The 72,089-nt window shown below is 37.8% G+C and overlaps 2 protein-coding genes across 10 annotated transcripts; both read right to left on the reverse strand.

The window, feature by feature from the left end:
• Positions 1-2,415: 2,415 nt before the first annotated feature.
• On the reverse strand, positions 2,416-25,823 carry LOC131164248 (probable transcriptional regulator SLK2). Of its 7 annotated transcripts, none has more exons than XM_058121293.1 (10): positions 25,689-25,823; positions 23,287-23,813; positions 23,020-23,151; positions 22,621-22,669; positions 21,840-22,054; positions 21,635-21,703; positions 21,052-21,152; positions 4,202-4,295; positions 4,014-4,083; positions 2,416-3,533 (listed from the first exon to the last, which is right to left on the reverse strand). In XM_058121293.1, the coding sequence occupies exons 1-10, from the start codon at positions 25,729-25,731 to the stop codon at positions 2,785-2,787; spliced, it is 2,049 nt and encodes a 682-aa protein (XP_057977276.1). In that variant the 5' UTR covers positions 25,732-25,823; the 3' UTR covers positions 2,416-2,784. The 7 variants fall into 7 exon arrangements, with proteins under 7 accessions (XP_057977276.1, XP_057977271.1, XP_057977273.1 ...); XM_058121288.1 differs by having other exon boundaries at positions 23,287-24,213; positions 25,272-25,823; XM_058121290.1 differs by having other exon boundaries at positions 23,287-24,213; positions 25,214-25,823.
• A 2,297-nt stretch (positions 25,824-28,120) lies between these two features.
• On the reverse strand, positions 28,121-56,650 carry LOC131164360 (uncharacterized). Of its 3 annotated transcripts, none has more exons than XM_058121491.1 (10): positions 56,389-56,650; positions 56,124-56,255; positions 55,910-56,040; positions 55,759-55,825; positions 47,207-47,256; positions 29,931-29,985; positions 29,762-29,836; positions 29,494-29,611; positions 28,710-28,756; positions 28,121-28,582 (listed from the first exon to the last, which is right to left on the reverse strand). In XM_058121491.1, exons 2-10 carry the CDS (start codon positions 56,205-56,207, stop codon positions 28,421-28,423), a joined length of 789 nt encoding a protein of 262 aa, XP_057977474.1. In that variant the 5' UTR covers positions 56,208-56,255; positions 56,389-56,650; the 3' UTR covers positions 28,121-28,420. The 3 variants fall into 3 exon arrangements, with proteins under 3 accessions (XP_057977474.1, XP_057977475.1, XP_057977473.1); XM_058121492.1 differs by having other exon boundaries at positions 56,120-56,255; XM_058121490.1 differs by having other exon boundaries at positions 55,910-56,036; positions 56,120-56,255; positions 56,389-56,641.
• Positions 56,651-72,089: the final 15,439 nt, after the last annotated feature.

Consider the following 72,089-nt stretch of genomic DNA (forward strand, 5'->3'; position numbering starts at 1 on the left):
CCGCCAACAAATGAGTCGCCATAAAAGTGAGAACATGCCTTAAAAGAATTAGACAACCACCTTGTGAGAGTAGCTTTAACTTCCACCCTGCCACCTTACTTTTTATTTTTTGAACCAAAGGTTCCAAGGATCTAATCGTTAAACGCCCAAAAACGAGCGGGACACCTAAGTGACCGGGAAAACTCCCTCCACAAATCTCGTTAATCTTATCAGACTCTGCCTCTGCCACATTGAAATTTTATTTGAAAATAAGATAGCTAATTTTTCTTTGCTAATCATTTGTCCAGACCACTGTTCATGGATACCCAGAACTTTAATAAGACACTGCATGGATCGTTTCTCCCCATTAAGAAAAATCAAAATGTCATATGCATAAAGTAAATGTGAAATCAAAGGAGCCCCCACAAGGTGTGAAAAACAGCCAATACACCCCTCCTCATAGTTTTTTTGCAGCAAACGAGATAAAACCTCCTCCATGACAATAAATCGATAAGGCGATAACGGTTCTCCCTGCCTTAATCCTCTAGAAGGTTTGAAGAATCCTTTGTAAGAACCATTCATCATAACGGAAAACCAAGGAGTCCAAATACATTCAGCCACCAACTTACAAAAATGTGAAGAGAGACCAAAACCCTCTTAACACCCGAAGCAAAAAATCTCAGTCAACCCAGCCATAAGCCTTTGCCATATCAATTTTCACCATAATATTACCACTTACATTCTTTTTGTTCAAGGAGTGCACCATCTGCTGAGCAAGAGCAATATTATCAAATATACTTTGGCATGGAATGAACGCCTCTTGCACTGGAGATATTATTCAGGTAAGTAAACCAGTCATGCGTTGTACAATAATCTTAGAAAAAAATTTATAAGCAACAGAACAAAGGCTAATGGGGCGGAACTTATCAAAACTTTTTGGACCCTGCACCTTCGGAATAAGCACTATATACAAAAAAGAATAAAACCTTGGAAGATTAGTGCCATTAAAGAAAACCTTGGCAGCTTCTAATAAATCTTCTTTAACCATATCTCAACAAGAAATATAAAAAGTTGAGCTGAAACCATCAGGACGTCGGCTACTATTTTTAGGAACCTTTCTATATGCCCTTGTGTAGCCTAGTGGTAAGGGCAAATGAGCTCAAAAATAAGTAGACCTTAGTAGGGGTACAAGTCTTCACAGGCTAATTTAGAATAATTTTATATATAAAATATACCTTTCTATGTGCCCTTGTGTAGCCTAGTGGTAAGGGCAAATGAGGGATGGAAGCTTGGATTATCTAGTACTATTATGGTAGGGGCAGTTTGTTAACTCCGAATTCGGTAAGGAAATAAAAGTCTAATAAGCCTCACCATCCGAAGTTCATGGTCACCAAATAAAATGGATGTGTATATATGTGTATATGTAACGATAAAATTCTAAAATTTTATAATGCCTACCATATAATTTTATATGTTTTTACATTTTAATAATTTAATATAAATTTAAATTATTTTTAAATATTTTTTAAAAATAATTATGCCCTAACATCTTTTGGCTTGTTTAAAATGTCATCTAACACTCAACATAATCCAACCCAAATATCCTTTTACTTGATCTTACATAAAAATATACAAGCACTTATCTTCATGCATGACACACCTATACACAAGTTATGTGTGCATGAACAAAATAATTTATGTAGTATGTATTTCAAGTGAAGTACTATAAATTTATTATCAAATAAGATAAATAAAAAAATACATTTTAATTGGAATAGGTGCATAAAATTAACATTTACCTAATGGCAGGAATTTTTATTATTAACCTTACAAAGGAGGAGGATCCTTCGTAATTTTAAAAATGTGTTGGGAGGCAATATCATTTTCAAAAAATGTCATTTTCAAAAATCTCGAATGCTTGGTGCATTTTAGCCTGACTAGAATTTTTTTGTTAACGACTCTACTTTCACACAGTTCATGAAATATCAATTCATAAACATAGATTATTCATAATATAAGGATTCAATAGCTTACTAAAGATTTTACCCAGGAGAGATTTGTAGGAGATAATTCCTACCTGTTAAATTTAAGAGATAATTCTAATCAGAAAAATTTAAAACCCATAGATTAGAAGAATTTTAAATGAATGTTTGGATTTGTTAAAACGATACATACATGTCATTTATGTGAGGGTCCAAATAGTCCCTGATTAATGAGTTTTAAATCCTATGTTACCTCTCTCTCTCTCTCCCTCTCTCTCAACACATGTCATGTCGGTGGCATTAGTTATGGCCATCTGGCTCAGTAGTTTGCCTAGGAACACTCGTTCATTTCCATAAATTTTCAAGTCGCAATAGTTAAATTTGCGTTTAGAAATAGGCATGCAAGATGCCAATTTCTTGTTTCAGACACACGGCAATCCAGCACCAACAAAGCTGTGGCAACCCATTACTCAAAATCCAAATTTCCAAATGCTGCATTGTGCGAGTATAGCCGAAACTGTTTGAGAACACTTCTCTCCTCAGCTGTGCATACAGAAAGTACTTCAGAAGGCTCCTAAGAAAATCAGCAATCACTGATCATAATGCAAAAATTACAGCAAAGCGACTCAAGAAACTGCTAGAAAGCACCTGCACAAAGTTCATATCAGTGACTTCTTCTTCTTCTATCAAAATTCAGCCAAAAAAAAATCTAATAAGAAAAACCCCAATTGATCTTGTTACACGACATAGCCACTAATTGTCCTGGTCGCAGCTGTTAAAAACACAATTTTCACACGTCTCAAGAGCCATAATGCTGATCATCTCAGTCAGATGAACTTCTTTCTGATGAACATGGTTCTCTCTTGATGAAGGAACAATTGGCAAGCATCGTCCCAGGAGTTTTGCAGTTGGAGGCAGCCTTTAAGCCATCAATCCTTCTCATCACCTTAGGCAGTGCAGTCGTTGGAGTAGCAGCAGATACAATGGTGTCTCCAAAACCTAGCCCACCAGACCCAACTGCATCTGCTCCTCTGGAGCTGGTTGGCAAGTCCCCAATGTTACTTTGGTCAGACACACAGGGAACTTTCCAGCACCTTTTTTTATTCTGCACGCTATTTCTGTCACTGTTATTCATCATTTCCTGCACTAGTCTTTGGATTACGTGCTGCTCCATATTCTGGCTACCAAAGGAAGAATCAAACCTTGACAAGCCATTAACTCCAATTCTTGAGCCTATACAAGGCAAAGCAGATGCACCATTGTTGAGGCACTCAAAGTACTGGGAAGACTCCTCTTTCATCATGCCTGCAGTTGAATTTAGAGAATTATGTACCAGCAGCTTTGGGTAACAAGTGGTCACTGCCAATGCTGCCCGTTCTGAGTCAGTCAAAAGTCCATTGTTAGCCATTTGGGAAGCACCTTCCATAAATCTGCCAATGCCAGGCGGGGCGGCCATCAACTTGCTTCCATCAGTTGACTCATCTTTACTGCTTGCCAGCTTTGTTTTTCCCTGCATTTGTTTTGCCTTGATTTTGATATTGGGAACTTCTCGAGCATAATTCTTCAAGCTTTCTATGGAAATACACCAAAATTATAACTCAAGAAGAAGACAGCTGCTTTAACTACAATTAAAGTAATGAAGTTCAAGGTATTGAGGTAATTAAAACAAAGAGCAGAACTCGAGCATGAACACTAAAGAGTACTGCTGCAACATTAGTTCTTCCTAGAAAATATATACTTGTATGCAGATACCATTTTCCTTTTATAAAGCTATTAGCCATATATCAAAACAATATGTAGATAACCAAAAACATAGTTCTCCAATGATTTGAAGGGAAGCACCCAGTAAGGGGCAGCTGCATTTGAGTCCTGTTGTCTATATTTATTTAGAGTGGAACAAAAGAGTGAGGACCACAACAGAGTAGAAATTTCAACCAACATTTCAAGGAGGTTGTCAAATAAATATACAGAAATTGAGGAATCGAGGCGATACTGAACCCAAGGCCAAAATAAAAAGGATATCAAAAGAAATAGCACAAGAATACATCTTACCAATTGGTCCAACATTGTTTTCACAGCTGAAAATCATCAGGTCTTTCATACTGTCGACAACCTGTGATATCTGTAGAACAGTTACAAGCAATGTTCAAAAGGCAAGAGAATAATCAAAGAAATACTGTGTCATCCCAAAAATTGGGTTTGGGCTTCAAACTTAAGAGTATTATATTTCCCAGATGTACCTGCAAGCACCGGACATACTTTTTGGAGAACCCCAAATCACCCACCAACTGTAACTCCAAATTTCTAGCAAGCTGACACCCAGCTTTCAGGAACCTACAATTAGATAATCAATTAGTACAAAATTAGGGTACATTAACCAAATCAGTTTCCTTTAACAAACCACCTTACTATCTAGATCTTCTAAAGAATAACTTTTCTAGCATATTGAGCACAGTGGAGAAGCAAAATCTGATTTATACCTAGCCCACCCGAAACATACAGATTACTGTTCTGAAAAATGTGTGCTTTTGCAACCCGCATATCAATGCAGAGTGTCACAAGCCAAACTTATTCAGGGCATTATGCTTGCCTGTAACCGCTTGCCTTGTGTGCCTGGAATGGGTTATCATCATTTAAATAGCATATATTTTATGCTTTGAGTGTGTGGAAGTCCTAGTGTAAAGGGCGTGTATGACTCCATAGATAATTTGATGTTTCTTAGTGTCAAATCTAAAATAGCATATCAAGCTCTTTAGGAGAGGGTGAGCGTTCAGTAGTCTTGTAAAACTCACTAGCTTTTGTAAATGTGCTTAGCCTACTCACTAAACACATGTTGCTTACGAAGGTGTTGTTCATGAATTATGTTGTTCAATGTTTACTGCTTGCATGCCATTTGCTTTCATGATTTTTATTTTTTTTTAAATAACGCAATCTTTATTGATATGCCCTCACTTTTGGCGGAGGAATACCGTGATTACAAGACAAGTAATGGGAGATTATAGATAAAGAAATTAAAGCCCTCCCAAAAACAAACCACGACAACCAACCAAACCAAGACCACAAATCCAAACAATGCTAAGTAAGAAACAAATCTAAATAGGCCTAGATAAAAACAACAAAAACTTTAAACAAATCTAAACCCACCAAACAAAAATCGAGAGGTTAAACTAATGACGAAAGGAAGTGAGACCCAACCTATCCATCCGAAAGATACCTTTCAGAGAACGTGGTAAAAGATGTTATTTTTCGTAGATGACATTATTTCTCATTTCTCCTACTCTAGCGAGAAAATTCAGCCGCACTATTGTCTTCCCTATATTGATAAATCACAATGAAGTTCACTCATAACTCCGCCACGAGGTCCTCCAAAAAATCCCAAAGATATCACAAGGTACATCTACCTTTTCGTAACCAATCAACAACAATTCGCAAGTTACTTTTGATAATCACATTAAAATAATGAAGTCATTTGCATAAACGAATTCCATCCAGAATTGCTTTTAATTTCGCACTATTGTTCGTACCATTGCCAAAATAGCTTTAAAAAATCGCTTTCACCATGCCATGGCAGTCCCGAATAATTCCTCCACCTCCTAAAGCACCCGGATTGCCCCTACAACTCCCATCACAATTAAGTTTTATCCACCCTGTTGGGGGTTTAACCCACGAAATAATTTTCCCAAGCCTGGTGCAAACTCCCTAATGCTGAATTTGAAACTCCTTCAAAATCATAATGTCTGACATCTTCAATTCTAGAAAAGAATTAGAGCTCTCAACTAAAGAACTAACCTATTATCGAACACTTCTCCACATCTGATCCGCACTTTAATAAACTCCTTCCATTTGCTTTCATGAATTGCTTGCTGCTTCCACTTACTTTTTATTTAGTTGTTGTGAATGTGTTATTATGATAAATCGCGGTAATCTTTCGCTGACTAATTAAGCAAGAGTGCTTTAACTAGTGCCATACGGACTCTTTATAAGGTGTGAAATATTTGAACCGTGATAGTTGGTATCAAAGCTTGGTTGAGTGCTACATGAATTCAGTTACCTTCGTATTGTAGAATTGTGTGAAGCAATTGGTAAGAGACCATGCTAAATAGTACCAAGAGAATTGAAGCGTTTGAGGCTCAGGTTGATACAACCAACAATGTGGCTATGGAGATGGTCAAACTTGCTAAAAGTATTGATGCTTTGGAGTGATCACAAAAACATCAATAGGTTTCTGTGGTGGAGATGTCAGAGGACCTCCACGCAATAGTAGAAACTTTACAGGCTCAAATGGTGGATCTAACTGTAAAGATGAACTTGATGGTTCTTGCTATGAAAAACTCCAATGCTATGGAGTATAGAGGAACAAAGGTGTTAGGACCCAAAATGTATGTGGATGCTCGAGATGCTAAAGAGTTAAAAAACTTCTTATTTGATATGGAGCAATAGTTTTGTGCAACGAGGACCAACTTAGGGCAAGTGAAAGTATACATGGCAACAATATACTTGGTTGATGACATTGAGTTGTGGTGGCGTACCAAGTATGATGAAATTGAAAATGGACATTGTGTAGTTGATTGTTGGGTAGACTTGAAAAAAAAGTTGGAAGGCTCAATTCTTTCCTAAGAATGTTGAATACATTGCTAAATGTAAACTAAGAAACCTAAGCACAATGGTTCAATCAGGGAGTATATAAAATAGTTTTCTACTTTGATGTTGGATATTTGAGATATAATGAAGAAAGACAGGTAGTTCTATTTTCTTAAGGGGTTGAAATCATGGGTAAAGATAAAACTTCATCAACAACGAGATCAAGACTTGCCCACTACATAGGCTACTATGGAACACTTGACTAACAATGCTAGAGAGTTCCACAATGTCCAAAAAAAGTGGCATGGGAAAGTCTTTCAAGAAGCGCAAACCCAAAAAATGGGAGTCGACACCAAGACATCAACTTCAAAAGAAGCTTCTTCCTCTCGATCATTCAAGACACCCAATGGTAAGGGTAAGATGATACGCTTCCTATTTTCAGACCCTCACAGAGTTGTCAATCGCCCTCATAAGTCATCTCTTAATGCCTTAAAGCTTCCATTACAAAGGAGGCACTACAAAATGATAAGGATGAGGAGAAAACCCCAGTATGGGTGCAATGCGGTTAGTCAACGCATTGGAGAGGCAAACAAAAGAGATAAAATTTACCTAAGCTAAAGAGTTAATGTTTGTGGATCTACAGATCAATGGGAAGAACACCTGTCCTATGGTTACCGGAGCTACCCATAATTTTGTTTCACAAGCAAAAGCACATAAACTTAGAGGACTCAGGACACATAAAAGCGGTTAACTCCCCAACTCAGCCTACTCTAGGTGTACCCAAGAAAGTGCTTTATAAAGCTTGAAAAGTGGGCAAGACACGCAAATTTCATAGTTGCACCGTTAGATAATTTCCAAGTGATTATTAGAATGAAATTCTTGAGGTAAACTAAGGTCATATTGATGCCATTTTCCAGTTTCTTTGTCTTGTTGGAGACCACCTTTGCATGGTGCAGGTTGTTAGAAGAAAGGGGATGATGAGAAGTTTCCTTTTCTCATGCAACTCAAGAAAGGATTAAGGGGTGAACAGAAATATCTTGCCATGTTGGTGGTAGATGAAGAAGTAAGCTAAAAGCGGCTGCCTAGTACCATCCAAGCTGTGTTGGATGAGTATAAAGTTGTGATACCAGACAAGCTACATCTTGCCTCCACGATAGGATGTGGAGCATGAAATAGAGTTGTTGCTAGGAGTGAAGCCACCAGCTAAAGGGCCATATTCAATAGCGCCTCTAGAGTTAGCAAAGTCAAGGAAACAGCTTGATGAACTATTGGAAACGGGCTATATATGTCCTTCCAAAGCCTTCTTTGGAGCACCGATGTTGTTTCAGAGGTAACAAACATAGGGCTGTAAACAGGCCAAACTGCTTATGAACGGCTTGGGAACTCAGCTTGGTAAGGGCTCGTTCGAGCTCATTTACTATCCAAATAAACAATTCCCAAGCCAAGTTTCAGGCTCAATTAATAAACGAGTCAAGCCTGAAGGTAGATGGGCTCGACTTGTGAACAGCTTCGATTAGGTTTGATAATGAGCTCGTTAAGAGGCTCGATTTCATATTCAATACTTAGCGAATATTTTATTTCAGTTGCTAAATTAGCTAATGTTTTATGCACAAATCCGCCAAATAGTAGACCCTAGATGAATGATACTATTGGTTAATTAAATTTTAAAAACATGTAGGGAAGGATTTATAGACAAAATCTTACACTCTACAAAATAAACCACTCTAGGATTTATCATCATCACCTCCAATATTTGAAGGTTCAGCAATTGCAATAGATTTAGAATTGGATATTGAAGTGGCAACCATGGGAGATTATTAAAAGCAGCAAGAACTACAAGAGATCTACAATTCTCAATCAATTTAACAGAATCAAATAAACTCTCTTAGCCTAAGAATAAGGAAACAAAATTAGGAAATAATATCAAATCCTAAAAATTGAAAACTACAAAATAAAGTCTTAAGAAATATGATTAGATAAATGCAGAACCCTCTTAGCCTTAGCATCATCAGGACAACCCAAGACTGCAACGCTGCAAGTATTCCACACGTTGTGAATCTTCCATTGTTGATGAAACCGAATGCCAAAAGATGAAAAAATGAGGAATAACAAGATTGGATGAAACAAAATAACAAAAAGAAGAAGAAGAAAGGATTCCAATCTGAATTGGGGGAGAGAAGGTTCAGTTGTGTAGGCGGGGCAGGTTGTTGCCCTGGAGGTCAACGATCTAGTGTAGGTTGCAATGATAGGGAATGCCTGCAGCCCCAGCGGCGGGCACGGCCCATTTCACCGCCCAAGATGGCTGAATAACCAGAGTGCTCTGACCGCAACGATAAAGAGAACACCATTTGCTGCAACATTATAGGAACAGAAATTAAGTTGTGATGAAAGAAGCCATTGCCCTAGGCTGGAAAAGCTTGTCCAATTGTCCCACATCAAAAATGTATGAAAGCATCAGCCCCTGAATGGCTTATAAAAGCCATTGCCCCAGGCTGATATGGTTGTCCATCCTCCCGTTCTATTTTGGGCCTGCTTGTTTACCAGCCTACTTGGGTTTTCTAATTTATTAGGCCCAGCAAATGTGCTTGTGTTCTTAAAAATTTGAATTATAATTGTAAAGCTCTTTGATACTAGATCTGTTTGGTTTTTGGTTTAGCCAAAAACCAAGCCGAGCTCAAGCTAAGAACTTAAATAACAAGTTGAGCTCAAACTCAACTCTTTAAGCTCAAATTGAACTAAGCCCAAGCTGAGCTTTCTTTCTACCAAGCCAAGCCTAAGCAAACTAAAGCTCGGCTTGACTTGTTTGCAGCCCTAAGCATGCGGATGTGTGTGGACTACTGCTCCCTAAACAAGGTTGACTATACACAACAAATATCCAATTCCCCTAGTTGCTGATTTGTTTGACCAACTAAGTCATGCAAAGTACTAAACCAAACTTGACTTGCAGTTGGGCTACTATCAAGTGAGGATAGCATATGGGAATGTATTGAAGCTGACTTATGTGACACGTTATGGGGCATATGAATTCTTGGTGATTGAGATGACGAAAGCGCCAGCCCCATTTTACACCTTGATAAACTAGGTATTTCATAGATACCTCAACAATTTTGTCGTAGTATACTTGGATGACATTGTCATCTATAGTTCCACTTTGCAAGAACATAAAGAACATCTACGAAAGGTGTTCGACATGCTAAAGGAGAACAATATTCATGTGGAGAGAGAAATGCTTTTTCGCTCAGCGAAGCATCAAATTCCTTAGTCATGTAATCAAGCAAGGTGAGAGCTATTCATGATTGGAAGATCCCAACGACTGTGAAATAGTTGCATTCCTTTCTTCGACTTTCCAATTACTACCGAAAGTTCGTTAAGGGATGCTCAAGTAGAACAACTCCTCTGGCAAAACTGTTCAAGAAGCGTCATAGGTGAAACTTGGCAGAGAAGTGCTAGGAATCCTTTTAACTACTTGAAGGTGCCATGATGAAAGATTCGATACTTGCTCTTTCGGACATCATGAAACCCTTTGAGGTACAAAAAATGACATCAGATTATGCTCTTGGTGGAGTCTTGTTGTAGGATGGGCATCCTCTTGCGTACTAGAGTCGTAAACTCAATGAAGCAGAGCGGAACTACATAGCTCAAGAGAAGATGCTAATTTTGACATTGCCTTCAAGCGTGAGGACATTTACCTACTTGGGTTGAAGTTTGTGGCAAAAACAAATAACTTAACTACTAATCACATCTTTACACAATTGAAATGTTTTCCCAAGTAGGCCCGTTGGCAAGGTATCCTAGCCGAGTTTAATTTCTTATTCGAGCACAAGGTGGGACAAATGAACTAAGTCCTAGATGCATTGAGCACGAAGGCCGAGCTTGCGGCCTTTCAAATGGTAACTCATTTGACAATAATTAAGGTTACTATGACAATGTGGGAGCACATTGAGGAGAACCTTGTCAAAGATCCAATTGCCCAAAACCTTATGAAGTCGGCAGAATAGGGCAAAGCTCACCAATTTTGTTTAGAAGACAGATTGCTGATGATGCATGGTGGTTGTCTCGTTCTGCTTCGAGCTGTAGATATGAGGAAGACACTACTATGAGAGTGCCATGACACCATGTGGCCAATCATCTAGGATGGAATTGCACTTTGGCATTGCTAAAGCAGAAGTATTACTAGTCACACATGCATGATGATGTCGTTGATTATGCCCAAACTTGTCTCACCTGCCAACAAGACAAGTGGAGTGAGAGAAGAAAGTAGGGTTGTTAGAGCCTCTTCAAGTACCAACGAGGCAGTGAGAGTGTCTCACTTGACTTCATCACTAGCTTGCGCAAAATGGGAGACATATGGTCTATGCTCGTGGTTATAGATAAGTTTTTGAAGTATAATACTTTCACACTTGCACCAAAATATTGTTCAACAGAAGAAACAACACAATTTTTTTTTAAACATATTATGGAATTTTGGGGGTGTTCCATAAGACATTATCAGTGATCAAAACTCAAGATTCACTAAAATCTTTTGGATTGAACTTTTCAAAATCCTTGGTTCACAGCTTGACATCTCTTCGAGTTACCACCCTCAAATAGAGAGGTTCAACGGCCTACTAGAAGAGTATTTTCAACATTTTTTACATCACCACCAATCAGAAGAATTAGGTGCAGCTACTCAATCTAACTCAATTTTGTTTCAATGCCCAGAAGAGCTTAACAATCAATAAAAGTCTTTTTGAGCTTGTTATAGGCCAAAGGAAGTCGTTACCCCACACAGTGAACAAGTCATACAAAGGAAGGAGTTCAATAGCATATATTTTCACAAAGAATGGAGACAAAACGCAGAGACTTCCCAATCTTACCTAGAGAAAACTTCCAAGAAAATGAAGAAATGAGCATATCAATGGAGAAGACCATTGCACTTCAACATGGGTGGCTTGGTACTTGTTAAGCTCCATCTAAAATAGATCAAGTCACTACAAGGTCAAGATAGGAGACTACTACGCAAGTATGAAAGACCAGCAAGGATCTTGACTAAAGTAAAGAAGGCTTCATACAAGGTTGATCCTTTGGCTTAAATGAAAGTGCATATTGTGTTTCATGCCAATTGCCTCAAGCCATTCAACGCCAACACTAAAAATCCAAGAAGAATTCAATCAACCAAAGCACCAAAAAGACAACGCAACCTGACAGAAGAGAAGTTGAAGTCATCCTCGCAGATAGAGAGTTCACATCATCAAGGAAGAAGTGGCACGAGTTCTTAGTAAAGTGGAAAGTCCCGGAAGACGAAGAAATCAATCAGATTTCAACGAAATTCTTGCAATCATTCGTGAACAAAGCTAAAGAGTACCCAGCATCAACTTCAACCGCATAAGAGGAGAGAGTGTTAAGAGCCAAGCTTGTTCAGGATAGTATGCTTGCTTGTGACCACTTGCCTTGTGTGTTTTGAGTTTGTGTAAGATTTAGTGTAAAATGGGAGTATGACTCCTCAGACAATTTGATGTTTTCTAGTGCTAGAGTTGAAATAGCATATAAAGCTCTTTTGAGGAGGTTGAGTGTTCATCAATCTTGTAAAACTCACTAAGTTTGTAAGTGTGTTTAGCCTACTTGCCTTCCTCGCTAAACACACGTTGCTTACTAAGGTGTCGTTAATGAATTACATTACTTCAGTGTTTACCGCTTGCTTGTCATTTGCTTTCGTGAATTGCTTACTGCTTCTGCCTACTTTTCATTCAACTATTGCGAATGAGCTCTTATGGTAAACCACGATAATCTTTGGCTAACTAATCGAGCAAGAGTGCTTTAGCCAATGCCACATGGCCCTTCACAAGGCACAAAATATTCGGCCCACAAAACAAGTGGACCTACCCAAACTAGAATCTTAGACAAATCCTAGGGTCCAACAGTAATTTAGTCATAGTCCTCCAAAATATTTCTTTATTTCCCTATTCCCCCACTGGAACTTTAGGAAAAATTGAGTTCTATAGTTAATTAAGCAATTTCTGCATTAAATTTCTGCATTAAAATTGTATTTGTCCCCAAACTCATGCAAAATATTTGGCTATTCAACACATAACCCCAAGTTTTTCTAAAAAATTTAATGCACATATTCCTTCATATTTTATTTTAATTCCTAAGTCTTTATGCATTCTGGTTTTGGAAATATACCAAATTGAAAGAACCGAATAACCAAAATATATTACTATTCTTTAAATTTTAGATATTATGTTTACATGGTTAAGTTATTTTAGATTTTAAAATTTTAATTTTAATTTTATAAATATCAAATTTTATAAATATCACAATTGTTTGAATAGATCCACAAATATGTGGACAGGCATAAGAGTAAAGAACAACTACACCTGGACTTCTGCATGTCTGAACGTGCTATTTGCATAGTGATGGAAGCCTCCTTTTATAAAGAAGGAAGATTGGTGCATCCACTTATCTAACCGATGTGGGGCAACATGAACTCCTACAGCACTAACAGGCAGTACAAGCGTGCAAGTGTACCATCCTATTTTGTGAGTTGGGAATGTCCCACATCTGTTGTATGAAATATGGGGGAGTCCTCTCCTTATAAAATCTCAGCAGGCCCCCCTCAACACATATCCCTTCTCCACTTAAAAAGGTGTTGCGTAAAAGACCCCAAATATGCACAGCGGAATATATATATTTGTATGTAAAAGATCAAGCACACTGCAACAATCTAATGATGAATACAAAACATTTCCACAATCACAGCAAGTAAATTAAAGCAATAACAATCACAAAGACACAGAGAATTACGTGGTTCAGCAATGCCTATCCACGAGAGCAAACGGCAAGGATTCACTATATTCTTGTGTAAATTACAAGAGTAATACAAGAATCCTCTCAATTCTCTCTCAACCACTCTTGACTCACCATATACAACATATACTATGTATATATAAGCCTCCTCGGAGATTTCCCCCCAAAACCCAACCATATTAACGTCCAAATATTCAAAATTCAAAATATGCGCTGGGTGTCCCAAGCCAAACAGTGGACTGATTGGGTCAATCAGTCGACTGTGCCAGACAGAATGTAATTGTCTGAATTCTATATCAAACTTTTGACTGATTTGGCCAAACAATCAAAGGTTTGTTGCTGCTCCTCAGCACAAGTGACTTTCAACTATGTTTTCTTCCTTGTTTATGCACTCCATCAAGTATATGAGCCACAAAAACACAACAATCTCCACCTTGGCGAGTATACGCCTCTTAGGAGAAACTGAGAACATGAACCCGCTGCTCCACCTTAAACTTGGGACGTTAGGTTGGGACCATCTCTCGTTTAGCAACTGGAGACAAACACCAAGTAATGCCGCTTGAACTTACCGATGGCAGCTTCAAAACGCTATTGCAAGCCTTCTATCACCAAAACCCCCTGCATAGTCCTCAACAAATCTCACAATTAATGGTCCACTTTGTTGCCTGTTGAAAGACCCAATTACATCTTTATGAGGGACCTTTGACATATCCTGGACATCACAGCCTATCCTTGGGTACCGAGTGGTAGACATTCCATATTGATTCTCTACAAAACCCCCTTAAGACAGCAAACGAAGTCTTCCTACGGTTTCATCCACAAAGCTACCCTGAGATAACACTAATCTCCCTACAGCTCTGTCCATGCAAATCATCAAACCAAGACTCATCTTGACCGTACCCAACACATTCATGTCAAAACCTTTTAACAAAGTTCCCAACTGATAAGCCTCAGTCAAAGCATTCTCAGCTAATAACATGTAATTCACACAAAACAGATACATCACTCCATTGCATCCTATCAACCTCTTCCACATCAAAACATATGCAATACCTCCATTTCCTCCATCATAACACTTATCCTTCTATTTTTCTCTTTGCTGTGCATGGCAAATTAAAAAATAGTAGGAACCTTGCTGCTAGTAGTAATGAATGCATAAAACTCCAGAATGTCAAATTTATACTTGAGTGGTGGTTTGATAGTGCACATGGGCCCACCGTGTTCCTACTGGTCTCCCGAGCTTAAATTCCCTGCAATATGAACAATGTCATCTCTGCTCTGAGTCTGTTGCTCCACCTACATCACATGCCCATTTAAATTGTGATACTACTGATTCGAGATAGAACTCCCCGCAGTTCTACCCCGTGTATCTAACTCCACCTGAATTACATTATTGCTGCTGCCGTAATTTTCTGGCATTTGTTTCTCTTCCTTTACCTGTGTACGCTACCCCACGGCTTTCTCACCAAAAGTTATGCCCTCAATCACCCCTTTGTTTGACACAGGATCACCCAGCTTGCACCCACCTTTTTTATACCCCAAAAATAGTAAGAATCTTACTACTAGTAGTAATGAATGCATAAAACTCCAGAATATCAAATTTATATCTAAGTGGTGGTCTAATAGTGCACATGGGCCCACCGAGTTCATGCTGGTCTTCCGAGCTAAAACTCCCTGCAATATGAACAATGTCATCTCTGCCCTGAGTCTGTTGCTCCACCTACATCACATGCCCATTTAAACTGTAATACTATTGACTCAAGATAGAACTCCCCACATTTCTACTCTGAGTATCTAATTCCAACTGAATTACATTATTACTACTCCCACTGTTTTCTGGCATTTGTTTCTTTTCCTTTACCTGAGTACATTGCCCCACGGCTTTCTCACCAAAATTCATGTCCTCGATCACCCCTTTGTTTGTCACATGATCACCCAGTTTGCACCCACCTTTATTTTACCCCAGAAAGATGTATTGTCTGGACATAACACCAAGCCTAGATCCTCCATCGCTAGAATAGTGCACCAGTGGACATCCACTCACAACCAAGTAGTCTACCGCAAAACCTGCTCACAATTCACCTGCAACTCTCCCATCTAGCAATACCTTTGGCGATCGGTCACACGAGAAACGCATCATACTGACTTCACCAATAAGTACCCTGCAATTCCTACAATTAACTTTTTGAACGAACCAGTGTACTTAGCCTCAATGTTTGACCTGAGAATTTGTTCTCCACCTCAACCACAAGTTTAACCTGGTAAGCACATCAACATCAGGCTTGTGCCACATAAGATAAACTAAAACCTTTCGTGATACACCCACGAAAAACATATGTCTGCCCCATGATGCTATCCTCACTGGTCCCCAAACATCTGAATACATGTAGTTACCCATATGCCTTAACCGCATATGCCATAGAACATCTGACTCGGATTCTATAGTTGCAACTCCACCTGCAACCGTAACACCCTGCAGTGCATAGATATTTTCCGCTACCCTTTCTCCTTTCATCACTATCGAGTCACTTTCACACACTTTCATTTCCCCACTTTCAAACTTGAAAATGTATCCATTATAGTCTAAAATGCCCAATGAAATAACATTCTTCCTTAGACCCAGTACATGTTTTACATCACATACGATTCTCACAACACCATCATACATTTTGATTTTGACATTTACAATACCAAGTATTTCGCATGAAATATCATTTCCCATCAAAACACAACTAGTATTAACTAACCTATAGGTATTGAACCATTTTCTATTTGTTGTCATATGATAAGGGCATCTATTATCTAGGATCCAAGAATCATCTGTGAGGCACTTCGAACCCAATGAAACACATAGCATATCACCATCACTGCTTTCCGAGTCTCCTTACACTACATTTGCAGATTTTGACGGACCCTGCAGATTTTCAGCATTCCCATTCTTCCACTCTGGATATTTCGGTCTTATATGCCCAATTTACCGAACCTAAAACACTTCATGTCCTTCTTCTTCCCGAACTACAACCGAGATCCGCTCCGGGACTTACATCTCCCATGTTCTTGGTTACTTTTCACCACAAGCCCTTCACAATGTGAAACATCATCGCTAGCCATTTTTCTTCAATGAAAATCAAGCAATGCGCTTGTTACCTCTTCCAAATTCAAGCTTTCCTTGCCCCATGTAAGAGTGATAACCAAGTTCTCATAAGTTTGAGACGCAAGTAGAGAATTTAATAGCATTAGCGCCTTGTTTTCCTCCTCAAACTTTACATCAACACGCACCAAATCACTCACAATCTGATTGAAAGTGTTGATATGCTGGTTCAAATCCGAACCCTTCACCATCTTAAGCCAATACAACCTTTGCTTAAGAAAGAGTTTGTTCGATAAAGACTTAGACATATACCAGTTTTCCAGTTTACGCCAAACTGCTGCCAAAGAATCCTCATCCATGACGTGATACAACACGTCATCAGCCAAACACAAACGGATGGTTGATATTGCTTTTGCCTCCAATTCATTCCATGTTGCTTCATCCATACTTTCCAGTTGAATTTCATACAATGCCTTCACCATCCCTTGCTGCACCAAAAGATCTTTCACCCTTCTCTGCCACAAACCAAAATTCCTAGTTCCATCAAACTTGACAACGTCAAATTTCGCAGATGAAGATACAGAGGCCATTACGACAAAGCTCTAATACCAATTGTTGTGTAAAAGACCCCTAATATGCGCAGCGGAATATATATATGTTTGTATATAAAAGATCAAACACACTGTAGCAATCTAATGATGAATATAGAACAATTTCACAACCACAGCAAGTAAATTAAAGCAATAACAATCACACAAACACAGAGAATTACGTGGTTGAGCAATACCTACATCCACGGGAGCAAACGGCAAGGATTTACTATATTCTTGTGTAGATTACAAGAGCAATACAAGAATCCTCTCAATTCTCTCTCAACCACTCGACTCACCATATACAACATATACTATGTATATATAAGCCTCCTCAAAGGTTTCCCCCCCGAAACCCAACCATATTAACATCCAAATATTCAAAATTCAAAACATGTGTTGGGTGTCCCGAGCCAAACAGTCGACTAATTGGGTCAATCAGTTGACTGTTTCGGACAAAATCTAATTGTTTGAATTCTGGATCAAACCGTCAACTGATTTGGCCAAACAGTCGAAGGTTTGCTGTTGCTCCTCAACACAAGTGACTTTCAACTATGTTTTCTTCCTTGTTTATGCACTCCATCAAGTATATAAGCCACAAAAACACAACAAAAGGCTTAAGCGAGAGGCCCATTTTCTATCTTGAACTTGGGCGTGTCTTATTAGCCCTCTAACCCACTCACTATTCAATGAACAATGGTGTCTTACAAAAATAAATAAATAAATATTCTAAAATTCAATTAATAAACCAAACCAAACTGATAAAATATGGTTTGTCTATTAGCTGAACCAACGGTTTCTGATTCGGTATCAGTTTGTTATAACTATGAACCGCAAATTTTGGTTCAATGTTCAATTTTAGCCAAAATCGAACCAATCAAAACCAAATACACCCCCAGGCATAAGCCATAAGGTGTTGGGGCTAGCCTTTTAAGAACTTATTTTTAGATGAAAATATGTAAACAAATTCCAAACATTTTTATTAAAAAAAAATACAAATTACATATAATACAACAACAACAACAACAACAAAAAACCAAGTCTTAAATCCCACTAGGTGTGGTTGGCTATATGAATCATTTTCTACCAACACGATCATGCGCAATTTCCTCCAACAATTTAAGGACTATTAAATCCTTATTATCTCATTCCAAATTATATATGTCTACTTGTATCCCTTCTACTACCAATAATAGTAACTAGCTCACTCCTCATCACTAGTGTACTATTGGCCTACATTGCAAATACCTAAACCATCTAATTCCCTTCCCTTATCTTGTGCTATGCCTAACTTACTATAAATATGTTCGTTCCTAAATTTATCTTTTAATGTTATACCACTCATTCACCTTAGCATTCTCATTTTGAAAACTTTTACTTTTTGGATATGGTGTTTCGTAGTTGCATAACAAATCGAAGTTATTGAAGTAGTAGTGCTATTAATTTCTTGATCATCAAGTTTAATCCTTTCTCCACATTCCTCCAACCACTATACATTTCATATATTTTATCTTATTTCTACTTATCCTAAAACCTCTTAATTCTAAAGCTTCTCTCCATAATTTTAACTTTGATTGTACTCCATCCCTAGTTTCATCAATCAAGACTATGACTTGCAAATAGCATACACCACGGAACCTCATTTTGGATACTCCTAGTAAGTTCATCCATCACCAATACAAAAACCTCTTAACTCTAAAGTCTCTCCTAGTTTGTTCGATCAAGACAATACCATCCACAAATAATATAATACACCATGGAACCTCATCTTGGATGCTCCTAGTAAGTTCATCCATCACCAGTGCAAAAAGATAAGAGCTCAAAGTATATTCTTTATGTACATAGAAATTCCCTAAACTCTCTGTATGTACACTTAATTGGGAATTCCCTAGAGACTCCATCTATCGTCCTAACATTAGTCATTACTCTAATAGGCATATTCTTATTTCTTAATGACATCAGTATACCTACCATTTAATCTTTTTTAATTAAAATTGACCATAAAACTTCCTTAGATACCTTATCATAGGCTTTAAGCCTTTAAGTCAATAAAAATCATACAAAAGTCCTTCTTCTTTTCCCTAAATTTTTCCATCAATCTTCTTAGAAAAGATATAGCTTCTATAGTTGATATCTCAAGCATAAAACCAATTTGATTTCAGAGACCCTCATTTCTAACCTTTGTCTTCATTCAACTACCCTTTCCTATAGTTTCATAGCATGACACAAAAGTTTAGTTCCATGATAGATATTACAACTTTTAATACCACATTTATTTTTGTATAAAGGTATTAAAGCTCTTTTCCTCCACTCTCATATGGTATTTTCTTCATTTTTATAATTATGCTATATAAATTAGTTAACCATTTAATTATATTATTACCCAAGCATTTCCAAACTTCAATTAGGATGTCATCTAGTCTAATAGCAATCCTAAATTTTTAGCTTAACTTCATTATCTCTAATTTTGCAAATAAGCTCAAATTTTTAGGTTTTTCCTCATTTGTCAATTCTAAGTTTAAGTCTTCTACTTGATTTTCATTAAAAAGATTATTAAAGTAACTTCATCATCTTCTTTTACATCTTCTTCTTTAACCAAGAAAATATCATCCTCAGTTGTTAAGCATTTTGTGTTACTTAAGTACTTCTCTTTCCTTCTCTAGCTCTAACAAGTTCAAATATGTCTCTTTCCCAATCTTTTGCATCTAATCTAGCATATAAGTTATTATATGCTTTATGTTTAGCTTCAATAATGACCTTTTTTGCATTTCTTTTTTTGTGTCTTTATACTTCTCAAAGTTTTCCATGTTTTATACCAAATTCTTTTCATCTTTACAACTTTTTAGACATCTTGATCCCACCACCAAATTTCTTTACTATCCAAGAATCTTTCTCTATATTGGCCTAAAATCTCTTTTTCTATCTTCTCAATAGAACTAGCTATCCTACTCCAAAGAGTGTTTGGAGTCTACACTATCCCCTACAATTTGTAAACTACTTGTTAGCCATTCAAAAAATATTAACTTGAACTCATTAAATTAATCATGCCAAGAGATTGTTATAATATTACAAAGTTCAAAATATTTTCATCATCTAAAGATGCAACTCAATTATTTTTGGAAGGTTGAGGTTCAAGAGTTCAAGGGATCAATTCACATTAGAACATTCCTTTCATATAAACATGTTTAATTTTTCTAACCAAATCTGACTTGAGATTAACACGCACACGCCCAAAATGCGTAAGCACCCACTAAAAAGGCATAGAAGGGGTGCTTGTCAACGTGACAAGTATCAGAAAAGCTAGGTGATAATGTGACACCGTAGGCGTAAGAAATGATGTTCTTTTTCTTCTTCTTTTCTTTTTTTCAGCACAGTATCATTAAGTTTGAAGTAGGGCTTCTCACTCAAATATGGCAATATGCTTAGGGTGCATATTGGATGCCTAGCTCATGTAGAATCATGCCATTGTGTAGCACAATCATAATGATGAGTTTATGATGTTTCACTCATCATTCAAAATGAGTCCATCTTGCATCATGTAATATGTATGAGACAATTTTCAGGATTTCAAGACAACATAATTTGTAACTTTTTTGTTCCTATTCTTTTTTAAAAAAAATGATAATTTAACTATTTGTAATCACTCTGCATTTATTTTGTGAGTGGAATATTGGAAAACATCACTATCGTGAAATGTTAATCAAATAGCCCACCCAATGGGTTGGCCATGTGTCCATGTGTAATCCTTCTCAGACGCATACAATGGGAAGAAATTATAACACCACACCAACCCCCAGCCGCAAGAAGTCCCTTCCTGACTTACCAGCTATCAACTCCTTAACTAAGGAAGCTAAAGCCTTTATATAGCTTCCCTAGACTAAAGGCCCCAAGAATGAGATTGTAGCAGTGAATCTTCACTCAATTGCATGTGTGCACAGCCGTGTGAGTCTATGAAAAGCTAATATAGATCATAACCTCAGGGAGTCATGCTCAAATAAACGCAGGCATGATCACTCAAGTAGCAAATTTCTTTTTAACTTACATTTTGCAATCTGCTTGTAAATCTTGCTGTGAAACCCGACCAGATCCAGTTTCATTAGTGATGCTCAGACATTTCCTTGCAACCTGAACCAACTGATTAACCTGAAAATCAGCAGAATGTTTCAGGAATATAAAACACAATAAAGTTGCACCCATCTGGTAGAAATACACAGAATATAAGGTGCGGAATTTTAAGAAACTAAACATGGGTAAAAACAAGAGAAATGACAACTAGTTTCATTTTTTTGTAAGTCTTCACTGATATCAACAGAGAGAATGGTCCAATGGGATGATGTTCCCATCACAATGGAATGAAAGGCACAATTTAGTAACTCAAGACAACAAAGTATGGGCAACTTTAAGCTACCAGCAGCCAAAGGTAAAAACATGGGGAGTATCAAGGGAGCATGAATACAGCCTAGCGGAGGAAAAACCAGTCATAATAAGTTTAACAACAAATTACCCTTAGAAAAAAAAATTATAATAACAATAATAATCACTTAGAGTTTTACCTACGTATTTGGATAGGATCTAATCTAGTTTTTTCAAAAGTGCAAAGTTATAGAACTGGAGAGAATAGGTACCTCAGGTTCAACCAATCTACGAGATAAAAGTTCTTCAGTACGCCACACACAAAATTCCCAAGACAGTATCTAATGAAATACATATTCATGTTAATGAGGTTAAACAAAATAAAATATTGTTACAAAAAATGTTTAGCTAGTGTTTGACATCACACAGCACCAATCTATCAAACTTATATGTAGATTGTAGACAGCCCTGACTCACCTTCAATTCATGAGTGAAAATAATACGAAGTTGACCCTCCCAAACAACATGAAGCTGTTCATAGACACTCTTTTGAACTGCTTTTCCACATTCCAATATCATTAATCCAGAAGGAAGTCTATATTCATGTGGCATGTCAAGAAATAAAAGTTCGTCAACCACACCACTCTCAAAATTTATTTTATTAAGCATAGGAAGTGCTTCAAAAATTGCCTCTGAAAAGGGGAAGAGACAAAGAAACAAGTTAGATGAAACAAGTGGTATCAAGTGCACAAGTAATTACATCAGAAAAATCAGATGCCTTGGTAATCATCGTCAATGATATTAACATTTATGGCAGCTATGAAATTGCAATTGAAACAATATAATGAAATAGGTTACTAGCAAACTGGTTACACAAGTGGGAACTTGGATTTGTTATCATGAGTGCAAAGGCCGACATAGAAATGAAAGTTTCTCATAATGTTTTGACATATGAACAGGTGAGATATCAATGATAAAAATTGAATAATCTTCCAGCAAGTTAACTGACACACAATTTCAATTATTCAGTAAGCTTCTTGAAGCAGGCTTGGTCCTCTTAAAGGATGTTGGATTCCTTGAGTTGGAGTTGAGAAATAAAAATTGTAACATCAACAGGAAGAAAATTAATGACGATGAAAGAATGTTAATTGTTAAAAAAGTGGGGTAATAAATGTGTGTGTGTGTATGTGTGTGTACATAAGAAAAGGAATAACCACTTGCTGAATCCAACAATAGGAAAAATCACTGATTGACTTACCTAATCCCCTTCCTGATTTAGAACCACATATGTCACAATGCCATGCATCCTGGAAAAAAAAAACAAACAAACAAACAAACAAACAAAAACAAAGAAATAAAATTGTTTTTTAGTTTCAAGCTAAGAAATTCAGAATTCAAGTTATCAATTAGAAGGAAAAAATGAGAATCAGAACAATATAGCACAGATTAATCTAGGGAGATGCCAATCCAAGAGAATAGCAGCATATAGTGTACAATCTCTTGAAGATGATATGCTAGACAGAAAATAACCAATAAAATTAGATATGAGAGTCCTATAACAAAGACAATTAGATATACTAGTGAGCGCACACACACACATAGATATATATTGTCTTTAATTTGTAAAAAGGAATGCCTCTATGGCACAAAAACTGACCCTGGCCACCTGCCGAAAAACACCAAGGGCATGATGCGCAACATTATCACATAGAGACAAACACCACCTTTTCTTAGCACAAGGAGCATAATACTCTGCCACAAATTTCCTCCAGTAGAGAATACTATTATCCTTTAGAGAGAGAACAAAATGAGAGTTAAAAGATCTTCATGTTATATGATTAACTAGTTAAAGAAACATACATGAAACATGGCATAGCGTTGTAGCAAAGAAGGGCAAATTATGTAAATTAAAACTGCAACTCACAGGTGGTCGATGCCTCAGATGATACATATACTGCATAAACCGACCAGCACAAACACTACCATCATAGGGGTTCTTGACTGGAGATGCATGATGCATGTGGTGCCACATCTCTTCTTGCTTCTGTAGCAGCTGCTGCTGCTGCTGCATGTAGAAGCCCTCTGATCGTGGAATTGATGGCAGAATCTGTTGCTGATTCCTTAATTTATTCTGCTGAATTAATGTACGTAATTGAGGATTATATGTTTGCAATTGCAAAGAATCAGGTCTCTGCAACAGTAGTTGAACAATCTGCTGGTGCAAAAAGTCATCTTGCTTCAAATCGAATCTTGATTTCTTATGCATCTCAGTTGGCACACAAGGCACCTGTTTTGTGTCAGCTATACGGAAAGAATGACAGGTTTGTGATATTGATTGAGATGCAGCAGTGAAACCCCTCCGCTGCTGCTGCCTTTTACACACTTGTTGGCAACTTTGATCTTTATGGGAGGTATGCTTTGCTGTGGAGGAACCATCCATAAGTGAAGAGCCTGAAATACTTAAATCATTAGATGAGAGTGCTACAGTCATAGAGGGGAAGTTTATGAAAGACTCCATCTTGGTATTGGTGTTTTGTTGCAAATGGGTGACCCGTGAAAGTGCTGAATCGGCATCTGTGATCAAAGAACTAGTCCCAGCACTTAGCCCAGAGTTGGTTGTGTCACTCAACATAGGAAGGTTCCTATCCCCAGAAATGAAGCCCACATTCAACTGCGCCATTCTAGCAATAGAACTCAAAGAATTCCCAAATGACGTCTGTCCATTTTTTTGAAACAAGACGTTTGACCAGGAGTGGACAAAACCTCCAACCACCTTAGTTGGCACTGCAAGGGGTGCAGTCAATTGGCTCTTTGAATCTAAGTAGGTCTCCAGAACCATCACTAATAACTCCTGCACTAAGGGACAGGTTCATAATTCATATACAAAGATGTGCCCTCAAATGGGAATCCCTAGACTCCCTACTCCCTACAAATAAAGCACAAACCAACAAATACAACAAGATTATTTCAAACATTCACTGTACTTCAGAAAGGGGGCAACAGCCTTGACAGCAAATTGGTTTATTATGATAACAAAAATATAAATTCAACAGGAAGCTCCCATGCAACAAGCTCATTTTAAAAGTATAAGTGTTAAGAGTTTCTACATCCACTTGTTTTTGGAGAAACAAATTCTATTTCTTCTAGGTTTTATGTATCTCGATAGATATTTCATCAGAAAGCCTTGGAAAAAGTAACTCTCTCTTACAGTAACTTCACAAATATATATATATATATATATATATATATATATATATATATATATATAATGCTATCAGTGTTTCTGCTGGTCACAGGGTCAGGCAAGCTCTATGGTGAGCCGACTTCCTATTCATTTCTTCACAGGATCAAAAATGTAAATTTAAGTGGACAGCCATGACAAGGATTAGGCACTAGGTGTCTTCGAAGTTGTTGGTCACTTTACAATCTAAATTCTCCGTTTTTTTTTTAAATGTTTTCCAGAAAAATATAATCTTTCTGCAGGAGAGTATTTATGCTACTGATATTACTTGTTAAAAGATCCTTGAAATCGCCAATAAGCAGAGAAAACAAGATCAAAAGGAAAACAGTGAAACAAATGGAAGCAGCAAAAAAAAAACCAACTAATAACGAGTGAGCAATACCTCCTCTAAACATGTAAAGAAAAATTCAAACGAAAGCATTTTCATTTTATTCCCTCAGAAAGCTTAACAGAACCCCCTATGGTATATCAAAATCTAAAAACAATAACATAAAATAATATTTTTTAGAAATTAAATTGTTGAACTAAATCAACAGAAGAGAATAACAACAGCGTAACTTCGTAGCATACAAATCAGACGAGCTAATAGCACTGAGAACAGATATTCAACCTCACCACATGCATGGTACATTCAATCTCAGTATACAAACGAACCCAAAAACACATACAATAATACAAATGAAGGAGCACCCGTCCGTCAATCGAACCAAACCTCTGTTCGCTTCCGAGAAAATAAGTAAACACCTGTTTTGATTCTTAAACAATGTGGTTCTTATCTCTGAAATATCCAAACACATACCATGCCCACACACACCCTGTCTAAGTCAATTAATAGTCACATTAGCCCAAGCCAAGTGAGTGTTTCTTTGTTTCCGTAACATAGAGCCCCACACAACATAACTGTCAAGATTTCGTTCCTCTTATTTTGTCGGCAAGCAAACGAAACTCAAATACAAGGCAGAAAAAGAAAGTGCTGTTTTTTTCCGAGTTCCCGAGACAACGATTCGAATCAGTTAGGGGGAAAGCAGTCACAAAATAGCAGGATAGAAGAAAGAAAAAGTAGGAGACAATGAGATAATGCTGACCTCGAAGAGGAGCTAGAGAGGGGAAGCTTTTCGGTGGAGGCATTGTGCAGAACTGCCATGGCTGAGATACTTTCGAAGCTCGGAGAGGACTGTGTTTATGTAGTTCGCGGGAAGCGCAAGAGGGACAGTGAAATGGTGACCGGGTGTGACCGGTGGAATTGGGGACTTTGACCGGGTGGTACCGGTGGAAGATGGTGACACGCGTCGTGGGCGGAGGTTAGCGTTACGGTGAAGAGATCGAGGTGGGGACGACTGACGTCTGACGACTGCAGTTGTCCATATATTCTGAACTACAATTTGCTCTTGGAATTTTCTTTATTTACGTAATTGCCGCCCACTAAAACTGATTGCTTGCCCATTTTGTCGACAAATCTGAATTCTTCCTAAATTAAAACGACTCCACTAATAATTCTTACCAAATTAAAAGCATTCGACTAATTACATTGTTATTAGGGGTGAGCATAATTCGGAAAAACTTGAATTAATCGATTTAACTGATCGAAATTGGTCGGTTCAGTTTGAATAAAAAAATCGGTTTGGTTGGTTCAATTAAGCTTCACCAAAATTCGGTGAATCGATTTTCGGTTCAGTGAATAGGAAATATAAATTCAGTTAATCGATTTAATAATTAATTAAATTTAAAATATAAATTAATATATGTTAAATAATTAAGTTTCACCAAAATTCTATTTTTAATAATTAGTTTTAAATAATTTCGGTTAAATTCGGTTAACCAAATTACCCAAACAGGTAATTTGATCAAGCGAGGTTCGGTTAATACCCCTTATTCGATCGGTTCAGTTAATGGAAATAATTAATCAAAATTTTTGATTAATTCGGTTAATTAACCGAATTTCACCGAATCAACCGTTTGCTCACCCCTAATCGTTATGAAGGGAAGACTAAATTAATAAAAGATCAATACCTATTTTTCTCTTTTCTTGACCTTCATGTAGTTGTAGAAGGTAATCTTTTGATTCCACTACAATGTTGGTGCCTATGTGGTGCCTCTACGCCTCTCCGTTAGGCTTTTTCAGGCAGGATAGGATTTCAACCTACACAACAATGTTTACTTGAAAAGGAAAATATTTTGAGAGAGAGACTCTTTGGAACAGAATAAAAACTTTTATTAATTTTTCCTCTCCGAACAATAGGGTTAAAGTTCCCTTGTATAAGCGAGCAAACTACTAATAAAGGAGGGAACATCTTTGCTGACTCACCTTTTACAAAAAGACAAAACAAACGAAATCTTCTTTAGTAAAGTAAAAGTAAAGCTGATATGACCCTTCAAATCACCATTTTCGACTAAGCCCGAATATAACACAATTCTGGATGAGTGCCTGATATGACTGTACTAACTAGTCCTGTCAGTTTGGCTTGGGATATGATGAGTTTTCTAGACTAACATTTGACAAAATCTCATCATTCTTTAGAGATTTTTTAAGGCTTTGATGACTTTTTCATCTTTATCTTTTTTAGCAAGTTCTGTCAACACTAGTTGGAGATCATTTTTCATTACCTAAGTTGATGGGAGGTGGCATTCCCAATTTCTGATCTGACTTGCCACTTTCCTTGCTTGAATAGCATAATCAAATAAGTTCACTTCTTTAGAGTATTGAAGATATTTTTCCTCAATCGCAATTAAGGTTTCATAATCTGCAAAAAGCACGCAATCTAAAGCAAATCTTGCTCCAAGAAGATAGATTTCTCATAGATTTGAACTAACTCATAGAATTTTCTATGCTTCTTCGTTAAAATCAGAAACTGATCCGTCTTTCCAATCTTTTGGAAAAAGGTTCCAAGACAGTACTTTTCCTATCTTTAATTTGATTGGTTCAATGTATCATATGTCCACTATAGCCTTCCTGGGTTGGTAAAATTTAATACATGTTTTATCAATGCTGGTAGGAAATTAAAGACTTGTCCTATTTCTCTGAAATCAAAAAATTGGACATCTCCCATTCTGAGGGCTTTCTGAACTACTAATAAGTTCTTAGGGTTTATACTACTGGGAATGTATAATTTTGGAATACATAATCCCCTTCTCATCCAATATTGATTTAATTCCGAATACACTAGAATTCCAATTATCTAATGAACATATTCTTTTTGAGTTGGATGCTCATCTCTACCTTTAGGATAATCTGCTGGTGAATGAGAATTGTCATATTCTCCTTACTAATTTCTTTGTAATTTTCTGAAATATTTTCAAATTCTTCAAATATTTTAATTACCCTTGTAGATACTCCAAACCGTTCTAGGAAGACCCGGCATACTAAAAAGTTGACCTTATATTCCCGGAAATGGGAGGACCTAGTTGAATCCCGGTATATTTTAAAATGAGTTCTAATATTTTAAATTGAGTCCAAGTATTTTAAATTAAATTTCAGTATTTTTAAATTGAGTCTTGGTGTTTTAATTGAGTCCTCAGATGCACAAAAATGATTCAACTGTCATGAATTTAACCACACAAAAGAGAAAGGGAAAGTTGCAAAAGGTCATTATGATGCAATGGAAATAAACAACTCGGCATAATCTAATCAAACTAGTTTGCTCCCTCAGCCAAGAAGATACCCTAGAGCCAAATGGCAAAACGGGGAAAAAAATATAGCTTCTTATCTGGCGAGGCACAAGGAAGAAAAACTGCCTGCAGATGTAACATCCCCTGAAAAACCCCAACCCAACTCCCCAACTTTTCACTAGACCAAAGCCGAGTAGAATGTGGAAATTCCTCAGCCTCGCTGCTTGTTTTCTGGCCATTGATACGATTTGTATCGTAGATCCTTAGAAGCATTCATCTTGTTTTCTCGCCGTTGATACGGTTTGTATCGTAGATCCTTAGAAGCATTCTTTCTCCTCTTCTTTGCGATGAAGGATTCAACCTTGCCAGATGCCTGTTGAAACAATAGCTTAGTAGTTAGCCCAAGTCATACGCAACTGAAATAAAAGTTTCTTTTTTCTTTTTATTCAAATAAAGGAGTACTTTTTTTTTTCCATCCATAACAGAAGGTGAATATATACCTTAAGAAGGTCATACTGTTCAACAAGCTTTTGCTTTCGGATTTCAGCTGCAATAAGAACTCAAAATCAGTATTTGACCTAAATTGTAATTGTAGCAAACAAATTATCTTGCTTAGGCAATGTTGGCATAACATTGGAGTGCTGCCATTCACTTTTTGAAGCAAGTTTACCCTCCAATCCCCCTCCCTCCACCCTCTCTTCACCCCACCCCAACCATCAAAACGGAAAAAGGGGGAGGTGGGGGGGGTGGTGAGAGAGAGGTGGGTGGGGGAGGACCATCTTCTAACAACCAAAGAAGAAAAAGTTGCCTTTGGCAAATGCAAGAAGTTTTTCGCCCATACTACTATATCCACCATAAGCCCAAACAATTGCTAAATAGAGAAAAACCTCAACAACTACCACCATTGTCATCCCTAAATGCTGTGCTCCACACTACAATATCACCCAATCCAGCAACGCCCCCACCACTCCATTGTTAACGCCCTCACCAGTCAACAGACCCATCAGATTTTTCATTATTGCTTTCAAGAAAAATCTCCATTGCTATGTTCCTAGTTTGCTACATTTTTCAAGGGATAAAAAATTTATTGCTTTGAATTCAACATATCTATTCCGTAATGAGGAGCAATGCATCCTCCCCTACTTCAAAAGTAGTTAAAAGATCAACATTACACTCGGTGCATGCCAATTTTCTCTACATATGAGGGAACCAAGACAATTAGGTGATCAATAAAAAAAATGCAGGAGTAAGGGAGAAGAAAATGAAATAAAGCAAATAGATTACATTTCTTGAGATAAAATGGACGTTTTCCTCGCTTTGCTGCTTCTCTCTCTTTCTTCTTGTGCTCAGCTAGAATATCAGCATCAGTACGCTTTGCTGATGAAGATGTCACTAGTTTGTCCTGACAAAAAAGGTAGCACAAAAAGGAGCAAATGTCAACAGTACCAATTTTTCTAGAGTGATGGAAACCATCTTTGAATTCACATATAAAATGATCAGCTAATAGGCACATTTTGCTGTTGAATTTTCTTTTAGAGCATGCAACACTTACAATCCATGAAATGTTTTTTCTCAATTCCTCAATCATGGTTGGATCATTTGTTTTCTTTAACTTCTTTTGCAGTTCCTGTTAAAACCAAAAGTAACTCAAAAAATTAAAGGTATAAAACATACAAGTAGATGAAAGTAATCATAAAGCTCCACTATTTAAGAAAAATTACCTCCTTTTCACCAGGAAGTTCCTTTTCAAATAGAAAATCATATCGTTTCCTGAACCTACAAGATCGGCACATGCATTATACAGCTACAAAGCTCACAACAATGTTAAAGAATGACTAGGATAAAATGTACAACATGTGCTTGTCATCAAATAATTTCTGAGCCATCATAAATAGAACAGAATATCGAAGAGGTCCACAAAACACAATCAAAAGACAGTTAAACCCTCCAAAGCTGTCGAACAAAACTACAAAATTGACTCCCAAAAGACAACCAATTTCAAGATGCATAAATCAATTTCAACAAATAATGTTGCTATTATTAGCTGGTATCAAGTCTCCTAAACAGTGCACATATACACCACATGGCATCAAAAAGGCAGTGAAGATATCATTGGCAAAGCCAATTAAATGTGAAAAAATATTTATAGAGCAAGGGAATAACATGGGTGTATTACTGAATGACATTACCATACCATTCTGCCAAACGCCAATGATTGTTTCACATTCATTGTATGCCAGTGATTGCTTTCATACACTAACCAGAATTTTCTTGAGGACAGACAATACCTTGGAAGAGATTGTAACTGGCACAACTCATGGTGGATAGAATTTGAAAAAAGTACCCCATCCAAACACAATGAAATTGGGTCCACACCAATAAAAGCAATTTGGAGAAGATATCCTATTCAAGAGCCCTTACCTGCTCATGTAACTCATCAGACCAAAGCTGATATTAATCAGCTAGAAGGAATGAGTACTTCATATCATAGAATGTGGGGCAAGAATGTTTAATGAGGAGAAGAATTATGATATTTTTCTTATCACAGATGATGCTTTTCAAAAGTCTCATTTTTAGCTAGTGTCTACATGAAATAATATAGTACTTGGCTTGTTGGCTGACCATGATAGTTTTTTAACTTATGTTGCAGCTATGTCATTACACTTTGAAGTGCCCAAGGACAAATTGCAGGGGTAAATGTGATTCAACTTCCATTTTGTGAAAAACATTAACTACATGAAATTTTTTTGTAAGGCGCACAAAAAATTTAGAAGTTTGCATGGTAAGAGGTTCTCCAAAGAGTCATAATAACTCTTGAGGTCTCTAATTTCTCAAAGTATCTGATGATCTTGGCAATAAGCCTAACAATTAATGTATTCCTCGGTGCTGCACATGCAAAGGTTAATGGTTTCTAGAATTGGCTCAAATTTTATCCATTGCTCTTGGGATTTAAGTTCCTACTGTCGGTGTCTAGCCTAAGGATAAAAAATCTTTATTATTCTCGCATTTTCTAGTCAAGTTTTCGCTGCCTCCCTCATTTGGGTTTTTCTTATACTTGATTTCCAACTGGATGGCAATAATACCTTACCCACGAAAATGCTATATTATTATTACATAACAATAACGTAACTATTGGGGATGTGGCTCATATTTTAAGCGGAACGCATGCACTAAGGAAAGCATCGTGAAGCGAGGGAACAAGGAGAGAAGGTTGCGAGAGGCAAACCATCGACGGTTCCAGGATGCTCTGCAAGGGAATTGCTCTCGGATTAAAACCATCGATGGTTTGGCTGAAACCGTCGATGATTATGCTGGCACACGTCACGAAATTTCGAATCGGAGATCAATAGATTGAGAGTTTTTGGAGGATTTTCCTCTGAGGGATCACTACAGAAGTGTTTTAGATATAGTAGAAGTCTTTTGTATGCATAGGATTAGTATTTAATCATTATTATGTAACCCTGGTCTGATAAGATTGATGTAAGCTTCATTGTGATAGTGAAAAACAGCCCCTGCTCCCGTGGACGTAGGTAAATTACCGAACCACGTAAATTTTGTACCTTTGATTATTGCTTTCATTGATTCTCATTTCTGAGTGATTGCTTCTTTCGTATTGTTCATCATTGAGTAATTGCACTATTTGTTTGTTGATTGATTCGTGAGTTTGTGTGAGGCTTCCGCTGCGCATTCGCAAACAACAATTGGTATCAAAGCTATTGGTTCACAATAGTTGGGGTCTCTTCGATGAAGTTCAATGTTAATAAGTTCGATGGAACGGAGAATTTTGGACTTTGGCAGGGGAGGGTGAAGGACTTGCTAGTGCAGCAAGGTGTGGTGAAGGCTCTATACAGGAAGAAGCTGGAAAGTATGGACGACACGAGTTGGAAGGTGTTGGAAGCGAAAGTTGTGTCCACTATCAGGTTATGTCTGGCCGATGACGTGTTGTATCACGTCATGGATGAGGAATCACTGGGAGCGGTTTAGCTGAAACTGGAGCGCCGGTACATGTCCAAGTCATTGACGAACAAGTTGTATCTTAAGCAAAAATTATGTTGGCTTAAGATGGCAGAGAGTTCGGACTTGACTCAGTACATCAACACATCCAATCAGATAATTAGTGATCTGATGCAAGTTGATGTGAAGTACGAGGAATAAGACAAAGCGTTGATGCTGCTGAATTCCCTACCTACGTCGCCTATGTACGAGAATTTGGTTACGACTCTAACATAGGGGAAAGAAACCCTGTAGTTGGAGGATATCACAAGTGCATTGATGGGGTTCCATCAAAGGAAGAAGACCAGCGATGAGAGTTCACAAGGTGAAGCGCTCAGGGCGAAGGGTAATCAGGATCGTGGGAGAGGCAAGTCCTGGAGCGGATTGAGTGGCAATAAAACTCAGTCGCAGTCAAAGAGGAGGAAGGACGTTCTGTGGTTTAAGTGCGGGAAAATAGGGCACATAAAATGGAAGTGTCCGGAGTGGGAGAAGGGGAATGCAAAAACTCAAAAGGATTTGTCAAAATCTGCTAATGTAGTGGAATAAGGAGACTCAAGGAGCAATGATTGTGAGATGCTTTATGTTTCATCAGTTTCAGAACGCCTCACGGATTCTTGGATCCTAGATTCAGGATGTTCTTTTCACATGCCGGCCAACAAAGCCCGGTTCACCACTTATAGAATGTTGAGTTCTAGTTCCGTTCTGATAGGAAACGATGTTGTCTACAAAGTTTTTGGAATGAGGGATATCAGAATCAAGATGTATGATGATGCGGTAGGGATGTTATGTGATGTAAAGCATGTACCTGATCTACGGAAGAATGTGATATCATTGGGCACTTTGGATTGTAACGAGTATAGTTACAAGTCGGAAGGTGGGACAATGAAGATGTGTAAAGGCAACTTGATGGTGATGAAGGGACATAGGTTAGCAGGGAATCTCTATGCACTGCTAGGTAACACGGTTATAGGTGGAACTGCAACTGAAAGTTCTAAGTCAGATAATTTCGTTTTGTGTAAAACAACCACACACAAAACGGAGGGTATTCTTAACTACATTGTTTTGGATGTTTGGGAATCAGTGAGGGCAGCATCACGGGTTGGACATGGGTACTTCGTGAGTTTGTCACGAAAGGTCTGAGGGTACCTCATGCGGCACAAGTTGGAGATGTTTGCTTGGTTTAACTTATGGCTGAGGTGGAGTACCAGATCAGGAGAGAGCTCCTCAGGTCAGACATTGGAACTAAGTACACTGGCGTTTAAGGAGTTTTGTAAGCATGACATAGCGTACGCAAGGCTTGCAAGAAACTTCTTGGTAAAGTCGGCGAGTATGGCGGATTTCTCGATTAATCGATCGCCAAGGGTATCACTAAATGGAAGAGTTGCAGAAGAGGTTTTGACAGGTTATGGGATAGACTTCTCTAGTTTGAGAGAGTTTGGAGGTCCAGCCATGCACGTTTCTAGTGAGGTGAGATCTAAAAGCTTGGTGTAATGTCTAGAGGGTACATCTTTCTGGGGTATTAGAAAGATTGGCTCAAGCTAGGTGATCCAATAGCAAATAGGGTGGTGATCGGTGGAGACATGGTTTTAGGTGTTAAAGTCATGGTGCAGCGTACTCAGGTAGATGAAGAGGAACAAGTGCCAGAAAGCTACAGCAGCAACGATCATGTTGTGTAGGTGGAGTTGGAGACTCAGGGGAGAAGTGCAGGGAGTTCTAACTCAGGAGACCTACAGTATCACAGTATAAACTGGAGCAGAAAATAGATTGTGATGTAGGTGGAGTTACAAACTCAATGCAGAAATGACATTAGTCATAATGCAGGGAGTTCTAGCTCAGGAGACCGGTAGGATCACAATGGGCTCAAGTACACTATCAGTCTACCGTCCAAGTATAAATTTGATGATCTGATGCATATGCATTCATTACTATCAGGACGGATCCTACTACCTTTCAGGAGATAGTGCACGGCCAAGAGAATGGTAGGCGGATAAGCGTCATGGTGGAGGAGATGGAGTTACTGTATAAGAATCAGAGATGGAGGTTGGTGGAGCTCCCAGAAGGGGAGAGGAAGATAGGATGCAAGTGGGCAATTATTCTGTTGTTTTATGTGAATGGCATGCCAATTGCTGGGAATGTTTCGACTAAAGTAAATCAGTCAGAGACTATTGGGAAAGGAAGTTGAAATGAAGGTTTTGGGTGCTACCAAGAGGATTCTTGGGTTGGAGATTCGCAAGGATAAAGCTACAAGGAGATTAGGGTTATCTTAAGGTAGCTATGTAGACAAAACTACAGGGAGATTGTGGTTATCTCAGGGTGATTTTGTGTAGCAGGTGTTGGAGAGGTTTAGCATACTTAATGTTAAACCGGCCATCGGTACACCGTTGGTGAATCAAAGTAAACAGTCTACCGCTCAGTACTCAATGACGAGCGATGATGTTCGAGACATGTCAAAGGTATCCTACGCCAGTGCAGTGGAATACTTCAGCGAGCAACAAAATGATCTGTCGGTTGTGAGGTTCGCAGATGCAGACTACACAGGGGACTTGGATAACAAGAGACCTACAACGGGGTATGTTATGGAAAGGCCTAATTGTTGGAAGTCTAGGGTACAGTCTCAGGTTGTACTAATTACAACTAGATTGGAGTACTTGGCAATGGCTGAAGCTGCCAAGGTAGCTTTGTGGTTTAAAGAATCGTTCAAGGAGCTGGGTGTTTAGCTAGGTGTAATTCCTGTTACCACAGACAAGTTCAATCGTTGCTTGCACTTGGTTTACATCTCTAGGTGTTAGACGGGAGGCGGTCCCCATCTGCTGATCCGAGTGGAGCAACGGGGTTATACTTTCGAATTTCTCCTAGGTGGTGAATATTTGCCAAGGTGGAGATTGTTAGGGATGTGGCTCATATTTTAAGCAGAACGCATGCACCGGAGCAAGCATCGTAAAGCGAGGGAATAAGAAGAGAAGGTTGTAGGAGGCAAACCGTCAACAGTTACGCTGGCAGATGTCACGGAATTTCAAATCAGAGATCAGTAGATTGGGAGTTTTTGGAGGATTTTCCTCCGAGGGATTGCTACAGAAGTGTTTTAGATATTATAGAAGTCTTATGTACGCATAGGGTTATTATTTAATCATTATTATGTAACCCCAGTTTGATAAACTTGATGTAAGCTTCATTGTGATAGTGGAAAAACAGCCGCTACTCCTATGGACGTAGGCAAATTGCTGACCCACGTAAATCTTGTGTCTTTGATTATTGCTTTCATTGACTCTCATTGCTGAGTGATTGCTTTTTTTGTATTGTACATCATTGTGTGATTACATTGCTTGTTTGTTGATTGATTCATGAGTTTGTGTGAGGCTTCCGCTGCGCATTCGCGAACAACAATAACAGTATTAATTTCAATTTTATTATTTTCACTGTGACATGGCAACTTTTAGGCCCAATCTTGGGCTTACTGTTTGAGCTCAATTATTGGTGTCATGTGACCCACCACATATCAATTTGAAGCCTCACGAGCCTAGCATCTAAAAGTAGTAGCTTTGTCCCAATTGACCTTCTGTGGAGGAAGTTCTTATCTATTATGTACAAGTTGGTCCAAAATTGGATATTGTAAACACCATATGTTTTCCTCCATATGATATCTATCTAGTGTAATGCATGGAATATATGACAAAGGTGGAGTGCTAGAGTATTTCTATTGATCAATCATGTCATATAGGCCCAACTCAGACATCCAATTGCTTCGATTTGAATTATCCAGAGGATGCCTTATATACGTCAAAAAGATTGACAATCAAAGCTATTTCTTGATTCAATAGAAGCCCAAAGAGGTGAATAGGGTCCCAAATAACACTACACCTAAATTTTGATTTTGGTCTGGCTTTTCTCGAATCTTGGGGCATGAAACATCCTTTAAAGATCAGAAACCATAGTGGTAACAAAAGAGGGGGTTTCAGGAGACAAGACTTTTCCTATTGGATTAAAATAACTACAAATAAACCTTAATTTTAATTTACAATACTAACCTCATCTGTAGCATAAAACCTTTTACCTAAACCTCACTCTCTTTATTTTTCCCATTCTTCAAGGATGATCCAAGATGTAATAAAATCCAATTCTTTAACAAGGTTGAAACCTTAATCACTAAAAATCAAAAATCAAGCTAAGAGTGAACTTTTTCCATGTTCCAAACAAGTAGACGAATCCAACTGATTTTTGTTAAAACTTTTTTTGAAAGATTTACCAAGCACAAGAACTTCCAACTTGAGGTTTTGCTAAAAAAGTACGTTCAGGTTGATTTTATTTTGGCCAAAAATGACTTCTAAGTCCCTTATCCCTTACTATCTTAACCAGAAAGAAAAAAAAAAACAAAGAATATCATTTTTTCTAATTTAAAGCAATTACTTTTCCTAGTTTCATCTTTATAGACTTGTAGATTTGCTATGTCAATACATGGTTTTCATTTTCATAGGAAAACAATGGATTTGTCTTGTTTTCACCTCTAAAGAAAAGGTAAAAGTTTTTAAAATATGATTACCTTTACTTGCTAGGGATGTGATGGGGTACCTAACACTTCGGACCCATAAATGGACCTCCTTACCAAGTCCTCTAGTTAATAGACCTTTACCAGTCATTCATTGTTTACATTTGCATAAGTTAGTATCATAGTCCAATGACAACTTAGAAGTTGGTTGGTGGCAACTCCTTCAAACACTTCCTGCTCTTATTCTTCCTTCGTTTTTTTTTTTTTCTTTGGGTTATCAAGCTCAAATCACATAACCAAAAACCAGATGGAATAGGATGAAAGAGATTATGATCAAGAATTTGTCCCCTATCAACTATGATTCAGAAGTATATTCCAAGTTCTATTCTCTCATCGAGCATGGGAAAATGTACAGGATTGTAAGAAGAAAGTTTCATGAGCACGCTGCAAGGTGTTAACTTGAGAAAAATGTGTAACAAGAAATTACCCAATACATAAGTGGGCTACAATATCAGATTATAATTAAAATGCATAATTATCGTTTGAAGTCCATCGATCATGCTACATCCCATGCCAAGGTAATAGAAAAGGATATCACCTAAGTTAAGACGAGTTCAAACTAGGAGGCAGACCATCTTGAGCCTAAAATACCAGCCAAGATTGTTAAGATTGGGATCCAATATGGGATGAAGGGTAAGCATGAAATTATTTTAGTGAATTTTTAAGCCCCAATCTCACACTAAAAGAAGGAATTTTTTAGCATGAAGTGTTAGCATGAAAATTTATTTAGAAATGGTTTTGAGCCCCAACTCACGCTAAAAGAAGACATTTTTTTAGCCCTATACTCGGGCGACGAAGAATTTTGAACCTTGATTTCACCTTGCCCCCATAAGCCAATTTTTTATCTTGCATTGGTTGGTCAGGTTTGTCAAACCCAAGACAAATTCCGATTTGTCCCAATTCTCAGGCCACATTAATCTTATCCCAACCATTATCTTCTAATCTTATGCCAACTTTGACCTTGTCCTACCCATGAGGCCTCATTTACATTGTCCTAGTCTTATGTTCCACCAACCTTTGACCTTGCACTAGTGATAAGGCCCAAGTAACCTAGTCGTTATCTTCTAGCCTTGAGCTAACCTCTAGCCTTGTCAAGATCAAGAGGCCCCATCATTCTTGCCTTGGTCATATGTTCCACCAACCTCCTACCTCGTGTCAATGATAAGGTCCAATCCACCTCATCATGGACATTATCTTCTACTAACCTCCAACCTTGTCCTAATCACGGGGCCCCCATCAACTTTATTCTAAATGTTATCTTTTGATTTTGAGCCAATCTACAACCTTGTCTCAATCATGAGCTCATCAACCTTTTCCCCCATCACCGTTCTTTTAGCCCTGAGCCAAGCTCCCACATTTTCCCAGTGATGCCTTGGTTGTGAGGCACAAGGATCTAGTTTGGATCCTTATCTCCTAGCCTTGAGACAACCTTTAACCTTGTCCAAGTCATGAGGCATGTCAAACTTGTCCAAGTTGTTGCCTTATTGCCTTAACCCAAACTTTGTCCCAATCATGAGATGCCAATAAATCTTGACCTAGTCAATACATTTTTCACATAAGCCATTCCCTAGGTCTGATGTTAACTTGGACCTCTAGTTTGCTACTTCCCATGGGATATGTCACCAATTGCATTAAACACAATTATTGTTTGCATGCATGCATCAATTGGCAAATTTCAAATGCCTGAAACTTACTAGAGCTGCTTTAGGATGCCTTTCCAAGCCCAGAATCAAACTTATCTTTTTGGTTATTTTAAAAATAATATGGAAACTCCATGTAAATTGGATTTTTGCGACAGTGTCAACATAGGGTCATGGTCAAACGGTACATACACCGCATTGTTAACACCTAAGGGGCAATGGTTCATTAGGAATTCCTACCATTTGGAATTAGTGATGGTCCTTATGTGCTAAGTAGGTTATATGATTTCCTACCATTCAAATCAAATATGTTAAAGGTGGTGCCAAATTTTGGGTTCCCATATATTTAATTTGGGTATATTACCTAATTAGACTTCAAGAGCTTAGAAGAGAATCTGAGAATATTTTCATCCAAAATTCCATATTTTTTATCAATAAATCAAAAAGATCTTTCAAAACTAAACTAAAAAATTTTTATTCATTTTGGAGGGCTTGCGGGCAAAGCTCGCATACAAATAACAATAGCATTCTAGTTCTGGCTATGAATCTTATGATAGGATTGATGGGGCATCCGCTCCAGTTAACAAGGCTCCTACCAACTTTATATAGGTAAAAGGAAAATTCCAAACTCCAAAGTGCCACTTTAAACCAACTCGCCTCAAAAAAAGGGGGAAAAGAAGAGGAATCATATTCTAGAAGTGAGTATGTGAAATCATCGACAAATATCAGTGTCATTTAAGTAAAACAACGCAGAGAGTATTAAGCAAGAAGTGAGCCTTGAAGGTCCGTTTAGTCATAAAAAACAGTTTTCATTTTCCACTTATTTTTCCAAATAATTACAAAAAAGTAGGGGGCCCTTGGTATCATTGTCAAAAATTATGAAAACGAAAATCAAAAACAAAACAACCTGTTTGATTAGCATTTCTAAAACTAAAACAAACACTTGGTTAAACAAATGCTCATTTTAGTCCTTGAATATAATAACAGTTAGAAATATATAATTAAAATAATAAAATTACAAATAGTACATATCAAAAATATTATAATAAAATAAAAATTATTATAATTATTTAACTTAATTATTATATTTCAAAATTGACTATTCAAGATCAATATTATTGTACATGCCAACTGGAAAACAGTAAAAATGTTCTGCAAGTTGCCTTTATTATCATTTTTAAATTTTTTTGAAACTTTATTGACATTTTTATTTTAATTATATTTTAAATTCATATGACTATTTTATTTTTATTTTAATTAAAAAGTATGAAATGAATTAAATAATTCAAGAAAGTTAATTCTAGGTACAAAAATATTCTGGCAACAGTTACCAAAACAACTGAAATCAGAAAAATCTGGTTTTTAATTACTCACAAACATCTAAAAATTGATAATAGAATCAGAAAACTGACAAAGATACCAAAGGTGCTTTGATAATTTGTAACTTCACAGTACATAAAAAAAAAAAAACAAAACAAAACAAAAAACAGCAACAATACCAACAGGACCTTTAGCAAATTTTTCAAATTTACAATATTTGTATGCAAAAAGTAAAAAATAACAAAAAGTTTTGACACTAGGAGACTCTTGAGCTAGACCACATGAAAGAGCTGCAGATGAGGCGAAGGTCAAGAAGGACATAACCATTCATGGAACCACAACGTCATGAAACTCCTGCATGCTGGAAGCATTAGAGGATCTCCCACTCCTTTTGTGAGGATATGAGACCAGGTTAAAGTCTCCCCTGATAACCCAAGGGGCCTCCCATTAATGTATAATCTCCTAGAACTCATTCCATAAGAGATGCCTAGAAGAGCCTTCACCTGGACCATAAACCCTAGTGAAAATCCACGAAAAATTGTCATCCAAGTCTTGAACAAGCAAGACACCAAGAAGGTATTGATGGGATGATCCAACAATTGCACAAACAAATCACTTCATATGATGAGAATACCCCCTGCTGTGCCAGCGGCGTCTAATGCAATCCATTTCCAGCTTTTTCACCCCCATAAGCTATTCACCAACCAGCAGCTTAGAGACAACCTTGGCTTCCTGAAAACAGATAATATCCCCTTTCAAATCGTTGAGAAACAACCTTATAACGGCCATGTTGGTTTTATCATTTAGCCTCCTCACATCCAAGTGATTACTTTTCTCAACATAGGTTCGAAACAATCCTGCTGCTTCCAGCCACCCATTGCTGAAAATCTTTCCGACTTGTCATAGTTACAGAACATTCCAATCTCTTCAGTTCCCAGCTACCGCCTTTCTTACAGTTGCTGCCTCATTGCTTTTTCTCAAGAACTTTCCTTTCTTCTCTTTCTTTTTCTCAAATTTCTCCAGAAGACACAATGCTCTTTCTTCAAAGCCTTTCCTTACTTACCAGGTTCATTTTACTGAGTACCCAGTCCGAAACCTGCATCTTGAAGCTGGGGCTACTGAAATCCAACCTACTGAGATCGCTCAAGGATAGAGAGCAGCAGCACTGGATTCAAAGTTCCTGGGTCATCAACAGGGATAATCAGGCTACAAAGGCTCCTCCCTTGGGTGTTTGAAAGCCAAGGCAGACCATGCTGGCTGAGATTGAACTTGCTGAGGGCAGGGGCACCAACGTGAATCTGAAAGCCCACAGTACAGGTTGGGCCATCGCAAGAAGAGAAATGGGAGAAGGCTTTCGGCTTACCAGGAAGCTGAGGAGAGGAAGCCAAGGCAGTTAGAAGCCCAAAATTGAAGAAAAGTGGACCGGGAGTCAAAGGGCCACAAAGAGACGTGACCCTACGTCTCTGAAGCAAACAAACAAAATTCGCAGAGGAGGGTTAGGCCCAGGAAATTCAAAATAGGCTTTCCTTTGACTACATGTTGACCAAATCACCATCCCGAACAACACGCGTGAAGGAGCACATCTCCTCACTCGTCTCCATCGCCAGCAACTTCTTTATGAAGATACTAAGGCAACCACCTCAATGAGGACAGGTGCAATCTACCTCAAAAGAAGAAGCCCTCGGTGAAGGTGAAAAGGGGGATGACCTGGTTTTTGGATGGGGAGGTTGAAGAGGCTCGATCAAAGACTTCATCTTCTCTGGCTTGTCTTGGAGCAAGGAGGGGAGGCTGGGATAACTCTTCTACCCAGCTCCAAGGTGACGCTAATGATTTTGAACCACCCATTCGAGTAGAAACCTTTGGGAGGGCAACGACCCTCCACCCTCCAAACATTGGTCTCAGTTAGGGCAAGAAACTTACTTAACATATTCTCCCAAAGTTGGAGCAGAGGGTCTTCTCCTTTGATCTTGTACGACTATTCCAGAAGGAAGGAAGGCACCTCTCCTTGCAGCATCTCCAAAATCTTCCAACAACAAGAGGAGCAACTCGATTTCCCCCTTTTCTAAAAAGATGGAAATCCTTCTTCCCTACTAGTTCTCAACTATTCGGAGAAGATCAATGCTCACACCTTCAAGCACAAGGTTGAATGACTTTCACTCCATGAAGACAGAGGTTCTCCAATCTCCCTTAGCATGGCAAAGGGAGAGAAAATCTGAAAGTGTAACAAGTTGTCTTTTTGTAATTATTTTGAAATATAGAAATGATAATGAAAATTTGTTTTGCACAACTAAACAAACTCTTTATTTTCCATATTTTTAATACGAATATTGAAGTATTTTTTCTTTATATTTAAAAAAAAAGATATATTAAGAGAGAGAATATACAATCAGCACAAGGATACTAAATCCTCAAAAGCAACGGGGGGGGGGAAGAAAAAAGAAACAAAAAGACAAAAATTATAAAATAAAAAAAATACAACAAAAAAACAAAAACAAAATTCAGCCAAGAAATCACTCAGCTTATCCCCAACAATCAAACTATCCTTGTTTCAGAGAGTCATATCTTTTCCTATCGCATACCTCTGTTATAGTACTTTTTGGATTCATGCCAAATCTACAGTACAGCAAGTACAGGTATACTTTTAACTGACTCAACACCCTAAGAAACCAAACGAAGGCTTATGACACTTCAACTGAGGCATGGAAGAAAGGAATCTTAAACACTCGTTCCTATAACTCGATAGTTAACCTTCATGAACCTAAGCAGAAAATTTAAGCTACTTTTCTTCAAGCCAAGGAGAGGATTTAGAGGGAGGAAAGCACCTTTCTATCCCTCATATGTCCTGAACCCTACACCTTTATGGGACTTCGCAAACGGGGCTATGAGGATAGAAAGGCACTTCCCTCCTGAAGAGAGAACTAGCGCCCAGAGACCTGCTAAGTGACAATGAACATCCCCAAGCAAATCTTTTAGATGGGGGAAGATGTATTTCTCTAAATAGGGATCAAGATGTAGGTGTACTATGACATGATGGAAAGACAGCATTTTCTAAAGTTATTACTTGAACACATTTTGACTTTTTACGAATTGTGCTACTACTACCACTCGAACTTTTACTCTCTTCAAATTCTACTTTTTACTCTAAAGAAGGATCAAGGTTCCAAGCCGAACAACGAGAGGGGAACGACATATTACTCTAAAGAGAGACTTTAATGTAGGTGTACTTTTATCCTTCCATCATAGTTCACCGAACACTTCAAATCTGCTGATTCCCTCTAACCCTTCTTCACATTAGATTCACCACCATCAAGCCTAAGTTCATTCCCTCCATGATCAAACAAATTGAGGCCCAAGTTATCCAACAAACTCTAAATTTGAAGATCCTTTCCAGAAATTTCTTGAGCCGGTGTAGGCAGAATTCCATCTTTTTCCTTTAGCTCTTCATTCAATGTCATCCTCAAAAATATTAATATCTAACCCTTCTAGAGAAGGCAGCACATAAGATAAATTCCTGATACAATTAGAAGAAGAGTCAGAAGAATTACCATGCTCAACCCAAAAGTAATCCCCTATCACAATCAAAATCACTACTATCTTAACCATGCTCGACCCAAAAGTAAGCCCCTATCACAATCAAAATCGCTACTACTATCATCATCCGAAACATCGCCCATATCTTACTATCCTAGCCCTCTCACCAATTGGTCCCTCCACTATACTTAACCCACCTTTTGAATCTCTCTTAAGAATTTTTTTGTTATTTACTAGATGAATCTTGAATTTCTTCAAGGTGTTCCCTCATTTAAAAACCCTTTTGCACTTCCTACACAAATGAAACCTTTTTGATCTCTCAAATTATCTGAATTGACTCTCCTACCATCTGAAATTCCTTCCAAACCCACAATAAAATCCTAAATTCATTCTCACAAGAATTACTATTCTTATATGAATCTCCCCAATTTCATTCCTGGAACCCTGCCCGCTAGTATACTTCTTCTGAACAGGCAAAAAATCACCCTCCAAAATATTATTTGAATATTTAGAAACCAACCTTTCTATTACCACCTCTTTCTCTTTTCTGTTATCAGAACAGCTAGTCCTCTCCTCTTGACCACCATGGATCTGGTTTGAGGTCAAGCAAAACGCTAATGCAGTTGCAGGTTGCTTCTGCTCTAAAGGAAGATGAAGTCCCGCCACTAACATGATTTAGAAGAAAGACTATGTGCTTCGTTTAGATTGGCAACCTTACTTTCAAGTTTCAACCGGGCTATTAAAGCCAGTAGGACTACTTTTGGGCCTTCCCATTCAGTTGGCCCAGCTGAGGCTTAACTGGATTGTTTTCTTTCTCATTAAGCCAGCGCAAAGTAGGATCATAATTCTGATTTTGGGCCTCCTCAGCTGAAAGGCCCATCAGCTGTTTTAAAAGGCCTATATTGCAGTCAAACAGCTGGCCCAGGTCTAAAGTTATTGTCAAAGACCCAGACCCAACCCATCTAATCTTCATCAATCCTTTGTCCAAGCAAGAAATTTAGCCACCTCTGAACTCAGCCCCCCTGCCAGAATCCTTGCCCTTAGCAGCTTTGACTGATAAAAAAAAACAGGCTGAAGGACTTCCTCTTGCATCTTCCCCCCCACAATGAACACACACCACCTCCGGCATACCCTTAGAAGTTGCAAGAGCACCAACATCAACTCTATTTCTGAAACTGCATGACTCCATGAACTCCAAGATCTTATTACTCCCTACACCAGTGGTGTCAGGATGAAGAGAGCCTACAAAGCACTAAATTCCTCCCCAAATCAAAGCCCCCCCATCGCCTTTGGAACCTTCAGGAACAAAGATAGATTACCTCTTACGTCGCCAACCATGCACCAATTCTAAGAACATACCTAGCCTCGCCACATGAATCACCATCTAGTAGTCAGTGAACCCACCCAAGATCTTCAAAAACCCTTGCTTAACCTTCCAAAAAGAGACGAAATTCCCCGCAAGAATCATGTAGCAGCAGCTGGTGAAAGTCTTACACATCAATTGTGTTGCCAAATGCCAAGTCTGAAGAACGAACGGAGCTGCCACCTTCCCCACTCCGTCCAATCTCAAATCGAAGGATTTCCCTTCGATATGGACAGAATGAACCCCCACCGTCAAAATCTACCAGCACAATGATAGAGCACGATATTGAAATGAAGATGAAAAGGTTTTTGTGTGGGAGAAAAAACCATCGCAGAATTATGTTTGTACTGTTCTCTCCAGTTCAATCACGAGCATCTCAATTTTTAGAGTATCTCAATCACAAATAATTAAATACTAAAACTAAGCCGGAATTATCATTCTTTGGAAATCTAAAAATGGAAAATGAAATATGTTTTCCATCGTTAAACGGGCCCTAGGTTTTTCTCTTTCCAAAAGAAGAGCTATGGTCTTGTCTCATTGAACCAACAAAACAAAATGAAACTAGGTAAACGTTGAGATTTTCAGAATTTTTACGGTAACTCAATGAACCATATGCATAACTAGAGTACCACTTAAAATCTCAAACTGCGACTAATTTTTAAAAATATTTTAGATGTTAATGTATATGGTTGTTTGTTGACCAATTTGTAAAATTTATGTTCTTTTTTTTATTTTCTAGGTGTTCCTTAACTTCCTTTCTTCATTACAAGCCAATTTGATAAGTTAAGAATGCAACAATTTGAAAACTTGATCTCTTTGTTACATAGCGACTCTACCTTATAAGCTACTTGTTATTTTCCTAGTCCTAGGCAATTACAAGACAATTTTTTAGGTTTACAAAATTTAAATTTATGATACATATAAAAGCATTTTTTTGTTCATTTATATCATTAGAAGAATCATACAATCCTCAATACATCCTACCATCCAATCCAGGCCAACTAATCCAACCCTCAACAATCCCACACAGGAATCCAATTTTTAACAGCCATAATTTGAAGTCAAAAGTACTACATTGCATCTTGCAGATGTGTCATAACTCATAAATATTACATCAAAAGTAATGCATTTGTCAGGTTGTCTGCGACTTCTTGCCAATGAGATTTAGGGGCTTTGAAAAGAGTTGAAAGGGAAGAGCTTTATGGAGTTGTGTGGTTTGTTATTCTGCAAACCCTCTGGATAGAGAGGAATATGAGAACCTTCAAGGATCTTACAACCTCTCCTTGCTCATCATCAGATATAGTGTTTCTGAACCTTCAAAGATATTATAGGCTGGTCGGCAGCTTTATTGAAAATTTTATTTTAGTTTTTTGGGAGGACATATTGTTCTCCTGTCATTATAGTTTTGATTGTTCTCTTTTAATACATGTTTTCTAATCCAAAAAAAAAAAAAAGTAACATGTTCTCATAGAGTATACCATTAAAATTTTAATAAATTTCTCATTAGAATAAACATCAAAAAAGGCCTTTTTCCTCATTTCCTTCACTTCCAAAGTTTTCTTCTCCTTGTTTGTCTCATCACTTGATCTGGTATGAAGGTGAGACAGTGAGGAGAGAGAAGGGAGGAGGAAAAAGTTAAAGAAGAATAATGAGGAAGGATGGGGGCATCTGTCACAGGGCGAGGGAGAATGAAAGAGCGAGACGGGAAAATTTCAAAGTTTCATCGATACAGTGATAAAATCTGATTTGTTACCAAAATAACCAATCTAAACAACCCTTTTACAACAATGTATTCATAAGAGAAACTAAATGCAATAAAATTACAACCATCAACTATAAATCACACATTCACACTAATTATAAATAAATTCCTGCACAAAATAATCCTATTATTAATTAACCAAGCATTATTGGATTTGGAGGCAACAAAACCTTGACCTATTCTTTGGAATCAACTTTCAAAGACGGTCAAATTGATCCATCCAATTACTGGCTTCCTGCCCAGCATCATCAGTCCAATGACTCAATAGCTACCTCAAGATGAAGAAGCTTTTCAAATTACCTTTAACTATGCATATTTGGTAAAACTTTGGAAGTTACAACACGTATTATTTGATACTGAGTTTCCTCTTACCCCCCATGGCTCTTTTGACAGCTCATTACAACACCTTTTGTTTGGCGACTTGCTTCCTTTTTTAACTTTAACATCTTGCGAGGACCCAACCCAAATATACTATGTATGCATAGTGCACAAGGAAAACACAATAGCACTTCTAGACCTTTCGCATTTTAAAGTTCTCCATCCTGAGGCTAGTATAGTAAAATAATATTTTATATCATAGTTCCTGAACTATGACAACAGAGGCTAAGAAGACACATATGGTTCTTTACAAGAAATCCTTCATATACAGATTAAAAAATCCTAAATAATTTTGAAATACAAATAGTCAAGCAAATGTCTGGCACATGCTCCCAGCCATAACTAGTATGATAAATACAACACTCATGGGATTGTGAATTGGAAAAAAATAAAAATAAAAAAACCAAAAACCAAAATAAAATAACTCGGGTGAACACAAACGCACAAAGAAAAAGACAGAAGATTACCCGTCATCAAGTTTACCGCATAAAGTTTCAAAACGGGGGTCACGTACAACCTGAAAAGGAAAAAAAATAAATAGACCAATTTTGCAACAGGAATACATCAAGTCAACAAATCAACATGGAATAACACCTGAAATGACTAACAATGAGAACATAATGAATCAATTTTTTTATGACAAACAAATAATCATCATAAGGATGAGAAAAGGAAGTTTTCCAACCTGCAGCACAATAAGGGGGAAAAAAGGGTCTACTCAAAGTAGCTGAATATCATAGCTGAAGGGTTTCCATCTTTCATAGAATTGGATGAGGTGAACTGGTTTTTCAACTTCTAGGCTGACTTCTGGACAGCAACAAACCACTCCTGGCTCAGAAGGATGAGAAAAGGAGGGAAAACCATAATGCTTCAACTCAAAAGGAGCGGATTAGGCAGGTATATTGCATTTATGGAGATTGATTAACAGATGGATATCGCCTTTCCAAAAGGCTTCAACTCAAAGGGATAGCATAAGATCTCAATTGCAGTAGAAGAACTGGGTGGAAGAATCACTCCTAAGTCCTAACCCCAAGTGAAAGGCTTTGATCCTGATTTTCAGCAGCGATCTCTGGTCACCTTGCCCCCCACTGTAACAAGTGATTTCATCCCATGTTGTAACCAAGAGACTGAATCCCTAGGAGGCGGTGGGCTCCTGTCCTCACTGAGGCCACTGCATTAACATCTCCCTATCGACAAGCTGTGCAAACCAAGAACTTAAAAAGGATTTTCTGAACCCACACACCCATTTGCACGAGCAGTGATGGATTGCTCAGACGATGGCAGGCTCAGATTTGAAAAAGGTGGGCCGTATTTTCCCGGGTCCAGGGAGTTCAGCAGCTTTAAGGATCTTGAGGAGTGTGTTTTTTTTTCAGGCCAACCCCTTTGAATTCTTTCTCTAACTCAAGGCCAGGCCTATTTACCTATTTCTCAATGGCAATGGCCTGGTAGGTCCTCCTGACCCTTCTCTTAATCCAAAGCCCAGCAAAGTCCCTGATTCGCCAAAGGAGGTTGGAAGCCCACCGTCAACACCCCCCAAGTCCTCTGCAACACAGAAGCAGCACACTTTGATTCTGGCAACCAGGCAAGGAATGAACTTTCATTTTCAGAACAGCTCTACCCTAATTTAGCCTTAATTCCTATCAGTAACAAGACACTCTTGAACTACAACCCAGCATCTTCAGACTTTACGGAAATCAGATGCCTTGATGAAGACAACGATCAGTTCAAGGAAAATGTTGCTAACTGGGTTCTCCAGAAAATTGAAACGGTTAGCAAAGCTATTGGAGTCTCATTTTATGGCCTCGAAGAAAAATCTACAAGCCTCTTGAGGCAATAAAGAAAAAAGGGGAGACAGGAAGGAAAACAAAACCATAAAAGAAGCAGCAGTATGAAGTCAGAGAAGAGCAGGCAACTGAAGAGGTAAGATTTTTCAGTAAACCATGACAAGAATTGGAGTTTTTCAGATCCTGATGAGGCTGGTTGCAGCAGGGGTAACTTGCTCAATTTATGAAGTTAGGACTTATTTCCTGGAATTTTATAAATCTAAAAATCATCTACCATAAAGTGTTTTAGAACGAGAAAGGGGTATAATCAGCGTGCAAGAGACTAAGATGGAATGTTTTGACAAGAACCAAATCATCAGCATCTGGGAATACAATAGCAACAAGGATTTACCTCAGTCAGTCAGTCTGGTCCACAGTGCTGGAGTGCTCTTGGTCAGCTCAGCTGGAAGGAAAATGTACAAGAATTTTAATATGTGCATTGCTTCTTCAGGAAGCTGAACAACAGCCTCACTTGGGCTTTTGCACTTACAGACTAGGTTAAAGACCTTCCAGACATTTAATTTGAAATGAACTCTTCGAAGCTAAATGAAAGTGGGATGCTCTCTAAATTATTGGAGGGAAGAAATATGGAGAACTTAAGAATGAAAGAATTTCTGGAATACCATAATGTGAGTGCTCTTACCGACCCTCTCCAATTGGGGGCCTTTTGCTTGGTCCAACTCAGAAGAGACCCCTTCCTTTTTTAGGAACAGAATTTCTGGAATACCATAATGTGAGTGCTCTTACCGACCCTCTCCAATTGGGGGCCTTTTGCTTGGTCCAACTCTGAAGAGACCCCTTCCTTTTTTAGGATTAACAGGTTTTTAATTGATGGAATGGAAGGAACAATTTCCATAAGTCACCCAAAAGCTCCTCCCTAGGCCTATATCTGACCATTTCCCAATTTTGCTGGACACACAGGAAGTAAATTGTGACCAACTCCTTTCTGCTTTGAAAACATGAGGTTCAAGCAAGAAGGTTTTGGAGAACTTACCAAGGAGTGGTGGTCTGCTCTACATTTTGAAGGTTTCCGAGCTGAAAGGGACTGCAAAAAATATTAAATGGTAGAATAAAAACACCTTACTGAAATATCCATGTGACGAAAGATGCCATCTTGAGGAAAATTCAAGAGCTTGACATTAAAGAAAGTTCTCAAGGTCCCAAAAAGGACACTTTTGAAAAAAGACCTATCCTGGATCATAAATGTGGAAGAAATTGCTTGCAGACATTAAAGGGACCGTAACACCAAGTTATTCCCCCAAAAGAACTGTTCATAGGAGATTTAATACTCTGAATAATGTGAAATTAATAGGGAAGCTTTAGAAGAAGATGGGAACATCAAAGAAGGTATTTGCAAATTCTAGATGAACTGAACTAAACTTTAAAACTAAACCAAAAAAACTGTTAACTGTCTTTTCGATTCGGTTTCAGTTTGCGGTTATTAATTCTTTCAGTTATTGGTTCAGGTTTCAGTTCGGTTCATTCAATATGCATGGTTAACCAAACCAAGCCAATATGTTATAAATTTATAAAAATACATATTATATATAATATTATATACTGCTATAATAATTTAAATTTAAAAACAATTTTATTGCAATAAGATTGATGCTTAAGTTTTAATGATAAATATAGTAAAATTTTCATGTTCATTATTATGGAGGAAAATTTATTAATTTGTAATGCTTTAAATTTGTAAGTCAGATCTAGTGGTTCGGCATGTTAACTGCGGGATATTATTCTAAAAACCAGTTAATTGAATTTGGTTAACCAGTTGAAACAATTCAGTTTCAGTTCGCATTTTTAAACGAACCGAAACTACGGTTCAGTTAACGGTATGGGGGGTATGGTTTGGTTAACCGAATAAGTTATTGTAAAGTCAATCATTTTGAAATCAGATAGCTGCAGTTTCCCTCTCTCTGTCTCTCTCCCACAGGATTCCTGCTTCTCTTCTTCTTCTTCTTCCTCTCTCATCTCTGTTCTGTTTGGCCTCTAATTCTGCCTTTCTCTTCTTCTGTCCTGTTCGGTCCTGCTGCTGCTTCTTCGTTCTTCTTCTTCTTCTCTCTCTATTTCTGAATTCTAATACTGGTCCTACATCAAATTGGCATCAGAGCAAACCACAATCACCATGCAGCCAATCAAAGTTCAGAAATTGCAAGCACTGTTCACCCACAACTTCTCCAGAAAATTAAAGTTGTTCCACTGGTTTGAAACCCCAACTTTCAGCAAGACCTTTGCAACAATTCCTAAACAACCACAGACAGACACCACCGAAAAACACCTCTCTGCAATTTCACATTCACCCAAGGGGTGTGGACCCACCCACCACCTGAAACTTTTCCAGCCAAAACCCCTCAAATTCTCACACTTCCTGCAGTTCCCTTATACACTGCCAACCTCACTAGAATTCCCACCGCTTAATCTGCCACCAGCTGGAGCGCCATCACCAGCAGTGCACGCACCCACATGCCAACAGCCTGCGAGTGGAAAACTTCCAGAGTGCTTTACTGCTCCTAGATTTGCAAGAAATTGCCTCCAACCACAATAAATTGGGTTTTCCTTGAGATTTTGACGTAGAATTAGGAGACATTCAAGTGTTAGCCTGTGATACATTTTGCTGCATTTTGTGAGCTTTTATTTCATGCAAACTTGAGAAATTGGGAAGTTAGCTTGAGATATTCGACTGCCAACATAAATTTTTCAGAGTTTTAAAGGCTAACCAGCATTCAGATTGAGGCCCAGCCGCTGTGTTTCGAGATTTTTCGCGACATAAATTGGTTGTCCTTCGCAAGATGTAGATGTTGGTTTGAAGAAATCCATCTTTCGTTTAATACATATTTTTGGAGGAAAAGTTTAGTGTTCCACCACCTTTATCCAATCTTACAAGTGGAGTTGTCTTGGAGCATGTGCAAGAAATTGAAGTGAAATATTTGAAGAATATCTTAAAACTGCAAAGTCAGAGCAAGGACTTTTGTGTAACACAATGTGAACTTACACTACTTGGACTCGTAAAAATTGATTTAAGGTTGCTTATCTATTTGGTACTTGTCTAAATTTGCATCAGTCCATATTTACTCTCCGGTTGAGAGATAAAAAAAAGTAATGAGTAGATTCCATATATGTGGTTCCTACCTACATGGCAATTCTCAACAATTACTAGATCAACAGTGTAATCTTAGACAACTTTCTTCTAGTGTCACCAATTATTACATTAAATTTAGTTTTCATTTATTGGCGTGCGTAATTGAGTATAATGATTACATAAATAATTTGAGTATTACTAGCGCACAAGTTTTTAATTCTTTTGTGGACATGAATCATGACTCTTCTCAAAAATGAGATCATAGACTTGTCTTTAGTGACCCTAAGCACTGTTGGAGCCTCTAGGCCTAAGATGGACCTTGACTTGTCACCAACTTGGTTGTTGAGACTTGCAATGAACAGCTAGATGAGTTGCCAATTACTAGGACAGATATGTTTGTCTATGATCTTGCTCTTCAATCGGGGGTTGTAGAGTTTGTTAAGAATTCTTTAATCATGGAAACTATTATTGAAAACCCTCTTGAGATTATTTCTCCTCAATGCAGTAAACTTGTGTCTCCATCCCTTTCATCTTCTCCCCATACATTTTCCTAAACAAAACCTAGTGAAAAATTGACCATCATCTTAGAATATGGACCAAATGCATATTTGCTTGAGCTGCCAATAGATTTGGATATTAAATTGACTTCTTGCTTGGAGGACTTGTTGTTTTATCAAAGGACATTGCAGCATTCTATGCTACTTGCAGTAAGAGGATCTTCTAGATCTGTCTAATGGTGATTGATGATGAAACGCATATCGTGTCTCCTCTTAATTTACCTACATGTTCGACTTTGTTACTGTGCCATTTCAAAACTCGAGGTCAAGTTTTCTCTAAGGGGAATTTGATTGAGAACCACCAATGAAGAACTTAAGATGTTTATATTGTAGCTAGGTTCTTATATTTTAGTTTGAGGAAACTCTGGTTATTTTAGAAGTTGTGTTAATTTAGGTCTATTTTCTGTGTTCAAGTACCTTAGGGTTATTTATTATTCCTTGTTTTGTTGTGGCTTCTATAAAAACATGTGTTTGTAGTGGTGGGTAAGTGTTGGACATGTAAGTTAGTGTACAGTTAATCATTTTGAAATCAGACCGCTGCAGTTTCCCTCTGTCTCTCTCTCTCCCACAGGATTTCTATTTCTCTTCTTTTTCTTCCTCTCTCATCTCTGTTCTATTCTGCCTCTAATTCTGCCTTTCTCTTCTTCTGTCCTGCTGCTGCTTCTTCTTTCTTCTTCATCTTCTTCTTCTTCCCTTCTCTTTTTCTAGTTCTCTCCCCTAATTCTCTCTCTCTATTTCTTAAGTCTAATGCTTGTCCTACGTCAAACTGTAATGAGGATAAAGCTCTAGGCACATACAGCTTTTCCACATCTTTTTTTTTCCAAGCAAATTGCGATGTTCTCAAAGCTGATATTATCAAGCTCTTCAATGACTTTCTTTCATCAAGTAGATTTGTGGGCAGCATGAATTCTACCTTTTCATGCAAACTGGTGGAGAAGGATTCAAGTAGCCAACCCCTCCTTGTGGGACTTAAGGCTTGGTTGTTTTTGTATGAATTCCACCCTAAAAAGGAGGCAGGGGCAGTTAGTATCAAAGATTACACCCTATAAGCTAGCTGGGAAGTGTTTACAATCTCTTATCCATGGTTCTCGCCTCGAGACTACCAAAAAGCAATTTGAAAGTCACTGGATGGCACTAGTATCCCTTTGTTGAAGGGCCCTCCATGGATGCTGCCCTCGTTGCTTCAGAAATTGTGGATAGTCATTTTAGAGCCAGAAAGGGAGTACGGCAGCACTTTTGTAATTCAAATACCTATCTTTTTTGTTCTTTGGATCTTTGGACAAGACGACTCATCCTCCAAGACTTTTACTCCATTTTTTGGTAATTAACAAATTGTCTTCTCTTATCCCAGGAAAAAAAAAAATGAAAACTTTTTTCAAGTAAAAGCTTATCAAATCCTTAACATGAAGTGCATACTTCTTTGCACTGAAGCGATTTTAAAGTTAACTTGAGGAAGAGCAAACTTAATCCCATTTGCGACATGAATGAAGCATTTTCTTGGCTGATATCATAGGCTGCAAGCTGGGGAATTTTCAACTACCTCGGTCTCACCCTTGGAGCAAAGTTCAAGGGAAAAAATATATATGTGGAAATATTGTTGGAAGATTTGAAAAGAATTGGGCTAGTTGGAAACAAAAATCTCTCTCTAAAAGCAGAAGACTCACTCCCATCAAAAGCACTCTTTCCAACCTCCCAGTTTACTTCATGTTCCTTTTCCCCATCCCTTGCTCTATGGCTAAAAGATTTGAAGATATTCAAAAAAAGGATTTCTTCCGGGAAACACAAGGGAGGTTTTCAACAACCAATTCAAATAGGTGGCTTGGGTCTCAAAGCTCTCATGATGTTCAATTAGGCCCTCCTTGATAATGGCTCTAAATATTCATAGGTGTGAGAGAGTTTCTACAAAGAATAATCATTGCTTTAAACCACAGCCTTGAGTACAGTGGGTGGATATCCAAAGAGGATAGACAGTCAGTCCTGTGGATTAAGTGCCTACAAATGTTAATGAAGAGCTCTAGTCCATTTTGATCTAGAAATGATGACTATTTTTTTTTTAGCCCAACAACTTGTGCAACTCACACCCTCTTAGCTCCCAATTTCATGTCATCTTCAATTTGGCCCCACAAAAAAAGATGCTTTAGTGAGTATGTGTGATGATCGCTCTTCATCACACGATAATATGTCTATGGCTGCTTATATAGAAATGTTCCCAACTGGAACTAACAGAATGTTCCTAAATGGAAGTTTAACAAAATAGCCAATTCATGGTGAGTTTCTTCCATAAGATGCTGAACCACCCCTCTCAGGACTTTGAACTTCCTCCACCCCACATCCCAGCCCCCAGAAGCTAACTTTAAAACTCCAACACTAACTAACAGGGATTGTTTTTTTGGGGGGTGGGGTGCTTCAGGGAACATTCTCACTATAAAAAATAAAAAAAAAGGGGTATCCTTGGCTAGCGGATGCTTTTCATGCAAAGACGATGCTGAGTCCATGGACCATATTTTGCTTCACAGAACTTGAACTAATGATCTATGGAATCTAGCTACTGTTCACATCAGCCAGCTCTGGGCTACAGCTACAACAGTGGAAAGGAGATCTGGGCTTAGAAGGGTATGCTCGCAAACAACAAAAGGAAAAATTCTTGCTTCCGATCCCACTCACCAATTTTAGGGTTTTTTAGAGATGGATAAATACAAGAGCTTTCAAAGGAACAGCTACTTCCCTCTCAAACCTAAAGGATATATGGCACAAAACTCTTACCAGTTCGTTTAGTGGACTTTACATGCTGGAAGCATTCACAATTCTTGATTTTTTGGATGCATCATCACACAATTGACAAAACACTTCTTTTTATCTTTCATCTTCTTTTATTGTACAAGGGCAGCAGCCCGACTTGACCAAAAAAAAAATTACAATTTCCATCTCTTTGTTTTTAGATCAATCATGATTTCCATCTCATATTCAATGGTGATGAAGACTTGACCCCTCTCAGCCCAGAAAAAAGGAGAAAAGCCCCTCTTATAGAATAAACCTTCCTAGAAAACATAATAATCAAATGGGCATGTAATATTTGTTGGTGAACGAAAATTGATGCCAATGCCAAGAAGGACCAGCCACAGGTTCAAATTTCAAACTGTATGAATGTGAAGAAAGAGAAACTTATGAACAATGAAAAACATCTCTCACGGTACCATCAGTAGCATGGTGAAAGAGATGCAAATTCAACAAAAAGCAACTTGATTCCCAATAATTACCAATATCTTATATAGAATTGTCAATGAAATCCTGTTTGCTTGATTGCCTAGAAGACACGGGGAAACACCAATGCCCTATTACAGCTCTTATGGATAATCTGTGGCCCCAGTTCAGGAATTCTCATTAAGCGAATGAATCAGGAAAAACAACTAAAACAAACAAATCCAATACTACAGTCTATAGAGACAAACTTCAGTTATTCAGAGCCTGGTATAAAAACTAGGCTAGGCTGCACATCTGTTTCACACATTCTCGTGTATATAGCCCAGCACTTACTATGTGATTATGGATTTACTCACCTTCTTAGGAACGGTTATCACTTCTCTGAATCTGCTTACTGGCTTCTTGCTACTAGCCTCCATTGGCCTGGACACATTCCTTAGTAAGTAACTAATACAACAAAAAACAACAAAATCAATAAGAAAAAGCAGTCCTGTAAGTCATATATACCTATTCTTGTTCGCCCGGCCAGCCTTCTTCTCTTGAGTTGATTTTTGAAACACAGAATGTGTCCCATTCGAGCGCGCCTTCTGCAGCTCTTCAAATGTAACATCAGCAAGCTCCGTTTCTAGTCCCCCTTCCTAGCCAAAAAAGAATTAAACATATTGAAGATACTTTTTCTATGACTTGAAACGTATGAATTGAATAGCTTTTGGTTACCGACGTCTTCCGAAGAATATTCCGAGTCGTCGCTATCATCGAACTTTACTTTGCTCGAAGAAGGGATTGAGCTTTCAGATTTCTTCATTTAAATATTAGACAGAAACCTTTTCCTACGATTGAAAGAGGCGTTCACCTAACATTAATTTGAACAGTGTATAAGCTTTATTTGAACATCGATTTCTCTGGTTATGTCTAAAATCAATCAGAACGATGCCAATTATGAAAACAGTCGCAAATTTTGAGTGGGTGTAGAGGAAATTTCTCACCAAAAATGAAAAATAAGCACACGGCTGCTGCGGCGGCGGCGGCGGCGGCGGCGGCGCTGGAAGCGGTGATGGAGGTGGAAGTCCCAATGCCGACCGTAGCCTCGCCTTCTTCCTCTTTGCTTTTGTTGCTGCAAGCAGAACCTCGACTTCTTTTCATTCGTAGGTAGCGTTTGGTTCGCTTTCTTTTCTCTCTTTTATGGCTAGGGGAAAGGGCTCCCCGCCGTTGAATGTCCTAATTGAGCCAAAAGACTAGGACCAAAGTACGAGAGGTCCGTCAGATAAATACTCTATAAAGTTTTTTGAACTCGAATTCCTAATTCTGAAAAAAATATATAAATCAAAATCAATTCAATTTATCAATATCGTTAAATATTATCTAAAAATTTATATAATTTAATAAAAATATCACAAACTATTGGGGAATCAAATCCCGCCATTAGAAATAAAAAGGGCACCTCGGTTTGAGGGGGTAACATTGCCTATGCGTACATGCGCCCATTTGAGGACTATGACCATTTAATGTTGGCTCTAGGTCATATCTAGCTCATCCATAGCCCGTCATGCGTAATCCACTCACCTCTAATCAAGTCACATGCAAGTTGATTCTAAGTCATCTACGACTCTTTTTGTAAAGGTTTTGAGTCCAACTCGGGTGAGGTATTATATGTTTTTGTCCACTAGCCTTACGAGTTTATCTTATAAAAGGCACCTCACATGGTTGAGACTCGAATCATATTTATAAGTCTAAGATCTCTTTAGTACACATCTGATGTGGACCGTGACTGGCTCTGTCGTCCAATTTTTAATGTCTTTGTTAGAGTGGCTTATATCTTTGTGTAGGATCCACTCACATGACAATACTCCTGTGTGGCTCAAATTTCAAATGTAACGGTCTTAAACTCAACTCAAATGAGGTATTGTCCGCTTTCGTCCATTAGTCTCACGGATTTGTCCTATAAAAGGCACCTCGCATAGTTGCTCTGACCATCCTTATAAGTCCAAAATCTCCCTCATACACATCCAATGTGGGATCATGACACATTCACACGTGCATCACTTGCAGTGCAGCCATCTCGAATTAAGATCGTATACAACTTAGTTGCAACTTAGCTCCAGCTCATTTGTACTTGCATCACTCATACTGCATTCACCTTGGATTAAGGTGACCTGCGCCTCGCCTGCACGAGAAGCATGTGCACAAGGCACCACAAACTAGTCAATTGTGACAATTAAAGTAGTTACGAACATGTACACATCTATGTATTGAATAACTATAGGCAAACAATTATCTTTACAAGGATAACCACCCTCATCGGAGATAAGATACTCGCTTGTGAGCATTCAGGTAGCAGTTACATCTTCTCAGAGGCACCAAACCATAAGAGGGTAAGGACACAAAAAACAACCAAACTCATTCTCTCTCCCTCAAATCTATTCTCTTTTAAATTTTTTAAACCAAACTCACTAACTTAGGCATTAGAAAAATTCCCCACAAGCCACCCAAGGTATCCCAAAAGCTCTATTTTCATTTTGCAAATCACATATGGGTCTAAGAGTATCCACCAACCACTTAAATCACCTATTTCACCAACCTTTGGAATGGTGGTCCATTTTCCAACACCAACATTATATAGTAATTAAGTTATATTAAAAGAATATAACTATAATTGTGCACTTTATTATATTATTTTTTTTATGTACTAGTTTGTGTACGTGATGATTAATATTGAATTTATATAGGGTCTTTTTCTAGCACAAATAGTTAAAAAGAGGAAAATCACACTAACTTCACAATTTAATTTTGTATGTATGGTAAGAATATCATTAGCCAACATAAATTTGATTTTTTATTTTCACTAAAATTAGATGTATAATGCAACAGAATGGTGAGACAAACAAAAATAGAGAGATGAATTATAAAAGAGCAAAATCACATCATCTCCCATGAGTTTTCTAATAACATTTACAAAATCTTCCCTGACCATTTTATTTAAAAAATAAAATAAAAAATAAAGTTTCTTAAGGTTTGGCAATACTATTAGGCATTATCTTCCATTCGTTCTCTAACAATTGTAGACATATTCCCTAATCTTAAAAAAAAAAAAAAATTGAATGAATTTTCCTATGATTTGGTGATACTATTAGACAACATTGATTTACTCACAATCAACGATTGTAACTCAAACTAATAGGAAAGATGATGTCATTTTTAGCGAAAAACAGACGGAAAGATTTGTGGAGTTTAGGTTTTAACAATTCTCGAGTCATCTCAATGCTCTAGTCAAATTGGTATTCAAGGTAAATAACACCACATACATCTTTTAGGGAATTGTTTGATGAAAAACCAAACACCTTTTAGATGATGGTGTAAATTGAAATAGAGAAGCGGATAATTGGGTGAAGTAGACTCATTATAATAGCCTAATAAGAGGTGTAGGAATAGTTACCGAGTTTCTCAAGGGATGCCCCACGAAATAAGGAATGTCAGAGAGTCGCAGAAAGCATATAAGAAGTAAGAATGAGAGGGAAGTGAAGGCACTTTGTAACGACCTGAAAATTTCATTGTCTCTTGTACCACATTCATCAAATAAAAGCAGTGGAAATCATTTAAATAACCTCATATACATTACCAAAGTTCTGCATTGTCACACACATAAACATAAGTATCTCCATATAATGTTATTACAATCAAAGATCAAAATAAAACATACAAGTTCCATCTCTCAAAACCACTTACTATAATTACAATAACTAAACCCTTCCCCATAGCTCTCTAAGCCCAGTCTCCTGTAGGTCCTCAAAAATTTGTTCATTCCTTGGGGTGAGATACCTCTCAGTAAGAAGGAATATATTATCATCAATGTGTGGCTAACATGAGTTTTTGTGTATACAAAATATAATAAAAATGCATTTATAACATGTAACTCACCCCTGTATCAATAAATAACATTCTTTCCATTTCATTTATAACATAATTCTATCATATACTTTCATTCAATTCTTAACATAATTTCTATTATATTACATAGAAGAACCTTTTTGTCTAGCAATTATGTAACATCATGTATTCACCTCACATGATCGGGTTGTGCGGCCTGAAGGCTGGACTTAGTTTGGGTGATCAACCCAAAGCTAAGTCAATTAAGTTATGTCTGTAAGTATGACTTACCGACCCCATGCTGACTTTATACGAGAGAAATAATCTCATACCTGTATACAAGAGGATAAAATCCCATGTTGACCCATATACAGCGAGGGAACACTACTCTTCTCTGGCCAAGTACACTATCCCATACCACACTTTCACCCTACAGTGTGGCTGCACTATACTTCTTCTAGTAGCTTCGGTACTAAGCTTTCACATGATCATTAATCTTTTCATTTATCACTTATCCTTTATGTGGCCCGTACACCACCATATCCTTTATCATTTCAATATTCATGAATTCTTTAAACAATTCTCAAAAAATCAGTATTGTAGAGACTCGAAAAATTATAGCATTTGAATAATAAAAGAGGGAGAAAAGGAAATTTTAAAGGGGGTCACAGCAGGATCTCGTCAACAAATGTGAAGAGTTCGTCGGCAAAGCAACTTATTGGGATTGTCGACGGGGACACGTGTCTGGTCAACAAGAAATTACCGAAAGGATGTTTTGCAGGGCCTGAAGTTCGTCGACGATGAATAAGTGTTTATCGATTAACTCTCTACTTGGCCTCATCGACGAAGGCAGGTGTATAAATAGCTCTAACTCGAATTTTCAACGAGAAAACAGCATGCAAATCCCTCCTCCCTCTCTCACTTTGGTCTCCCCACCTTCTCTCTAGGATTTTGGGCTGGTTCTTCACCGGAACGACGATCCGAAGCTGCCATGTCACTCCTGGGAAGATTCTCTTCACATCTGCTGGAGTGATTTTTAGGTTAGGCCAACTTTAGAACCATCCCAAAATTTGGGTAAGTCAGTTAATTTTAGTTTTATTAGGTTTTTGGTGTTTCTGGACTGAGGAGAATATGTTAGGCAGGATAATACTGAAATTTTGTTGGGGGGAAAATGTTAATTTTAGGGTGTTGTGTTAGGAACACTACGGATGTAGGATTAGGTGTTTTGTGAACTTCCCAATAAGTCAGGTAAGGGGATAAACTAAGTCAGTATTTCCATGAAATTATTTATTAATATTCAGCTTTTATTTTCAAGGAAATTATGTATGTTATAAAACTAAATTTGGAAATACTACTGGTTTTAGGAAAATGATTTTAATATTGTTCAGCAATGAATATGATTTTGTATAGATTTTATGAATAGAATAATATTCACTTTTGTGTGTCATGAGTAGGAAACTATATGATTTTATGAATTATCATAATATTATGTTTTTAGAATCAGCATGTTATTACTGTTTTCAGAAAAATATTAAAAACGATATGGGAACTATGTTTAAAGTATGGTATTGAAATAGTACAGAGATTTCAAACTATGTATGTTAAATATATGTCGACGCAAGGGCCGTGATTTTACATGATACGATATGTTGGCATAAGGGCCGTGGTTTTATATGAAATGCTTGCATAAGGGTCGGGCTTTTTATATGATGTGTTATGCCGGCGTAAGGGCCGTGGTTTCCATGTTTTATTATGTCGGCGTAAAGGTCGTGGTTTATACATTATGATATGTAAAAATATATGAAAATATTACTTTGACAAATGTATTGTGAAAAAGTTATGTATCATTATTTGAAACTTACTATATGTTATTAGAAATCCAGATGGATTGGTTTAGGCTTTTAGGAAGCACGGTATCGTAGCTATATGATCACGATCATGTATATGTTAGTACTACCACATGTCGTAAGGGATAGTGGGAGATCGACAGTCGATGTGGTTTATGGTAGTGCAGGTGTCCCTCTGGTATCTGGACTAGGAGGGGCAAACTCATCGTACTTACAAACTTATATTGATCTAGCGTGGTTGGCCAGTCATTATTAGGTCCCGCCTTCGGGCCGCACAACCCAGTTATGTGGAGGTAAGACATGACACCAACCAACTACCCATCCCGGATTTTATTTCATGTACAATTATATATGATGATTTCATGTATAGAAACTTTGTATGTTATTCCATGTTATAATAAATTATGTTTTATCCAGATATGATACAGGTAGTTTTATCAAATATGATTTATGTACTCTTATATGTATAACATGAAAATACTCATATTGCCACACACTGATATTAGTTTATTTCCCTTACTGAGAGGTGTCTCACCCCAGCTATATAAACATTTCAGGAAATCCAGGTAGAGGAGTAGATAGAGCTCTGCGACAGTAGAGTCCAACTGAGCTACCCTATCAGAAGGGTGAGTTGATAAGCTAGGGTTAGATTTATTTTTTTTGGGAAGTGACCCTAGGCTACTTTTGGTCTTTTTTGTGGATGATTGTATATATATATATAACAGTTTTAGTAGGACTCTGGTATTGTGGTTGGTTGTATGGTATGTTGTAATTTACGTTTCCTATTGCTTAGGTATCTGAGTAGTATTTTGGGTATATCCCTGGTACCCAGGGGTCCAAGTTGATTAGGTTATTCAGTTGTACAGGGTTATTATGTTGGATATTATTATAAAAAAAATATTTATTTGGTAAATTAGGCAGGTCGTTACAGTTTAGTATCAGAGCCAAGGTTATTAGGTTTTGTAGACTTTAGAATGCAGCGGAAACGATACCAGAGTTAGGGAAAGAATTTAAGGTTTTGTTTTATAGTCTAAAGGCAGGACTTCCATGGCGGTTTCTGTGTCTTTCCTGGGGTGACGATTTCAGGAAAGTCATAATACATTATTGTCGGGTTGTGTTTCTATAGTGTAGGACTGTATTTTGAAATAAGATAAGGATGTCAATATAAGGGTTCTTAGTTAGACGCGTAAATTATAAGAATGGATCCCTGAGCCATGTTTATTGTCTTTTTAAGATGGACCATGGAGGAAGTAATGCCTATGTGAGCGATAGTGACGGTGTAGGGCCTTCGAGTGCAGACGAGGCTGATTCTGATGCGGTATTACACAATATGGCTCAACAGGTTATGGCTGAGATCGCTAGGAGCTCCAGAGAGTAGGGAGACTCATCTGCAAGCCATGGGTGCATGATAGAGAAATTCACCAAGATGAATCGTCCAGCATTTTCAGGAGGAATTGATCCTACAGCCGTAGAGAATTTGATGCAGGAGATCGAGAAAGTTTTGGTGGTATTATAGTGTACGAAGGAGCAGAGGGTCCTCTTCGCCACCTATAAACTAACAGGGGAGGCTAAAAGGTGGTGGACTGCTGTGAGACTTATGGAGCAGCAGAGGACATCACCGATAGCTATGACATGGGACCTATTTAAAGAATTATTCTTTGACAAATATTTCCCAGTCATTGTCAAGGAAGCTAAAGTAGAAGAGTTTCTAAATTTGAAGCAGAAATAGCAGACAGTCCAACAGTGCGCAACGAGGTTTATAGAAATATCCCGCTTCGACCCGTATATTATTCCTGATGAAGTAAAGAAGATGAGACAGTTTGAAATAGGATTGAGGTGTGGAATATACAAGCAGGTTGTAGTGTTGAAGATTCAGGACTTTGCTGAATTAGTCGATAGAGCAGCTTTGACCTAGGCTAATGAGCGCATGGATGCAAAGGAGCAGGGTCAGAAGAAGAGATCTACACCTTTAGGCTTCTATCAGGGAGTTAGGCAGGGTCAGTGGAGTAGAGGAAACTATGGCAGAGGACAGAAGCAGGAGACTGGAGGTTGTGAGGTTCAGGCGGTGCAGAATTTTTCTGTCTGTTAGACCTCTAGAAAGAGACACTTGGGAGAGTGTCGAGTGAGGAGAGTCTTCTGCTATCGTTGTGGTAGGCAAGGACACCTGGTGCGAGATTGCCCTACACCAACTAGTACCGCTCTTACTCCCATACTGTACCGGGGAGGCTATCAGGCGCCTCGTGGAGGCCAGCAGAGGAATGTAACTCCAACGAAGGTCTATGCTTTAACTCCAAGAGATGCTGAGACAGCCGGCGATGTGGTGACAGGTATAATTAACATGCTTTCATTTAAAGTTATTGTATTGTTTAATTCAGGAGCCACACACTCGTTCGTGTCTATGGAGTGTATTAGATTATGTGGGGCAGAAACACAGTTGTTAGACACTAAACTGTGAGTAACTACACCGACAGAGTCAGTAGTAAGGTGTAGTAGAGTGTTCCGAGGTTGTCCAGTTGATATTCAAGGGAGAGTTTTGTTAGCTGACTTGATAGTATTAGACATGCATGGGTTCGATGTAATTTTTGGTATGGAATGGTTGACAGCAAATTACGCCAGTATAGACTATCATTTGAAAGAAGTAATATTCATACCTCCGGGAATACCAGAATTCAGGTTCATAGGGTCGCGTGTGCAATCCCGGCCTCAGTTAATATCAGCTATACAGGCAAGGAGACTACTCCTGGATGGTTGTTAGGGGTTTATGGCCTTTGTAAAGGAGGTGTCAGAAAATGAATTGAAGTTGGGCAATACACCAGTGGTTAAGGAATTTCTAGACGTTTTTTCCAGAAGGTCTACTTGGGTTACGTCCCATCTATAAGGTAGATTTCTCTATCGATCTACTTCTCGGGACGACACTGATCTCCAAAGCTCCTTCAGAATGGCTCCAGTAGAATTGGGAGAATTAAAGGACCATTTGCAGGATTTGCTGGATAAAGGTTTTATTCGGCTCAGTGTATCACCGTAGGGAGCTCCAGTGTTATTCGTAAAGAAGAAGGATGGGTTTAGTCGGATGTGTATAGACTAAAGGGAGCTTAATAAGGTGACCATCAAGAATAGGTATCCTCTATCCCGTATAGACGATTTATTTGACCAACTTCAGGGTACGTGGATCTATTCCAAGATTAACCTCAGATTAGGCTACCATCAGGTGAAAGTAAAAGCAGAAGATGTTTCGAAAAATGCTTTCAGAACTAGGTACGGACATTATGAATTTCTAGTTATGCCATTTGGTCTGACGAATGCTCCTACCGTGTTCATGGACTTGATGAATAGAGTCTTTCACCAATATTTCGACTAGTTCATTGTAGTTTTCATTGATGGTATACTGGTCTACTCGAGGAGTTTTGAGGAGCATGAGACGCATTTACAGCCGGTACTTCAAATGCTCAAGGAAAAGAAGTTGTATGTCAAGTTTAGTAAATGTGAATTTTGGCTAGAGAATGTGTCGTTTATGGGGCATGTTATTTCAGGGGATGGTATTTTAGTGGATCCCAGCAAAATTGAGACAGTGTTGAATTGGGAAAGGCCGAAGAACATTAAGGAAATTAGGAGTTTCTTGGGACTGACATGTTATTACCATCGGTTTGTAGAGGGGTTTTCAGCTTTATCAGGACCTCTCACGCGTCTAACTAAGAAGAATGTCAGGTTTGAATGGGATGATGATTGCGAGCAGAGTTTTCAGGAGCTGAAATAGAGGCTTGTCACTGCACCAGTGCTGATCATTATGCTAGGGGGTGATGGTTATGTCATTTACAGTGACATATCTTTGAAAGAGTTCGGCTGTGTAGTAATGCAACATTGTAGGGTTGTAGCTTATGTCTCCTGACGGTTGAAAGAGTATGAAGAACTACCCTACCCATGATTTGGAATTGGATGCAGTGGTGTACGCATTAAATATTTGGAGGCATTATTTGTACGGTGAGAGATATGAGAGATTCTCCGATCACAAAAGTTTGAAGTACTTCTTCACTCAAAAGGAGCTAAACATGAGACAGAGAAGGTGGTTGGAACTTATTAAAGATTATGAATGCACCATTAGTTACTACCTAGGGAAAGCAAACATGGTAGTTGATGCTCTAAGTAGGAAATTAGTGAGACCAGTACTGATAGCTATGGAGGTTTAGCATCCGATTCAGATGGATCTGGAGAGACTCAGTGTAGAATTGGTAAAGAGTGATTCTCAAGCATTTATGGCCAACCTGGTAGTGCAACCTACTATACAGGAAAGGATTAAGATAGCTCAGAGAGATAACGCAAAATTAGTAGAGCTGATAGCTAAGGTGCTGGATGGACAGCGAGATGAATTCAGTATTTCTGATGACGGGACTTTGAGATTTCATTCCAGGTTGTGCATTCCGATAGGTACGAACATCAGGAGTACAATCTTAGAGGAGTCTCACAGGTCCTTGTACACGGTTCATCCAGGTAGTACTAAAATGTATAGGGATCTACGAGAGTTTTACTGGTGGAGCGGCATGAAGAGGGAAATTGCTAAGTTCATACAGTAGTGTTTGACGTGTCAGCAGGTAAAAGCTGAGCACCAAAGGCAGGCGGGCCGGTTGCAGCCACTTTACATCCTAGATTAGAAGTGGGATCATGTTATTTGGGTGGTCGTCGATAAATTGACGAACACCACTCACTTCATTCCTATTAAAATCACTTACTCCGTGGACATAATGGTAAAGATTTATATTCAGGAGATAGTCAATCCTCATGGTGTGCCAGTGTCTATAGTATTAGACCGAGATCCACGTTTCATGTTACGGATTTGGAGAAGCTTCTAAGAGGCTTTGGGGTCTCAGTTATCTTTCAGCACGGCGTTTCATTCTCAGATGGACAGCCAGATTGAGAGGGTGATTCAGATATTAGAAGATATTTTGTGGGCGTGCGTGCTAGATTTTGGGGGTAGTTGGACTCAGTAAATGCTGCTGGTAGAGTTCGCATATAATAACAACTATCAATACAGCATTAGAATGGCACCTTATGAGGTGCTCTATGGTAGGAGATGTCATTTTCCTCTATACTGGGATGAGTTAGGTGAGCGGTGATTTGTGGGGCCAGAGCTAGTGTAGCAGGCATATGATAAAATTCAGCTCATCAGAGACAGAATCAAGGCAGCTCAGAGCTGGCAGAAGCGTTATACTGATACTTACTGCAGGAAACTAGCATTTGATATTGGAGATCACGTGTTTCTAAAGATAGCGACATTAAAGGGAGTTATGAGGTTTGGGGGGAAGGGTAAGTTGAACCCTAGGTTCATTGGCCCTTTCGAGATACTTGATAGAGTGGGGTCAGTGGCTTATTGACTAGCTTTACCACTAGCATTGTTCAGAATGTATGACATATTTCATGTTTCCATGTTGATAAAATACGTCTCAACCCCTCTCATGCGATCGGTTATGATGAGATAGAGCTCAGAGATACTCTAGCGTATGAGAAGGTACCAGTACAGATTCTGGATAGGAAAGAACAAGAAATTGTGCAATAAAAATATTCCTTTAGTAAAAGTCCTATTGAGAAATCATGTGATAGAGGAAGTTTAATGGGAACTCAAGGAGCAGATACGACATAAGTATATGTATCTCTTCAGTGGGGATTAGTAGTAATTAGGAAAAGTTACTAGTAAATATGTAAAATTTAATTTGTGTAGATTAGTTAGATGTAATAATTTTCTGATAGTAGATAAAATTTTTGTTGTGGGATAATTTTATTTTATGTGTATATGTAATCTCCCAAAGCCTTGAATGTAACCACGGTATTCCTCCACTATAAGTGAGGGTAAGTAATAAAATAAGCAGCCCATTTTCTTTAAAGGATGGTGTCAATACAGATAGTAAATTTTGATGACGAAATTTTATAAGGATAGGAGAATGTAGAGACCCGAAAAATTATAGTATTTAAATAATAAAAGAGGGAGAAAAGGAAATTTTAAAGGGGGTCGTTCGTCAACAAAGTAGCTTGTTAGGATCATGGATGGGGACACGTGTCTCGTCAACAAAAAATTACTAAGAGGCTATTTTGCAAGGCCTGAAGTTCGTCAACGATGAATAAGTGTTCATTGACGAACTCTCTACTTGGCCTCATCGACGAAGTGACGTGTCTCGTTGACGAAGGCAGGTGTATAAATAGCTCTAACTCAAATTTTCAGCAAGAAAATAGCATGCAAATCCCTCCTCTCTCTCTCTCTCTCTCTCTCTCTCTCTCTCTCTCTCTCTCTCTCTCTCTCTCACTTTGGTTTCCCCACCTTATCTCTAAGATTTTGGGCTTGTTCTTCATCGGAACAATGATCCAAAGCTGCCACGTCACTCTTGGGAAGATTCTCTTCACATCTGCTGGAGTGATTGTAGGTTAGGCCAACTTGGGAACCATCCCAAAATTTGGGTAAGTTAGTTAATTTCAATTTTATTAGGTTTTTGGTATTTTTGGACTGAGGAGAATTTGTTAGGTAAGATAATACTGAAGTTTTGTTGGGAAAAAATGTTAATTTTAGGGTGTTGTGCTGGGAACACTGCGGGTGTAGGATTGGGAATTTTGTGGACTTCCCAGTAAGCCAGGTAAGCGGATAAACTAAGTTAGTATTTTCATGAAATTATTTATTAATATTCAGTTTTTATTTTCAAGGAAATTATGCATGTTATAGAACTAAATTTGAAAATATTATTGTTTTTAGGAAAATGATTTTAATATTGTTCAGCAGGGAATATGATTTTGTGCAAATTTTATGTATAGAATAATATTCACTTTTGTGTGGCATGAGTAGGAAATTATATGATTTTATGAATTATTAGAATATTATGTTTTCAAAATCAGCATGTTATTACTGTTTTCAAGAAAATATTAAAAATGATACGGGAACTATATTTAAAGTATGGGATTGAAATAGTACAAAGATTTCAAACTATGTATGTTAAATATATGGCGGCATAAGGGCCGTGATTTTACATGATATGATATGCTGGCGTAAGGGCCGAGGTTTTTATATGATATGCTCTGCCAATGTAAGGGCTGTGGTTTGCATATTTTATTATGTCACCGTAAGAGCCGAGGTTTATACATTATGATATGCAAAAATTCATGAAAATATTACTGTGACAAATGTTATTGTGAAAAAGCTATGTATCGTTATTTGAAACTTACTATATGTTATTAGAACCCAAATGGTTTGGTTTAGGCTTTCAGGAAGCACGGTACCGTAGCTATATGATCTCGATCATGTATATGTTAGTGCTACCACATGTCGTAAGGGACAGTGGGAGATCGGCAGTCAATGTGGTTTATGATAGTGCAGGCATCGCTCTAGTATCTGAACCAGGAGGGGTAGACCCATCGTACTTACAGACTTATATTAATCTAGCGTGGTCGGCTAGCCATTGCTAGGTTCGGCCTTCGGGCCGCATAACCTAGTCATGCGGGGGTAAGATATGACACTAGCCATCTATCCATCCCGGGTGTTATTTCATGGAAAATTATATATGATAATTTCATGTATAGAAACTCCGTATGTTATTCCATGTTATAATAAATTATGTTTTATCCAGATATGATACAGGCAGTTTTATCAAATATGATTCATGTACTCTTATATGTATAAAATGAAAATATTCATGTTGCCACACACTGATATTAGTTTATTTCCCTTACTGAGAGGTGTCTCACCCCAGCTATACAAACATTTCAGGAAATCCAGGTAGAGGAGTAGATAGAGCTTCGCAACAGTAGAGTCCGACTAAGCTACCCCGTTACAAGGGTAAGTTGATGAGCTAGGGTTAGATTTATTTTTTTTGGGAAGTGACCCTAGGCTACTTTTGGTCTTTTTTGTGGATGATTGTATATAGATAATTGTTTTAGTAGGACTCTAGTATTTTGGTTGGTTGTATGGTATATTTTAATTTACATTTCTTGCTGCTTAGGTATCTGAGTAGTATTCTGGGTATATCCTTGGTACCCATGGGTCCAGGTTGATTAGGTTATTCAGTTATACAGGATTATTATGTTGGATATTATTATAAAAAAAATATTTATTTGGTAAATTAGGCAGGTCGTTACAAGTATACTACTATACATTTCCAATATAGCATCATAAAAATCACTACAGACTGTATAACATAATTTAATCTCACGTTACACGATTTGGATATTGATTCATACTTTCATAAATAAACATGAGAAAAGGATATCATAATATACTCGTATATTCTGCTGAAAATACAAGAATGATCATCTCCACAATTTAATTTAATAAAGATCTATTCCAAATGAAAACGGAGATATTCTACCCTACTCACTTTAATCCTTCACAAATACATATATAATAACTCAAAACCCTTATTTCATATACCCAATTCATTCAGAAAATCATGTCTAGTATTTCTGTAATCAGATACTCAATTTTAAACAGTTCACCCTTTGAAAATAACTAATACAATCTCATTTCTTTACTTATACTCAACTTTAATCGGTTGAATTTCACAAATACAACCATCATAATATTCATATATCCACATATGGCACTTTAATCGGTTCAATTTAGAAAACAAGCTAATATAATATATTCCCCTTACTTGCTCCTGTAAATATGCCTATTTCACTCGGAAGATGGAAACCCTAGCCTTTTCAAACCGCCACGGGAAGTAAGTCGGCGAGCCGAGAGGAGAGAGAAAGACGATTAGGGAGCGAAAGCAAACTCCGGATGGCCTTAGGAGATAGAAAGACATGTAAGGAATGAGAGAAACCGAAACCCTAGCTTTTAAAGAGAGAGAGAAAAGAAATTTTCTAAAAACATGAGTGAAATTCTATTTATAGGCTAGTTGCCCCCATATGAAACCATCGACGGTTTGGCCCCGTGACCCTTTATAAATGCTCGTAGTAGTTGAAACCATCGATGGTTTTTCTGAGCCTCCAGAAATCGTCGACGGTTTGGCTTGTTTCCAAACCATTTCCTTCTTTCCTTTTTCTTTTCTTTTCCTCTTCATTTATTTCTCTTTTATTTTATTTATTTTTCTTTTATTTTATAGGTTCAGGTCTTTACAAACTTAGATTATAAAAGGGAGGGATAAGATAGAGAATGAATATATTGAGGGAATAGTAAGGTGAGAGAGGGTAAAGAAGGGAAAAAGATACACCAGGGCCGATTTTAACATTGAGCTATTATTTTGATGTTTAAAATTGGTTGAAAGATCCTTACAAAGATTTCACAACTATTTATACCCATTGCGAGTCAAACTTGGAGTTACAATTATTTCTCAAACTATGTCCAAAATATTACTACTCTTAATTTGCCTAATAATTTATAAACATTAATTTTAACAATAAATTCAAAATATTAATGGTAATAATAAATTTGGGAGTTTTCAAACATCAAACAACCTAATTGTTGTAACTGACTTCCCTTTATGGTCTCACCTTTGTGGCCACCAATTGCTCTATCGTCTAATGATTAGACAACCACCTAAATGATTAGGCGCTCTCTCTCAGTTGATGACTACAAGACCTAGTGATGCATTTACAATGAGGAGTTCAAAGCTCACTCAATTCCTTGATGGTCTCCTTTCATCCTTTATGATCACTTACTTCCTACAAAATCATGCAACAGATCTTTCGTGATTCAAGGGTTTAAATTTTGAGGAATTTTGCCTCGCCATTGCTCTATTTAAACCATTTTTTCCTTCTCTCTTTCATAGTTTTAGGCTCTTTTAGGGTTTTGTACTCTATTTCATCATGCTTCAACTTTGTTCCCACTTTAGGTAGGCAATTCACTCCTTCCTAGTAAAGCGTCATTCTCAAGGAACCGATTGTTCGTCCCTAAATGCAAGTTGAGGGTTCCATGGAGATGTTTTTTGGCTAATGAGGCAAAGGTGAAATCCCTCCTCATTAGGGTTAATACAATAAAGGTGATGTCCACCACTTTCCCTATGGTCAATAGATGGGTCACCAAACTTTTAATGCTCCTTCATTTGGTTCCTATATAGTAAAACACCTGTTGTAGACACCCCATTTTTTTTATGGGGCTTATATAACAAAACTAGCCAAAATTTATTTATTTCATAAAATGAGAAAAATAAAGAAAATTTTATCAATACAGGGAAAATGAATTTTTACATTGAAAATAAAAAATAGATATGAAAAAATGAAAAAAAAAAGTGGGCTAATGTTTTCAAACCTGTAAGCACAAAAGGAAATCTAGAAATTAAACACGTGGGCAATGTGAATGAAAAATATGTTCGTCAATTTGAAATAAATTTGATCGATCAAATTAGGTGCTGATTGATCTAATCAGTGTTAAATAGAGTGATTCCCCAATCCTATAAATAATGGGTTTATAAGAGAAGGAGAGACAAACATTGAGATTGGAACACAAAGACAGAGATACAGATATTGAGTAAGGAAACGAATTGCTTATTGCAGATTTTGAGAAAAAAATGCTAAGAGTTTGAGTGCTGGAAATTGAGAAGATGAAAGAAGATAGGAGATTAAGAAGCTTTAATTATAAAGGCAGTGGAGAATTCAAAACAGTAAACTTAAAGATTAAAGGAGTTAGAATATAGAGGTTGGTTCCTTAATTTTATTTAGTTCTATTTCATTTCTTGGATAATTCAATTTTTTTGTGATTGGAATGTAAGTAGGAATTTTAATCCAGATTTAACTACCCACATCCAAATTCAATAACCCGTATTTGAGACCTTACTGAAAATTCAGGTCAACTTGATCCGGGTCCAATTCATGTCAACTTGACCCAAGTCCATGTCAACTAATCCAAATACCCATACTTAGATATTCCTTGATCCGACCCAAAAGATATGGGTCAACTTGACTTGGGTTTAGGTCCAATAACCCATGTCCAACCCGATAGCTCATGGTCTAACTAGGTCTAGCACAAATATTTTAAACCCATTTCCTAAAATGAGCCAATTAGAATC

The sequence above is a fragment of the Malania oleifera genome, chromosome 9 (genome assembly GCF_029873635.1).
Source record: "Malania oleifera isolate guangnan ecotype guangnan chromosome 9, ASM2987363v1, whole genome shotgun sequence".
NCBI lineage: Eukaryota > Viridiplantae > Streptophyta > Magnoliopsida > Santalales > Ximeniaceae > Malania > Malania oleifera.

Coding starts and splice junctions, on each gene's coding strand:
- LOC131164248 (XM_058121288.1), bottom strand. CDS start 25,400: ATGTGTTTGGATATTTCAGAGATAAGAACCACATTGTTTAAGAATCAA. Junction 24,214..25,271: donor GCTCCTTCATTTGTATTATT/GTATGTGTTTTT, acceptor CCCTTAGTGCAG/GAGTTATTAGTGATGGTTCT. Junction 4,084..4,201: donor AGTATGTCCGGTGCTTGCAG/GTACATCTGGGA, acceptor ACTGTTCTACAG/ATATCACAGGTTGTCGACAG.
- LOC131164360 (XM_058121491.1), bottom strand. CDS start 56,207: ATGAAGAAATCTGAAAGCTCAATCCCTTCTTCGAGCAAAGTAAAGTTC. Junction 55,826..55,909: donor GGCCGGGCGAACAAGAATAG/GTATATATGACT, acceptor GAATGTGTCCAG/GCCAATGGAGGCTAGTAGCA. Junction 47,257..55,758: donor TGATAACCGTTCCTAAGAAG/GTGAGTAAATCC, acceptor TTTCCTTTTCAG/GTTGTACGTGACCCCCGTTT.